General features: G+C 35.1%; 3 protein-coding genes across 6 annotated transcripts; 1 reads left to right on the top strand and 2 right to left on the bottom strand.

Moving 5' to 3' along the window:
- The first annotated feature begins 2,100 nt into the window (after window positions 1-2,100).
- On the top strand, window positions 2,101-4,288 carry LOC131617913 (triacylglycerol lipase 2-like). The gene is made up of 9 exons (XM_058889180.1): window positions 2,101-2,352; window positions 2,468-2,569; window positions 2,673-2,813; window positions 2,906-3,016; window positions 3,117-3,260; window positions 3,381-3,421; window positions 3,513-3,592; window positions 3,672-3,767; window positions 3,845-4,288. The coding sequence occupies exons 1-9, from the start codon at window positions 2,176-2,178 to the stop codon at window positions 4,162-4,164; spliced, it is 1,212 nt and encodes a 403-aa protein (XP_058745163.1). The 5' UTR covers window positions 2,101-2,175; the 3' UTR covers window positions 4,165-4,288.
- Window positions 4,289-5,806: 1,518 nt separating this feature from the next.
- On the bottom strand, window positions 5,807-11,817 carry LOC131616028 (triacylglycerol lipase 2-like). Its single transcript, XM_058887248.1, has 13 exons — window positions 11,613-11,817; window positions 11,464-11,536; window positions 11,305-11,369; window positions 10,949-11,061; window positions 9,476-9,593; window positions 7,447-7,548; window positions 7,214-7,354; window positions 7,010-7,120; window positions 6,770-6,913; window positions 6,640-6,680; window positions 6,440-6,519; window positions 6,240-6,335; window positions 5,807-6,155 (listed from the first exon to the last, which is right to left on the bottom strand). The coding sequence occupies exons 1-13, from the start codon at window positions 11,730-11,732 to the stop codon at window positions 5,836-5,838; spliced, it is 1,524 nt and encodes a 507-aa protein (XP_058743231.1). The 5' UTR covers window positions 11,733-11,817; the 3' UTR covers window positions 5,807-5,835.
- Window positions 11,818-16,144: 4,327 nt separating this feature from the next.
- Window positions 16,145-43,090, bottom strand: LOC131616026 (E3 ubiquitin-protein ligase BRE1-like 2). 4 transcript variants are annotated; one of them, XM_058887244.1, is made up of 19 exons: window positions 42,853-43,090; window positions 41,604-41,765; window positions 41,354-41,441; window positions 41,047-41,277; window positions 40,725-40,892; window positions 26,451-26,644; window positions 26,285-26,368; window positions 26,051-26,170; window positions 25,779-25,965; window positions 25,534-25,694; window positions 24,780-24,851; window positions 23,813-23,889; window positions 23,390-23,581; window positions 17,835-17,907; window positions 17,647-17,733; window positions 17,365-17,502; window positions 17,054-17,256; window positions 16,575-16,737; window positions 16,145-16,382 (listed from the first exon to the last, which is right to left on the bottom strand). In XM_058887244.1, the coding sequence occupies exons 1-19, from the start codon at window positions 42,961-42,963 to the stop codon at window positions 16,251-16,253; spliced, it is 2,643 nt and encodes an 880-aa protein (XP_058743227.1). In that variant the 5' UTR covers window positions 42,964-43,090; the 3' UTR covers window positions 16,145-16,250. The 4 variants fall into 4 exon arrangements, with proteins under 4 accessions (XP_058743227.1, XP_058743228.1, XP_058743229.1 ...); XM_058887245.1 differs by having other exon boundaries at window positions 41,604-41,761; window positions 42,853-42,989; XM_058887246.1 differs by having other exon boundaries at window positions 41,047-41,224; window positions 41,604-41,761; window positions 42,853-42,989.
- Between the last annotated feature and the right edge of the window lie 18,854 nt (window positions 43,091-61,944).

Raw genomic sequence — 61,944 nt, 5'->3', positions numbered from 1 at the left:
TTCACTTTCTCTCGTTAAAAATCAATTAGAAAGCCAAAGGTCCTAGCAATATCTAGGTTTTTGTGTGGAGGCTTCTTTTGAATAGGCTCACTGTCTGTTTTGGGCTTAAAAGCGTTGAGTCATCAATGGTTCTCATGATATGGTTTGTCCTTTCTGTCTTCATCATCAAGAAAACGTTGCTCACATTTTTCTTTATTGTCCGGTTTCTATTAGTGTTTGGATTCAGGCACTGGCCTTGTTGGGATTTGAAGGTTTCCTTATTTCATCCTTAATTCTAAACCACTTTTTCAACTGTAATATTTTGTTTTCAGAAAGAATCAATAATAATTATTGGATGTTATTTTGATTTTTGATTGTTTGGAGTTTGTGGTTAGCTAGGAATGCTATTCTTTTTAAAGAGGATTTGCTTAATGAAAAGGAGCTAATTTATTTAGTGAAACTCCGTTTTTGGGATTGTTTAGAGCTAGTTGTAATGGTTCTATTCACTCTAGCTTGTTAGATTGGCTTAACAACCTCTTATTATGTACTCCCTTCATTCTTATTTATAAGCAAATTTTAACTTTTTAAGTTTATTTAACAATTGATATATCTAACCTATATATAGTCTAAATACATAATTTATTCAATGAATCTAAAAAGTCAAAATTTATTTATAAATAAGAATGAAGAAAGTATTAACTTTGTGGTCGTAGGCTAATAATGTTTTGGCTGATCGATCCTTCCTTTCTTTTTGTATTGAATTAAATATTTCTTATACTCTCTTAAATATATTCCTTTACTTATAAATAAAGACATTGGTTGATTAACTACAAAATTAATATCGTAGACAAAACAAAAAAATGAATATTTTTTTCAAACCATTCAGCATTTAGTTTCTATTGCATTTTTTCCCTCTTTGAATTTTTCTAACACTTCGATTTCAAGTGTAACAATATTTAGTGACAGATTTTTGGAGTAAATATATCCCTTATATATATATATATATATATATATATATATATATATATATATATATATATATATATATATATATATATATATATATATATATATATATATTCAAACTTTTTATTTTATAGTATTTTTATAATATTAATAAGAAATTCATAATTTGTAATTTAGATGTCTAAAACATAAAAACCAATACAAATTAAATCGTATAAAATTTGATCAGATCAAGTCACATATTTTTAACCCGTCACTAAAAATTAAACTGAAACATGAATAATTTTATCTTTTGATCAGATTAATTAAAAAAAAAAAAAAAAATTAAACTGCTTCGCAGATACCTCTATATAATGGTTCCCTAATATTATGAACAAGATGCGTCACTAGACCATCTTTCTTACTCTCATTATCAGTCAGTCATGTTCTCATCTTGGTGATTGTTCTCATCGTTGTGGTCATTGACACCATAGAGCACATGTTCATCTCACATAAATAGGTCTCAATTATCAATATTCTATACATTAACACCAATAACCACATTTGATATCATACAAGCACGACAATAACAAAACCTTTTGCCAAAAAATAGTGATAGAACTCATTTTGGTAAATTTTTTGAATTACTGGAGAGATGGAATGTTTGTGAAGTATTAAATAAAAAATTTATAAGGTAAGTGACATGTACCATAAGTGTGAAAGAAAAATGTTCAAAAATATATGTTGAGTAACACTTTCTTAACAAAGGCTACCAATTACATAAAATTTGGAGTTTATTTGTTAACTTTAAGCCATAATACATGCACAAACTCCATGCTTCTATGATAAGAAAAGCCTCTAGCCTAAGTTTCTAACGCCTTATTTGGATACAAGGCTTTGTTTGGTCTGTGAAACAAAAAAAGGAACTACTAAACAACATTTTCTACTAGGCACATGTTTTGGTTTTTCATAGGTCACCTCTCAAATTCATAACCATATCCACACATTTCATGTTAAGCTAAGGAATCATGTTACCAAAATCCAAAACTCATAGTAATTTAATAGTATCCAACGATTGACCCCACATTTGCATTTTTTTAAGCCACTATGACAAAAAGGTGGTTCAGAAGCCATCATGTGAATAGCTTTTTTAACTTTTTTTTTATCTTTCCCTTCTTGTGTTTTTATTCTGTTTTCTTTTCATATAAATAATGTCTGAATTAGGAAGATTAATTCATCAGAAAATAGAAAATGGCTAAGATTTCACTCTCAATAACACTTGTGATTCTCTTCTGTGGTTTAACTCTTGCATCAAGAACTAAAATATTACCCCTCAGCAGTACTATTACTGCATTGGCACCAGAACTCAATAATGGCGTTTGCTCATCACTAGTGAAGACACAAGGCTATGCTTGTGAAGAACACTTGGTATGTACTTTGCAACATTGCTTTCATCTCTTTCTGTTTTTTATTAGAAATCAACAACTTTTAGAGTAAAAAAGTAGGTTCTAACAGGTTTCTATGTGTATGTAATTGTTTTTAGGTGACAACAAAAGATGGTTATGTTCTCAACATGCAGAGAATTCTACCAAGGGGGAAACCTGGAAGTAACATGCCAGTTGTGCTACAGCATGGACTATTCATGGTTACTAACAAACTTTGTTTTTTTTTTTTTTTCATGATTTTTGTTGTTTTTGTTGTTGTTGATGTTGGAAAAAATTAATGTAATGTTGTATGTTTTTTTGTAGGATGGTGTGACATGGTTATTGCTACCACCAAGTCAATCTCTTGCATTCCTTTTGGCAGATAATGGTTTTGACGTTTGGATTGCTAACTCGCGCGGAACCAAATATAGTCATCAACATACATCGTTTTCTAGTAACAGCTCAGTTAGTCCTCGAAATTGAAAATTTTCAATCACATTAGCACTTTTAAGTAGGCCGATATGAGTCCATTGCTTATATGAGGTTTCCATTTTTAGGATTATTGGAATTGGTCATGGGATGAATTGGTAGCATATGATCTTCCAGCAACATTCGAGTATGTGCATGATCAAACTGGACAAAAACTACACTATGTTGGTCACTCACAGGTGATTGTTTCATTGGTGAATTTTTTCATGTTTTCATATCTCCATATGTATAATTCAATGCAATATTAAAGAATGAAGATTTTTGGATTGTTTTTTACAGGGAACTTTGGTTGCATTGGCTGCTTTTTCCAAAGATCAACAACTGGACAAGTTGAGATCAGCTGCCTTGCTTTGTCCAATTGCTTATGTTGGTCAGATGACCTCACCATTAGCTAAAAAGGCTGCTGATAATTTCATCGCAGAGGTAACCGTTGTTAATCATAGATACATTGTTTCGTTTACACCAAAAATAAAGAAAATAGATATAATTGTTACTCAAAATTCAAAATATTAACATTGAAAATACGTGGTTCTTTTTCAACAGACACTATACAAGTTGGGAATTTTCGAATTTAGTCTGAAAGGGTAAGTATAATAAGACTAATGTTATGATTATGACTATTCATGAGTTCAGAAATATCGGCTTGACTCCATGTTTTCTGTAATGTTTGAATAGGGGATCTGTTGTAAAGTTTCTTAAGGACATGTGTGCGGGAACTTCCATTGACTGCACCAACTTGTTTACATCTTTCACAGGTTTTATGCATCTTCCAATTTAGAAAAAGGTCCTTTTTGACAGTTATCATCTATATTGATATTATCATCATGCTTTCAGGTCCAAATTGCTGCGTAAACCCTTTGATGATGAATACGTTTTTGGATCACGAGCCACAGCCAACAGCAACAAAGAACATGATTCACCTATCTCAGAGTAAGTGCTCATATTCTAGAAGAATTGCTTGTTTCATAAGAAAGGAATTGAATTTGAACTCTATGAATATTTGACAGTGATCAGAGAAGGAACCGTATCAATGTTTGATTATGAGAACCAAGACGAAAATACGAGACACTATGGACAATCCACTCCACCAATATACGACATGACAAGACTTCCGAAAGAGCTTCCTCTATTTGTTAGTTATGGAGGTGCTGATGCTCTTTCGGATGTTAAAGATGTACAACTTCTGTTAGAAAGTGTGAAAGATCATGATGCAGATAAACTTGTAGTTCAGTATAGAAATGATTATGCACATGCAGATTTTGTTATGGGACAAAATGCTAAACAAGATGTATACGAACCTCTCATTTCTTTCTTTAAGCTTCAGTGATATTTAAGGGAATATATAGTAATACACACCTTATAGGATTTTTTGAAAGTCTTAGTACAGAAATTTCAGAAAATGTAAGCATACAGAAGATATTTTTAATAATGGAAATTCCTATATACTTTTTGGTTTTGTGGACTTCCTCAGTTAAATTCCAAAAACTTCCAAAGATGTAATTGCTAGATTATAACTCATAACCATGAGATATCCTTGAGGAACTCATGTCTCATGTCATGCGACAAATCCAACTCGATCACAATTGTGCATGCAGCACTTAACTGAATTGAGCATTTCATGAAATAGCTTTCGGACAGAATAGATTGGTGATTAAGAGTTTATTTATCTTTGTTTCAGCCAAACAGAATGACTTCAAATCAAAGCTACAATCCATTCCTGGAAGAATGAACCTGTCTGGCATCATCAAACCTTTCGTAATATTTTTCTTCATACACATTAAAATCAATAACAGTATCAAAATTATATTGTCTCCAAGGAAGTTACAATCACCTCTAGTGTTTTTCCTTTCAATCATATCTATAGCATAATCAGCATCACAAAACCATAGTTTACCCGATTTGTTTTTAAAAACTCATTTGATTCCAATGAGTTTTTTGCCATTTGAGTCCAAACAATTTTCTGTTTGAAATGATTTAATTCTTATTGCATTTCCTATTTAGGATAATCATAACGACCTCCTTTACCTAATCATGATAATTAAATTCCAGCTTATTACGGGAGAAATAATGAGATGCAACATGAGGAACATGATCATCAAGATATGCAACATGAGGATCAAGATCATCATAAACAGAATGAGGATCAAACTCATCATGAGATAAATATATAGATCATGATTTCCTTTCCTTCTGTCCATTTACAAGCCAAGCTAAATTGTTCTATAATTAAGCGTAAAGGTTTGATAAATTGGCTGAACACGAGAAAGTGTCCAATCTGACCTTTTCTGATGGGGAAATTCGGAGGGATCAACACGAAGGAGCATTTTCTTTAGGAGTATCCACATACACTTCACACCTCCTTCGGGCGTTTCGCGCCAAACAAGAAAATGAATTGTTAACTGAAATAGTATATCATCTTTAGGAATATGATAGAATTCAGTATGGAACTTATTGTATTTCCCTTGAATTGATTTGTTGAAACAATTACATGGGTATATATAGTATCTACAGGCTGTACATATGCTAATAAAATAAAAATCAATTAGCATCAATCATGATACTCTATTACTCCCCCTTGAGTTGGAGACTGATGATTGTGAACTCCCAACTTGCCATGCAAGTCATGAAACGGTTTCTTCCCTAAGGACTTGGTAAAGATATCAGCATGTTGTTATTTTGTTGGTATGTAAGAAGTGGAAATGGTCATGGACTGTATTTGTTCGCGAATGAAATGACAATCCACTTCGATGTGTTTTGTCCTTTTGTGGTAGACTGGATTGGCAGCAAGATGCAAAACAAATGGTGAACCGTTGGAAGTTTTGAAACTCTAGTGAGGATATCCACAAAACAGAAAAGTATATAAGAATTTCCTTTATTAACAATATCTTCTGTATCCTTACATTCTCTGAGATTTCAATACTATGAGTATCTTCAACATGAAAAAAATAATTCTGAAAAATTCTATAAGGTGTGTAGTGTACTATATATTCTTTAAATATCACTGAAGCTTAAAGAAAGATATGAGAGGTTCATATACATCTTGTTTAGCATTTTGTCCCATAACAAAATCTGCATGCGCATAATCATTTCTATACTGAACCACAAGCTTATCTGCATCATGATCTTTCACACTTTCTAACAGAAGTTGCACGTCTTTAACATCAGAAAGCGCATCAGCACCTCCATAACTAACAAAAAGAGGAAGCTCTTTCGGAAGTCTTGTCATGTCGTATATTGGTGGAGTTGATTGTCCATAGTGTCGAATATTCTCGTCTTGATTCTCATAATCAAACATTGATACGGTTCCTTCTCTGATCACTGTTAAAATATTCATAAGAGTTCAAATTCAATTCATATTGTTGTCATGTATGATATTTTAATTAGGAAAATAGGACTACTTACTCTGAGATAAATGGATCACGTTCTTCGTTGCTGATGGCTGAGGCTCGTGATCCAAAAAGGTGTTTATCAACGAAGAGTTTACGCAGCAATTCGGACCTGAAAGTATAATAATAATATCAATGTAGGTGATATGATGACAAAATAAACTTTAGCAAGAAACCTAATGAGTGTCTATTGATAAATTGGAAGATGCATAAAACCTGTGAAAGATGTAAACAAGTTGCTGCAGTCGATGGAAGTTCCCGTACACATGTCCTTAAGAAACTTTACGACAGATCCCCTATTCAAACATTAAAGAAGAGATGGATTCAAGCCGATATTTCTGAACTCACGATTAATCAGCATCATAAGACTAGTCACATATTTGTTTAATGTGTCACGGAAAATAATAAGTACTTACCCTCTCAGACTAAATTCGAAAACTCCCAACTTGTACAGTGTCTGTTGAGAAAGAACCACGTATATTCGATGTTAATATTTTGAATTTTGAGTAACAATCATATCTATTTTCTTTGATTAGCAATAGTTACCTCTGCAATGAAATTATCGGCGGCCTTTTTAGCTACTTGTGAGGTCATCTGACTAACATAAGCAATTGGACAAAGCAAGGCAGCTGATCTCAACTTGTCCAGTTGTTGATCTTTCGAAAAAGCAGCCAATGCAACCAAAGTTCCCTACATAAGATAATCCAAAAAACTTCATTCTTTAATATCACATTGAGTTATACATATGGAGAGGTGAAAACATGAAAAAATTCACCAATGAATCACCTGAGAGTGACCAACATAGTGTAGTTTTTGTCGAGTTTGATCATGCACATACTGGAATGTTGCAGGAAGATCATATGCAACTAATTCATCCCATGACCAATTCCAGTAATCCTAAACAATGGAAACCTCATATAAGCAATGGACTCAAATTTGTCTACTTAAAAGTGCTAACAGAATCAGAGATTTTCAATTTCGAGGACTAACCGAGCTGTTACTAGAAAAGGATGTATGTTGATAACTATATTTGGTTCCACGCGAGTTAGCAATCCAAACATCAAAACCATTATCCGCCAAAAGGAATGCAAGAGATTGACTTGGTGGTAGCAATAACCATGTCACACCATCCTACAAAAACATATAACATTACATCAATTTCCAACATCAACAACGATAATAACAACAAAAAGTCATGAAAAAAAACAAAATTTGTTAGTAACCATGAATAGTCCATGCTGTAGCACAACTGGTATGTTACTTCCAGGTTTCCCCCTTGGTAGAATTCTATGCATGTTAAGAACATAACCATCTTTTGTTGTCACCTAAAAACAATTACATACACATAGAACCTAGTTAGAAGCTACTAAATTTCTCTAAAAGTTGTTGATTTTAATCAAAAAAACAGAAAGAGATGAAAGCAATGTTGAACAGTACATACCAAGTGTTCTTCACAAGCATAGCCTTGTGTTTTCACTAGTGATGAGCAAACACCATCATTGAGTTCTGGTGCCAATGCAGTAATAGTTCTTCTGTGGGGTAATATTTTAGTTCTTGATGCAAGACTTAAACCACAGAAGAGAATCACAAGTGTTATTGAGAGTGAAATCTTAGCCATTTTCTATTTTTTGATGAATTAATGTTCCTAATTCAGACAGTATTTATATGAAGAGAAAACAGAATAATAACAAAGGAAGGGAAAAAAAAAAAAAAAGTTAAAAAAGTTATTCACATGAGGAGTTTTGAACCACCTTTTTGTCAATAGATTGGACATATAGTGGCTTAGAAAAATGCATTTGTGGGGTCATCATTGTCGGATACTATTAAACTAATAAGAGTTTTGGATTTTGGTGACATGATTTCTTAGCTTAACATGAAATGTGTGGATGGTTATGAATTTGAGAGGTGACCTATGACCATACAAATGTGGTGCATATAAAAAGCCAAAACATGTGCCATGAAGAAAATGTTGTGTAATAGTTCCTTTTTTATCACAAACCAAACAAGGCCTTGTATTGGAAACTTAAACTAGAGGCTTTTCTTATCATAGAAGCATGAGTTTGTACATGTACTATGGCTTAAGCTTAACAAATACTTAAACTTCAAACTTTATGCAATTGGTAGCCTCTGTTAAGAAAGTGTTACTCAACATACAAAATTTTTGACATTCTTCAATGATTTAAATAATGGTTAATTTAGTTTAAGATAATATTATTATTTTCAGTTATTATGTAACTTTTTATGATTAGCTTTATACATCTTGCGTTAAAAAATATATGTTATACACCTCCTTAATATTTTTACCTATACTATAACTTATATTAGGTGGGAAACATAACCAATGACACTTGACAGTATTAGATCAAAATGCACATGATGTGTAAGTTGGAATGAGTGAATTAAAAGGTTCTAATAAAAAGATCAAAAGTTCATTCTCCACCCTCAACCTGATACTACAAAAAAAGTTTCAAACATCCAAATAAATGGTAAAGGATTTCATTGTGAAAACATAATAAACCTTAAGCTCAAAACCTTCATCAATTATTTCTAGTTTGAATATTCCCACACTATAGGATTCATTATATCAATCTAATCCAATGATTATAGTGTATTACAAAATTTGATAATCAACATTTTGGAAATTAAATGTATATGTAACATTCGCACCCTGCTCTTTAATTGAGCATTTCACTTTATTTGAGACTAATAAAGTAAATAACATATCTGATTGCAGAGACGCAAATTTGAACTCATGTCATCCAACTTATTTACATTTAAGAGGTGAAATTTGATAGTTATACAACTTAACCATAAAAAAAATAACATCAAATGTATTTTTTTTTTTTTACCAAAGAATCACTCCATTTCATTCACATTCACAATATAAGAGCTTATACATATAAAGTGAAAACAAAATTGTTATTCCAACAATTTTAAAATTGATGAAAGTTGAATCAACAAAACTGAAAATTGTGAGATCTTTTTGTCAAACCCCAAAAGTAATGTATGTGTATTTCCTACGTTGTAAATTTAATAATCAAAATAACGCAGCAGTATCTAGACACTTATCACATGAAGGATGAAGAATATGCAGGCCAAAATAATATTGGAAGACTAATCAATGCATAAATTCTAATGGGATTTTCCAGCAATGTGCGTGGAGGATGCGTCCTTTATTATTGTTTCAGATGTTTTCACTGCAGTATCTTGCACTTTGGATCTTCTAGGGAACTGGAATTTCCACCCTTTAGCTTTTATATTCCCAAGCATTTGCCATCTTCTAGGTTTAATCTGTCCTAGCAATTTCATCTGTTCCTTTCTGAACTTCTTTGTTGTGTACCAGCTTCCACCTCTCCATCCCAAGCCATACCTGGATATCAGCAAAAGGTTAAAATTTAAGAGTAAATGAAAACTAAAACAATTGAATTAATTGATTGCAAAATACCAACACTCAATACACTAAATATGCAAATGTGATACTCATATCCGAGACTCTAACATCTAGTCGGCATGATACATAATTTGAAAATTTTCCTTCTACTCATTAAATCATTTTGTGCACATGCATTATGAGACTCTCTTTTATATGTTTATTAAACATGTTTTGGAGCCAGGATGAAAAGATAATCACTTAAAATTGACCTTCAGTACATACATATAGTTATAGGAAAACTACTTGCATTCTCGCACTAGTCATGACCCCTTAACACATACTTTTGATTGCTCAAATATTAGCAATGCAAACTTCTTCCTTTTCTAATGCCTTCCACAGCATTTCTCTAGGTACTCTATCGTATTCTTTTCTAAATCAATAAAAACCATGTAGGTCTTTATAATTCCTAACCCTACGATATCTCTCCATCGGTGTTTGGGGCTAGTACATAGCATCCGTAGTTGGTTGACACAACATAAAACAAATTTAATTTTGTGATGAGGAGATCTTGCTTTAATATTGATACTTGTATGCAAGTTCTCTGAAAAAATGCAATCAATATTCTTTCTAGTCATACTTTCAACTACCTTATTGATAAAAGTCATAAAACTAAATGATACAACATCAACAACCAAGTCTTATCCCACTAAGTGGGGTCGGCTACATGGAACAACTTTCGTCATAATGTTCTATCTAGGACCATGCTTCTATCCAAATTGTCAATCTCGAGATCTTTCTTAATAACTTCTCTTATAGTCTTTATAGGTCTTCTTCTTCCTCTTCCTCTAGTTGTTTGACTTCTCACCATATGATATACTCTCCTTACCACAGAATCTACAGGTCATATCTCTACATGCTCAAACCACCTAAGTCTATTTTCCACCATCTTCTCAACTATAGGTCCTACCCCAGCACCCTCTCTAATATTTTCATTTCTAATTCTATCATGTCTAGTCTTACCACACATTCAACGCAACATCTTCATCTCTTCAACATGTCTACTCATAAAACTAAATGATACCATATAAAAATCATAAATGGACACATCAAACACTAAACAACAAGTTAGCAGATTGTAATAGCCAAGAGTGACATGATGTTAAGGAAAAATTCACAAAGTCCCCAAGGAGTAAGCTCAACGGAAAGCCCTGGGACACCAGAGATTCTGGGTTCAATCCCTCCTACTAACAAATCCCCCTCCCCCTAACAAATTAACCACTAACAACTTATCTATAAAAACGATCAATTTACATAGTTAAGCACAAGGGTCACTAAAAGGAAACATAACAAACCCTATAAGTAAAGCTGTTCCAGCAGTGGCTGCACAAGCAGGAATACTACAACCTCCAGGACGACCAACAATATCTTTGATTTCAGAATGTTGAAGATTTACATTGCTTTTCATCTAGCAATAAACAAAAACAAAATATAGGTAATCAAAGCAAGTAAAACCAAAAACCTCCATCGGAGTGACACCCCTCTGGAAAAAGATGTGTCTGTGCCGGTGTCCAAAACCGACACCGACACTTGTGATACCATTTAAAATATTTATTTTTTCAAATTATTTTCGTTGTCAGTGTGGTGTTTCCGGTGTCCATTGCCAAAAACAGTATAAAAAAAAATGAATAAAAAATAAATAGATATATACAGCATGTTCAATGGATTGAAGCCTTTCATCAACTCTGGTATCATGTACATGACGCAACGAATAACCTAAAATTCGAAACAAAAATAAAAAAATTAATTTAAAAAAATACAAATATAAGCATGTAATAATATAATCAAATTAGGTTATGAGAGAACAAACCTAGGAAAGCAGTAGCGACGGAAGCAATGGAAGTTCCGACGGTGAAAACAACTCGGTGTCTCTCAAACGTATCCTGTAACAGAAAATGATGAGAGAGAAAGTGATGAGAGAGAGAGAGAGAGAGGAAGAAGAAGAATGAAGGAACGAACCTTGGTGGAGAAGTAGGTTTCTTGAATTGCGGCCCATGAATTGAGAGATTTGCGTTTTAGGTTTGCAGCGGAAGCTGAATTTGAGATTGATCTCAATCTCAAATTCCTTAGGCGCTGCATAATGCATTATACTGCGTTTTTTCAAAGGAAAAATAAATAGCTTTTGAGTTTGTTTTTACTTTTTGCCCAATCAATCAATATTGAATTGGAGATATGGAAAATCAGAAAATAAAAATAGGACTACAATTTTACGTTTGTCACTTGAATTGGATTTTTTTAGCTGACTTGAAATTATAATTTTTTGTTTTTAATTATTTTTAATTTCATATAACGTTTTTTATTTTAATTTTATTAAATAATTAAATTTTAGAGAAACTTTTAATCTACCTCACGGGTTCTTCCTAAAATGTCCTCGACTATCGGAGGTGTATCTCTAGAAGCATTTTTTTTATTCAATATTGATTTGTTCGGTAAATACACTCAGAAAAACTCAAATTTTAGCAAAAAAATGTGATTTCTAATATATATCAAGAAGAAACATGCATATAATTGCGTCAGATTTCTAAGAGTATTATGAGGTGAATTGAAATATTGTCAAATTTTAAAATAACTAATAATCATTAAAAAAAGTTTAAATTATAATTCTTTTAAAATAAAATTTAATTTTATACTAAAATTTCAAAGTTGAATTTTGAAATTTTCTAAAATCACGAAAAATCTCTTTACACTAAATTTTTTAAACTTTTATTTATGATTAATTAAATAACTAACTTCTTGGAGAGATTTTTGTTTGAATATTTATTTACATATAAATATATCATTGAAAATATGTTTAATATATTAATATTAAATATAAAATAAATATTAAAGTTTCTTGTAAAAAGAATATTTATAAATATTTTCTAAACTAAAAGTGATGTTTCTTGTAAATTAGAAATATTTTGTAAATTTAAAATACTTTCTTTGATCCGGCTGAGGCAAGGTTACAATTGTCCAAAAGTGATGATGAATAGGAGGTTACAGTTGTCCAAAAGTGATGATGAATAAGATGTGGATCCAACGCAATATCGGTGATTAATTGGATAGTTACGTTATCTTTGCAATACACGACCAGATTTGGCGTTTAGTGTTAGTATAACAAGTAGATTCATGGAGAGCCCGAAGGTATATCACTTGACAGCAGTTAAGAGAATCCTACGATACATCAAAGATACTCTTGGCTTCGAAATTCTTTTTCCAACAACTGACACGGGAGAACATGCAAATTGCTCGGTTACACGAATTCCAATTGGTGCGCAGATAAGGACGATCGCAAATCTACGGTTTGTTTTGTCTTTATGTTCGGAGGAGCATCAGTCTCTTGGTGTTCTAAAAAGGCACCTGTGGTAACACTCTCTCCAGGCTGTGTGGCTTGTGAATTTGCTAGAAGAGTTAGGCAGCAAGGTGGAAGAAGCTGTCACACTCTTGGTTGATAACGTTTCAGCTATTTGTCTTGCTAAGAATCCCATAGCACATGGGAGAAGCAAGCATATTGATATGAAGTTTCATTACTTGAGTTATCTGGTGTGTGCATGCCAGTTGCAATTAGGATACTATCGAAGCGAAGAATGAATTGCAGATTTGTTAATGAAAGGTGTAACAAATGTGGTTTTCAAGAACCTAGTGACAAGTTTAGGTATGAAGAACTTTGAGCATTTGAATTAAGGTGGTGTATTGAAGTCCTTGATAATTCAAATGCACTTTTGAGACTATTTCGTGGAAAGCAGCTTATTGAAAAAGCACTTTTGGAAGTCTGAAATTTCAAAGTTGCGAAGAGGAAATCGATTCCCCTATTTTTGGAAATCGATTTCTTGAGAGTTGAATTGTTTTATTTTTAGATTTTCAGTTGTGGAAATCGATTACCTAGTTTGGGAAAATCGATTTCCCGAGAGATATGTTGTTTTCCTGCGGCTTTATGGGTCTATTTTGGTTCCAACTTGTATTGTTATGTCCTATAAATATCCTTCATGTAATATTTGTCAAAAGTAATGTCATTTGTTATAATTTTCCTTAATTATTCTCTCTCACTCAATATCTCAATATTCTCCATCTTCTAAAATTCTTCATTTTTCTCCATTGATTCACCAACAAGCTTTGTGCTTGTTCCAACATAACAAACCTAGTGAAGTGTACCTAGAGTGAAAATGTTTGAATCATAGCACCAACAATTTTTCATTTATCATGACTAAATGTGATTGACCTTGAATATCATCACAGTTCTTATACTCAACCATGGTGTAGAGTGCAATCATTTCTTCATGGTTCGTATTATCAACCGAGGTGAAAGGTATTACATATTTATATATAAGCAAAATTATTCCTCGCTTCAGTACATAAGATATGTCTCTCTCAAAAGAACACCCTAACATCTCTTTCACTCGTCTCTCTCAAAACAAAAACCTAACATCTCTGTCACTCGTCTCTCTCCTATGAAAATCCCAAACTTATGAATTGAACTCGTCTTCTTCGAAGGGTTACCTTTGTTGCATCAAATCTTAAGAAATGACTACCTTACAAGTTCGTCTTTATAATAGTTTATGTTTCAAAAAAATTTATGTATTATTGTTTACATTTCAGTAAGTTGTTTCATAATGTTTGAAATTTCTGCTTGTTTTGACTTGAAGGTAGGAATGATGAATGAAAAAATTAACGAGGATGAAGATAAAGTGATCGATGCAAACTTGTGAGAAAGACCATAATGACATTCATTCAAAATTAACACAAGTTCTCAGCTCTCACTTCAGCTTCATCCTCCTTTCATTTTGGATGTAAATATGGGACAAGTACGTTTCTAAAACATTTTATGAGTTGCTATGTTGTTGTTATTAATAAAAAATTTATGTTGTATGTAGTTTATGCTATGTTTTGATAATATTGTTGTTTTTAATAAGAGTTTTTTTGTTGTATCTTGTATGTTGTTTAAAGTTCGTTGTTGATGTATGTTATTGCTAATGTTTGTTTGAAAGATAAATTTATTATATATTATGCGGTTTGAGTGTGTTTTAAACACCGTCGAATATATAACTTTTTGGATTGCATTAGAAAATAATAATATGATAGATAAAGTTATATTAAAAAAGAATTACACGTTCAATTCTAGACAAGAATTCTTCCGCCCATTATCTGTATTTCGTCTTTTAATCGTTGAAACTTGGTTTAACGCTTCTAGTTCTTCAACCGTCCCTTCCTCCACTTCTAATTTTGTTTGCAAAGTAAATAATATGTTGCAAAATGAACTAGAGGTGAAGAAATGGAAGGTTGAAGAACTAGGAGCATTAAACCAAGTTCTAACCGTTAAAGGGCAAAATGCGGATAAAGAGCTGAAGAATTATTGTCTAACATTGAACGTGTAACTTGTTCTTCTAATATAACTTAAGTTGTCATATTATAATGTTCTAGATCAGATTGAAAGATAGCTTATATATTTAGTGAACTTTAGCGAAATAAGCATTCCACATTATTTATAATAAATTCAATGTACATATCACAATGGTTGTTTAGAACAATTGTTGTTAAATGTTATGCATTAAAGAATATCACAATGATTCTTTTAAGTAATCATTGTGATAGGTAGCGCGTTACATAGCTTATAATTACGGTCGTAAGACCGTGGTGTAATCGCGGTCGCACGATTGTGGTGAAAAACATCATACATACAACCACCTCTTACCTCTCAACGGTTGATCAGACGTGGTGGTCTCTTTTTCTACTGTTGTGAAATTGCTTTTACGTAGTAATGACTCAAAGTTTTTTTTTTTTTTGTTAATCGTGATGAAGAAATGGTAAAAGGAGGATAGCATACTCTCAATTTCTTCGCTTACACAATCCAATCAACATGATTGGAATGAGACGTCTTGGGTACGACCTTTGGCATAGTCTTGTAAACAATTATGCCAAATTATTTTGTTTCATCATTAAGTTTATTAGTGGCCTTATCTGATTACTTATCATTATGAATGATTTTGTTTCATTATCTTATCTTAATGGATGATTAAGTTCCATCATCTTCTGCATTAACCGCTTTCTCTCGCACTCAGTTAAGGGTTTGTTCCTCATCCCTACCCCCGAGTGAGATCCCAGTTTGAGGTCGATATAATTAAGGCTCCCGCTCTAGATTGACTCGCCACCAAGAGGGTGTGTGCATAGTCTGGTGTTCCACTATTGTTTTTCGTATTTCCTTTAGGAGTTCGTCGTTTTTTCTCCAAAGGTTTGAAGTTCTTCACTTTTTTGTTTTCGAAGGTTGGTTCATCGGTGGTGATGGTGTTCCAGCTTTGCTCTGTCTTTCATGAAAAATTGAATACCTCTCTGCTGCTGTTGTGTTATTGTCAGAATAAATGTTATTTGTTACAAGAACACTGTTAACAGTCAGAATTTGAATTATAGACCTTTCTGTCAAACTCATTTTTAGGTACCATGTTCTATAGACCTCTAAAAATGAGGCACCATGGTTTTTAATCCGAAAACAAGTGCATGAATTTGAATCATACACAAAATAAGTGCAAGGATATCAATGTTCTATAATCCAAAAATTTATTGCTTGTTGGATGAGAATGCTTGTCTAAAAATACAGGGTATCATTACATGAGTGATGAGTTAGTCTCAAATTTTAACAAAGCGTACATCACTCTGTCCAAATGCTGTTCCACAGGCAGGACATTTGCGGTGACGGAGTTCAAGATTTCTTTGTATGCATGGATTGCAGAACAGATGGTAGCACTTCAAAATCACAACCTGCCAAATACATATCAAACTCTTAGATAATGCTGTTGCAGTAAATTTTATTTAGGCTTCCAAATGCAAATACAAATATGCATATCATATGAGATAAGTTAAACTAAGCTCTTTCAAGTTTCAAACACTCTCAAGTTAGTTTAACTAACATAAAAGCAAGAAGTGCAGTTGAATAAGTTGGTCTGTTTTTACCTCCTTTGGACGGTCAGAACAGACAGTACATTTGATCATGTTCTTGCAAACTCTTATTTCTTCTTCAAGTTGTTGTACCGCGGTCTCTTCTGTTTCAGCTTTCAGCTCAGCAATTTGGTTATTCAATTCCATTAGTTCTTCCTCAAGCTTCTTCCGTGAACTCCTGCATGACATAATTAGATAAGCATTTGTTGAGCCAATTGAGAGGGCATTTCATAAGAGGTAATCATTTTCAAAAGTCAACCATATCATCAATGCATAACATTAACACCGATCTTAATTGTAAAAACTTTTTATAAAATATGATTTTACACAAACTAACAGTGGCTCTACGATTATCATAAGATTTAAAACAGTATAATAAACACACTAAACCTCACTAAGTGGAGGATAGTTTGAATGAACCCTGATTTAAAGACTTCTACTAAAAAATCTGTACCGAATCTTAACTTTATTGACCGGCCAAAAGAGGAAAATACCTTTCACTATCCAATTCCTTTTCAAAAGCTTCCACATCTTTCTGAATTTGGTCGTATTCTTTCTCTGAGGATGAAGCAATAGACTTGAGCAACTTCAACTCCTTCTCAGCATCAGCCAATTCCCTCCTGGCAAACTCTAAAGCGGCTGCAATGTGTTTTTCCTCTTGAGTACATTTGGCGGCTTCTGATAGAAGACATTCTATCTGTTGGGTTCAAATAATTGTTTACAACAGTAAGCAGCAGCAAAGTTGTTTAGAGAACTATCAAAAATAAAATATATAAGTAGGGCTAGGCAGCAGGGGAAACTGAACCTGCTCTACACTACTTGCAATCTTTTTCTTTGAATTTTCTATCAAAGAATTAATCTGTTTAAGTTGATCTGCTAAAGCTTGCTTTTCAGACAGTAAAGCACTATGTAACTGTTTTGCCTTCACGCTTTCTGATACAAGCTGCATAAAGTTTGCAATATGATGAGAAAGGTCTCACAAAGACGTAGTGAAAAAGCCTACACAATAACCTAAGCATTCCAGGAGTCGTAAAAGAAAAAATGGTGAAGGCCAGAAGGTAGCATTACAATAACTAAGAAAACATACCTTGATATTATAGTCGTCCCTCTCAGCCACCTGCTGCAACAGATGTTGGTGCTGTGTCTGCATATCTTCATATGCTTGACCAATAGTCTACAAGAAAGCATTTAATTTTTATTATAAGAAAATACAGTTAGAGCAAACTCATCACTAACTGCCGTACAAAAAAAAAAAAGTGGAGTCATAAAGAAAACCTCAATTTCAGAGATATAGGTCTCTGCCTCAGCCTCTTTAACTTTGATAGCCTCAGCCAGCTCTGATTTTTTCCTGAATAGTCGCAGATAAAACATGGTCAAGGAGGCAGACTGATGAAAAGGAGGCAGTTTGTACAGTCGTTAATTCCAATCATATGAAGACAGTCAATTAGAAAAAAGAAAGATGATGTTAACAAAATAAATAACATTGCTTCTATCGGACAAAGCAATACTAGCAAGTGTGCTATAATCGCTGGATCCGTCAAATGTTACAAACAAATAAATGTCAAACTCAGATTCTATGAGTGAAAACTGTGTATTCTTCCCTTGGGAGAATTCTCATATATATACACGTTAAATTACAAGATAAATGGGCTATTCTTCCTAATAAATCAGAAACTGCCATATATACATTTATGCAGTTTATTATGCTAATTAACACTACTAATTATATTCTAATAAATCAGATAGTGCAGTATAATATACATTTATGCACAAATATTCTGATTAGTAATTATCATAAATGCAGTCATTAAACCTATTGACATCCCCCCTCAAATTGATGCTGGTAAATCAACAAGCATCAATTTGCTAACTAAAAAATTGTGCCGCTGACGTGTCAATGATTTAGTGAAGATATCAGCTGTCTGAACAGATGTGGAAACATGAGGTAGATTGATAACTCTTCGATCATAGGCTTCCCGAATAGAGTGACAATCAACCTCAATGTGCTTCGTTCGTTCATGGTAAACTGGATTCGCTGCAATTTGTATAGCACTAGTGTTGTCAGCATATAACGAAGTTGGTTGTGCTTGAGCGAATCCAAGTTCTGTAAGAAGACCGCGCAACCATATTATTTCAGAACAAGCAGCAGACATTGCACGGTATTCGGCTTCGGTGGATGACTTTGAAACTGAATCTTGTTTCTTACACTTCCAAGAAATAGGAGCATTTCCTAAGAACATACACCAGCCGGTAGTAGACTTTCTTGTGTCTGGACACCCTGCCCAATCAGCGTCACTGTATGCTTGAAGTTGGAGTGTCGTATCATGAGGAAAAAATAAACCCCGTTTTGAGGTTCCAATGAGGTATCTAATGATTCGCTGCACTGCTGAAAAATGGAAATGTCGTGGTGCTTGCATGAACCTGCTAACCATGTGTACAGCAAAAGATATATCGGGGCGAGTTATAGTTACATAGATAAGACTACCAACCAGCTTGCGATAAAGAGTTGGATCATCAAGAAGGTCACCTTCATCTCGTCGATATTTAACATTAACTTCCATGGGAGTGTCAACAGGATTTCCGCTTGTGAGTTCAGCAAGTTGGACTAGATCCTTAATGTACTTTTGTTGATTTACAAAAATTCCTTCAGGTTGATAATGTACCTCTAACCCCAAGAAGTAAGTAAGACGTCCCAATTCTTTCATGTGAAAAGATGAATGCAACATGTGTTTGATTGTAGAGATACCTTCTTGATCAGAACCAGTCACCACAATATCATCCACATAAACAAGAAGCACCACAATGCCTTTAGGAGTCCTTTGTAGAAAAAGAGATGGATCATATTGACTTTGAATAAATGAAAAACCACGTAAGGTAGATCGGAACTTTTCAAACCATACGCGTGGTGCCTGTTTTAAACCATATAGCGATCGTTTTAGTTTGCAAACAGTATTTGAGGAAGAAGTGGGCATACCGTTGGGAAGTTTGATATAAACTTCTTCCTTAAGATCACCGTGTAGGAATGCATTTTTCACATCCATTTGATGTAGTGGCCAGGATTGTGATGCAGCAAGAGCAAGAATGGTGCGGACAGTAGTCATCTTGGCGACCGGGGCAAAAGTCTCGTCATAGTCTAGTCCATACTCTTGCTTATTTCCAAGTACTACCAAACGAGCCTTGTAACGATCTATTGATCCATCAGAACGCAACTTTATAGAAAACACAAATTTGCTGCCTAAAGGTTTAACAGTTGGAGGACAAGGTACAGTTTCCCATGTTTGATTTTCTTCTAAGGCCAAAAGTTCATTTTCAATAGCTGTCTGCCAACAACCATGCTCCATTGCCTGTGTATAAGAAGAAGGAATAGAAACACAAGATAATGCTGCTGTCAAGGATAAGGGATTAGAGAAACCATACTTTTCTGGCGGCTTACGGATGCGCGTACCCTGTCGTACAGGGCCTGGTTCTGGTTCTTGTATTGGATCAGCAGTCGAGGAACTTTCTCGAAGGGGCCCGTGGGAGTCAGCTGGCTGATTTTGGGTGACAACACGGCGTCTTTGGTAGGTCAACAGAGGCTTAGAGGATGGCTGGCCTGTAGAAGAGTTAGAAAACAGTGGCAAAACAGAAAATGTAGAAGAAGGAAGATCATGATGGGTTGCAAAAAAATATTTTTTTTCAAAAAAAATGACATTTCTAGAAACCCGAATTCGACGAAGATTAGGATCATAGCATAGAAATCCTTTTTGATGAGATGAATATCCAAGAAAAGCACATTCAACAGATTGTGCCGTAAGTTTAGTGCGTTCTCGTGGAGGAAGATGAACATAACACACACATCCGAAAACACGAAGAGTGGAGTAATCTGGTGGGTTACCAAATACTCGGCTGAACGGAGATTCATTATTTATTGATGGGGATGGCAAGTTGTTTATAAGATGAACTGCTGTGGATAGGGCTTCACACCAGAATCGTGTTGGCACATTAGACTCGATTAAAAGTGTGCGGACAACATCAAGCAAATGACGATTTTTTCTTTCAGCTACCCCATTTTGTTGGGGAGTTGAAGGACATGATCTTTGAGATACAATCCCATTAGATTGCAAGAATTCTTGAAAAGAGTTTGATGTGTATTCGCCCCCATTGTCAGAGCGAAGTATTTTGATTTTGGATGAAAATTGAGTCTGAACATAAGCATTAAAAAATTTAAAAGTGGAAAAAACTTCATCTTTTGAGCGCAGAAAATAGACCCATGTAAAACGACTATAATCATCGATAAAAGTTACAAAATATTTGTAATTTGCATGAGATATAATCGGTGCCACTCCCCAAACATCACTATGGATAATATCAAAAGGTTGTGTTACTTTCGGTTGATGTGTTGGAAAAGGAAGAATTTTACTTTTGCCAAGCTTACAAGGAATGCAATCAAAATCAATAGAATTAAGAGATGGAGTGTGCTTATTTCCAAGAAAACCAGATTTTAGTATGTCATGGAGTACATTAAAATTTGGATGCCCAAGACGCCTATGCCACATTTGATAATCAACGGTTGCAACATTGCACAAAATAGAAGGTAAAGAAAGACTTGGAAACAAAGATAAATTGAGTGGAAAGAGACGTCCAACTTTAGGCCCCTTCGCAATTATCGTCCCTGAGTGTTGATCCTGCACAAGACAACCAGATTTTGAGAATTGTACTTGACAATCATTGTCAACTAATTGACCAACAGAAATAAGATTACTAGTGAGACCAGGAGAAACAAAAACATCGGTTAAAGTTGAAGAAATATCACCGGTTGCTGTGATAGGTAATTGATTTCCATCAGCAGTATGTATCTTGAGGTTACCAGAATATTTGGTGACATTATTAAGAAATTGAGCTTTGTTGGTCATGTGGTTTGAAGCCCCAGAATCAAAGTACCAAGGTGAAGATGATTTACCTGAGAATCCCAAAGCAGAGAACGCTGAAATGATCATTTGCTGAACCATTTCAGGGGTCAAAGTCTGGGCGGCAGTAGGCACACTTTGTTGGGCAGCAGTATGCGCATTTTGTTGGACAGCGGTATGCGCATTTTGTTGGACAGCAGTAGACGAATCAACCGAAATTGTGAAGGCTGTTGCATTTCGCTTTGGTGGCCTAGTTGGACATTCTTTTATAATATGCCCATCCTTTTTGCAGTAATTGCAGAATTTTTTTGGACAGTTGGAGGCATAATGCCCAGAGCGCTTGCAACAAAAGCATTGAATATTGCTCATATCATGGTTTCTTGACCTCCCTTGTGCTGTATATGCCACTGGGACAGTAGATGATTTTTGTTCTTCAATGATGGATTGTGTAAGCAAGCGCTGTTCTTCACGTAACAAATCATTGAGACACACATCCAATGAGGGTACTGGATCTCTATGCATCAGATTTGAGCGGATACCTTCAAAATCGTATCTCAATTTCATAAGAAACTGATCTCGTTTAGTAGTGTCGTGAACTGTTTGTACTGTACTTAGGCCTTCGGTACTTAAATTTGAATAAACTATATCAGTGTATTCAGCCCAAAGATTCATGAATTGAGAGTAAAAATCAGATATAGAGAGACTTTCCTGTTTGAGATTAGCTATGTCGTGCTCAAGTTGGAATCTTCGGGCTGCATTGTTCTGACTATAGATTTTCTTCAAGTAAGCCCACATTGTTGCTGCAGTCTTGTATGGTCGAAGGTTCAGAACAATGTTGGGATCAACCGAACCAATGATCCACGACATGATTTGAGCGTCTTTGACCACCCATTTAGCATGTTCAACCTTATCTTTGTCTTTGTTAGGGGCAGGAGTTGTTTCATCAACATGACCCCACAAATCTTTTCCTTTGACATATAAAGAGAATTGGAATTCCCAAGCTGAATAGTTTTTGCCATTAAGGCGAACCATGAAAACATCTTGTTTTTCTTTTGACATTGAATCGAAGAACATTGGAAACACGAGATGGAAATCTTGATTGGAAAAAAAAAAAAAAAAGGGGGAAAAGAACAAGACCGGGAAATTCGAAGCTGAAAGACAAAACTAGAGAACAAAGACTAGATTTTGGATCGTGACATGCTCTGATGCCATGTCAAACTCAGATTCTATGAGTGAAAACTGTGTATTCTTCCCTTGGGAGAATTCTCATATATATACACGTTAAATTACAAGATAAATGGGCTATTCTTCCTAATAAATCAGAAACTGCCATATATACATTTATGCAGTTTATTATGCTAATTAACACTACTAATTATATTCTAATAAATCAGATAGTGCAGTATAATATACATTTATGCACAAATATTCTGATTAGTAATTATCATAAATGCAGTCATTAAACCTATTGACAATAAAAATAGTTAAGATGTTCTTGTCATTTACACCATGTAGATGTTTCAAAATCAATTTTCTGATTTTCATCAAGCATGTATATGTTACGATATAAAACTATAAACCGCTCAATCTTATCTAATAACTTGGATTTTAGGAATAATTGGTTCTTGACAGGCAAATGACCCAAATGAACAAGTGACAGTCATTGTGTGATAAAAAGTTGAATGCAGCCCTTACAAACATCCCAAGGGATACACTATCTAAAGTAGCATAATATATCGGCCAAAGGACATAGTCCTCAACTCTTTATAAACTTTTAAGTTTTAACTCATGTACCGTTCACTATTCATCACCGCAAAATTCACTCCCAAATAAAAAACCACAAAAATGAAACTAAAAGGGAAGAAATATAATAGATGTTCTCCATCAGTTTGTCAATGCAGCAAATACATATCAGTATCGTAGTATGCATAAACACAAACAAACCTTTCAGTTTCATCAAGCTGGGCCCTTAACTCCTCTTTTTCAGCTTCTGCGGCGGAAAGCCTTTGTTCACAAGCAGCTTCAGCTTCATTAGCAGCTCTTACTCTCAACTCTAGACCATGTTCATCTAAAGCATTTTTCAGCATTTCGGCTTGGGAGCGAGCTTTACTTTCAGATTCTCTAACTTCTAGCAAGCTGAAATCAAGTTTTTAGCATATTCAGAATGAATCATCCAAGTAGACAGGAAAGGAAAAGATTAACATCTTGTAGCAAAGAGAAACAACCACATGCGGGTGCTTCTTTCCATAACTTTGTTTAACAAATTAATTCGGCTTATCATCCCAAATACAGCATAGAAAAACAAGATAAAAAACTGCATTAAGTAGACAAACTCTGCCACTATTGAACAAACCTAAAACAGCATACCTTTTTTGATAATCCTCTCCGCCATACATATCGAGAACAAATTCCAATTCCTGATTCTCCTGCTGTAACTTTTCAATCTGTAACAAAACAACTATATGAGTTGTTTTAACATTATTTATAGACAATCTGTATTGAAAATTTCAGAATCAATTATTATGATTTCATTGTTACTGAATACAATAGATTCAACACAGTTTATAGAGTTGTAGTTAGACTAAACTAACTTCTAACTAACTCCCTTAAATCAAGTGAACAGTTCCTGAATTCAAGGAGCTGTTATAACACAAATTAACTGTATACTGTTATAGCAGAAACTAACTGTATACTGTTATAATAGAAGCTAACTGCGAGCTGTTGTAACAGAAGCTAACTGCAAGCTGTTATAACAGAAGCTAACTGCATGCCAGCTGCCATGCCTTCACTGTAAGTATCTCTAACTAAAATGATAATGCACATAATGTTTGAGAATCATGGAAAATATAAGTATACACATGCAAAACAAAAAACAAAGGAAAAGAAAAGAAGAACATTGCAGTTAAATCTGATTCAGTCACAAACATGCTCTATGATTTAGAAGTACACCCTCAATCTCATAAAAGTGTCTTATTTGAGCAATGCGCGGTTTTTAACAAAATGATTAGATGTGTTGGTTTTAATGATAAAGGCATAAAGCTAATATCATTTGTACTAGAATATCCTTATTAATTGTAGTTAATAGAATAGTTGAATAAAGATAAAGTTGATAAATAGGGGTATAGTAGTAGAAAAGTAATAATAAATGTTGCATTGGTATTGTAAATGGATAATTATTTTGAGACAGAGAAAAAGTGCAAATGAATCACTTTTTATGAGATAGGGGAGTAAAAGATAAGTGAATCTCAATTAAATTTAATCAAGGAAGAAGAGGGAAATTATTATTATTGTTATGCAAAAAAAAATACCAAGGTAAAAGCCAAGGTGGACTTACCAATGCTTTTGAAGACTTTATTTCCAAAACCTGATTGGCACATTTGTTTGAAAGGCTCTGGAGTTCGCTTGCCTGTTCAAAACAAAGGAATCAATAAACCTTAATGCTTAAAACAACTAAGAACTACATGTCATCATTCTACTTCTTTTATAGATAAAAGTAACATGCAAAGAAGAGAAACAATCACCTAAATCCAAATAAAAAAATAGGCATGCCCTATTGCAAAAAAATCCTCCCTGTTAAAATCAGAGACAAAGTCCCACTAAACATAGCCATGATTACTAGAGCCATAACAAGTTATCTTATCAGCATAGTTATCTATTTCCTTCCCTATAAATGTAAATGTATTGGGGGAAATGCATATCTTCACAAATTAAAAAACAATTTTCCGACTTATCATGAGCCATGGGACAATGTCAAAATTTGTGAAGACATCAATGACCAACTTGGAATCATACTCCAACCAAGAGACTGTGCCAGCCTCTCTGGTGATAGATCTTCATCATCAGCATAGCAGCAGAATCTTCTGCATAGTTCTACTTTCTCCATGCTTTTCTTGTGATTTTCCAAACCCCTAGCATTTCATTGAATCATTCCATGACATTTAACAACAAAAATTATGACAACTTAAAAGACTTGCACTTTCAACCACTATACTAAGTCAAAGTATCTATGCAAAGAACATCACATAATCAAATTATTGAGAAAATTTTATATAGAGTAGGTGAAAACAGAAAATATAGGGAAGAATAACCTTCCCACTCAATTCTGCTCTTAGTGAATGTGCTTTCTCACGCAATGATACAGCTTCAAGAGCAGCATCCTTCCATCGCTTTAATTGTGCTTCCATCATCCCCATTTCTTTAGATAAAGCCGAGGCCATCACACGAAACTCGGCTTTGATATCTTTTCTCCCTGAAACATGTAATATTGTAAGAAACTAGGAGATTCAAACATACACAGCGCAAATCTAAACGCAGAAAAATGTGATATACAGACCAGTATCCTGTTTTGCCTCTTCCATCTTAATTTCAAGATGATTCCTTTCAATAATACATTTCTCCAACTGCAGCTCGAGCTCATCAGTCCTGGAGTCAAAATTGTCAAGTATGCGCCTTGCATTATCACAAGACTCCAATTTAAGATTCAGCTCCTTTTCCCATTTTGCGATATTAGCCTTTCCAGTCTAAAATTGTATTTGAAAAGAATATGTCGGAGAAACTCACAAATAAAAAATCAATTATAAAAGAAGGAAAAAAATCACTATCAACCTGCAGAGAGTCCACCAATGATTTATATCGATCCAATTCCGCAATCCAATGTTGAAGTTGATCATTTGCTAAAGAATATACTCGGGAAGAGCGTACATATTTATCATCATTCAGTTCATTCTGGAAATAAACATACGCTTAAAGTCACTTTTACATGGAAACCTAGAATGACTGCATCTCCGTTACTCAAGAAATTATGTCAAAAACAACGGCAGATAACGCAAATATACAAACCTGAAGTTCTTGGAACTGCTTCGTCAAGATTTGATTTTTTTCCCGAGCATCTTGAAGCTCAGAAAGACGATCAGCATCCACTATCTATGACATCAGCCGAGCACATATCTTAAACACCGAATGGACAAATGAATGACGAAAGCAAAGAAAATCACTCAACAAAAACCTTGGCTTCCTCAATTAAATTCTTCAACTCAGGCAACCCCATGGCTCTGTCAGCAGGCTTTTCAGGAGACACGTTTCCATTCACCGCATCTGCACTGGAGGAATTCATTCCCATAGCTGCATCCTTTTGCATTTTCAGACTAACTAGTTTTCTTCTACTCTTTTCAAGTTCAGCCGCGATCTCGTCAAGCTCTCCTATAAGTATTAAAAAAAACTCTCAATACACAATTAATTTACAGAAATCAGCCAAATTTATAAGAGCCAATACGATCTTCAGAATCGGAGAAAAAAAATCTCTGCATAAATATCAGGTCATGTCTATTCCAATGTTTTAAAAACTAGATTGGAGACTAAATCGACGAGACTTCTAGGTCATGGTTCAACCGGATTATCACAGTTGAAGTGGGTGACAAATAAATAAATTAATTAAAAAAGTAAATAAAGTACATAAATATGTAAAAGTAAATAAGATGCAGTTGAACCAATCTCGGTTCAACCAAACTGCAGTGTAACCGAATTGATTTTATCTAGTAATTGAATTGATGTTAAATTTGCAATTAGTAATTTATTTTATGAGTCAAAATTAGAATAGGCTAAATGACTAAACTTAATTGAGGTGAATAACTAATCTCGATTCCATCATTTAAAGGTAAAATTAAGTCAATTCAAAACAACCAAATTTGCATAGATTTTTATTAATTTTTTTAAACTAGAACCCAAAGGATTTTAAAATCAAATCAATTCCTGTATTATAATTTTACAAACAAAAGAAATTCAATTCCATAATTTTCCCGAAGAAAAATTATAATTATAAAAGCATGGAAGTTAAAACTATGGAGATAAACCGAATATTGATTTTGATTATTTGAAAGTACAAACTCTAATACAGTTATACAGACCAATGTAAACAACTTCGAATAAATTATAATCAGGAAAAAAGAAAGCAAAATGTATTTCAGTAATTGCACACTATTTTGGTGATGCGTACATAAGAAGAAAGGATATAATGAAATATTCTATCCTAAAATCATATCATCAGACTCGGATGGGTGTTCGACTCAGTGATGAATCCCCGGTCAAACCGGTATATATAATGAATACAATAAATCTTACAAATAACTACTTCAGAAAACTTTATTACACAATGGTTCATGAGTTTTTTAACATGTACTAACTCTTGTGGTTAAATCCTACTATTGGCATTTTAAACATAACTGAATGGGAATCTCTCCAAGTCAAGCCTTTCACACAGACCCATGTGTGGAATCAGTTGGTTTTATACTATCCAGTGACATCACTCTCACTTCTTTCGTTTACCCATAGAAAATTTCTCCTCTACACAAGACTCCACATCCCTCACTTGACATGTTGACTTCCTCCCCCCACCCCCCACTCTCTTTTTACTTCACATTCTTTCACAAGCTGTCATTCTTTTCTGTTCAAGAGAGTGGTTGAGGTTGGTAAAACCAACAGACTTCTCATTCCCAAGGATGTGGCTGAGAACAGTGAGACTTGAGAGTTAGATCGTGGCAAGGGTGCTGTAATTTGTAATAGTGAATCACATTCACCAATTTGTGAGTTACTTAGACCAGCTTGGGTTTATTTATCCTTTATTTTTCTCTAAGAGTTTAGAAAGCATAGTAACCATGACCTGACCGGTTATTGTGAACGGTCAGATCGGCAGTTTTTTTCAAAAAAAAAAAAATTGGCTTAGTCAGATCGGTCACAGTTGGTTTCTTGCATGCCTGATCCGATAAGCTGGTTGAAGTAGTCATATAATGGTTAGGTTAACCAATGACCCTGCTAAATTTTAGTGTGCAATGGTGACATTCCAAAGACAGCTTTCCAACTCACCAAGGCTACTATGAATTTTTCGCTCTCTCCTTTGTGGCTTAGCAACGCCCCTGCCACATTTTAATGTGCAATGAACTCAACTCTACCCCCATATCTTCACAAGTTTGTCTAGGTATCTTTTATGGCATACTTATTATAAAGCAAGACTTGGCAAAGATCACTTACAATTTCCTGAGTTGGTTCTTAGCACTCTTCAAAAGTCCCCGCTACTATGATAATAATAAATGAAGTTTTGGAAGGAGAAGAATTGACTACTAGGGACACATCATTTTCAGGGGAGAGGTATCCACGCACCCTCACAAGGTTGAATGTATTCTGAACTGGCATTTCCCAGAGAAGCCACTATCATACTGGAAGGTTTATAGAGGATTACTGGAAGATTGCCAAACCTTTGACAGATTTGCTTAACATCGGGTCATTCTATTGGAACTCAGAAGCTGAAAGAGAGGAAACTGCAAAAGCGGTAATTGAATCCCTTGTCTTAGCTCCCGCCTGATTTTGGTAAGTCATTTCATTGAATTGATGCTTCAGGAAGAGAGTGGGAGTTGTGTTAAGTCAGGGGTCGCAATCAGTTGCTTATTCCCAAAAAGCCCCTCATACAAATTCCTTCTCCAAATCAGTGTATGAGAAGGAGTTAATGACTTTAGTATTGGCAATTCAATATCGAGAGCCATAATTGGTAGTAAATTTTGCCGTGTGTGCTGATCAAAGTAGCTCAAAGTCTCCCTTGGAGGAGTGAGTGACAATCAAAAGCCAGCAACATTGGCTGGCTAAATTGATGGGGCATGTGACATTGTTCATAAAGTAGAAGTAACCGCGTGGGTGACTGATGCAATTTCGTGGAGGGGAGAGGAGAAAATGGAGATTCTACCGATACCTAAATCATACTGACTAAATTAAGTGCAGAGTATAGAAAATAGTTGATGTAATTGTAAACATTGATGTAACTCTCAACCAGGGAATGAATCCTCTATAACTGTGTAATAAAAAACTACAGAAAATTAAATGTCATGGACAAATGCTCCTAACAAAACATCACTCCCTATTTACACATGCATTAGACCCTTAAACCTAGTTAGTATGAAATAAATCATGATATGTAAAGAAAATATGAAAGCAATTCAAAAAAGATGGCTTAGGATCTAATATATGAAACCAATCCAATAACACTAGTATTTGAGTAAATAATCCGGCAACATTTAACAACAAAAATTAAGATGACTTATAAAACTTGCACTTCAAGCCACTATACTATGTATAAGCAACAATGCATAATATATCACGGACTCAATTTATCAAGATTAATGTTTGTAAAAGGCCCATCACAAAATTGGTGAGAAAAAGAAAAAAAAAATGTCAACTTTGTAAGAATAGCGTTCCCACTCAATTTTGCTCTTGGTAAATGTGTTCTCTATTGCTATGATAATACTTCAAAGGCTATATCATTCCATTGCTTTAATTGTCCCTCCATTATCCACATTTCCTTAAATAAAGTCGAGGTCTTCATACAAAACTAAATTTTGATGTCTTTTCTACCTCTAACATGTAATATTGTAAGAAATTAGGAGATTTTAGCACACACGACGCCGCAAATTTAAATATATAAAATATGATATGAAGACCAGCAACCTGTTTGGCCTGTTCCTTCAAAATTTCAAGATCATTTCTTTCAATAATACACTTCTAGAATTGAAGTTTGCGTTCAATAGTTTTAGTTTCAAATTCGTCAAGGATATGCCTTGCATTATCAGGGGACTCCAATTTTAAAAAATTCAGTTCTTTCTCCCATTTTGCAACGTTAGCCTTGCAAACCTAAAATTGTATTTATAAAGAATTTGTGTAAAGGAGAAGCAACAAAAAAAAAAATCAATTATAAAAAGGAAGCAAAATTAATGTTAAATTGCAGAGACCTCGCCAATGATTTATAATGATTCAATTCAGCAGTCCAATATTGAAATTGATAATTTGTCGAAGAGCATATACGAGAAGAGCGTGTAGATATTCATCATCATTCACTTCATACTGGATATACACATCCATAAAAAAATGTCTTTTACATTGAACCCTAGAGCGAATGCATCTCAATTACTCAAGAAATTATGACAAAACCATGGAAGATAATCCAAATTGTACAAACTTGAAGTCTTTTACATGTTTCAGGTAGAGAAGATATCAAAGTTGAGTTTCATGTGATGATGGCACTGGTCTTTTATCAAAAGTAATGGAGTTGATGGAAGCACATTTAAAGCGATGGAAGTATACAGCTCTTGAAATTGTATCATTGCAAGAGAAAACACATTCAATAAGAGCAAGAAAAAAGGAGTGGGAAGGTTTTTCTCACAAAGTTCTCTTTCATTTTCTTTCTTGCCTACTTAGTGACAGATCTTCAATAGAAATTTATCTAGATAATTTAAGTACACGACGTTCGTTAAATAGTTACTTTTAAATAGTATAGTGGTTGGAAGTGCAAGTCTTATCAACTATCTTAATTTTTATAGTTAAATGTCATGGAATGTTGGGAGACATCAAAGAGATAAGCATTGTTAAAAATATAACTCATACTGATAGATAAGAGGATGTAAACTAGAAGCTAGTCCAAATGTCAGAAGACAAGACTATAAAGAAGAGATTTTGATGGAATGATTATTAGTAATTCATGAAGATTTTCATGAAGATCTATATTATGATTATTAAGGTTGCCAGCATCGAGATCTTGCACAAGATTGCAAAGTCGTCGCAAGATCGTAAAATATAAGATCGTAACTAAGATTGAAAGATCTTAACTAATTATTTTGTAAGATTGGAAGAGGGTAGCTAGATCGTAAAACATAAAATCGTAACGAAGATTATAAGATTATACTAAACGAACATGATTACTTGAACAAACCCTAAAGCTGAGAAATCTATTCTCTAAACCAAAAGTCTAAAACGTCATCAATTCAAAGGGCATGTTGTCATTGTCATCAAACTGTAATTGTGGTCCCGCTGCATCTTCTCATCCTTACTCGTTTCTTCTCAACTAGTGTTGGCGATGGCCGAAAAACATCAAACTATGGCCAAATACAGCCATGATAGCACAAAATCAAATATTTCCACTATGTGTTCACAATTGGGTTGCGATTTTGCAGCGATCTTGCTACAATATACAATTCTACGCATGATTCAGATCATTGGGGTTGAGTGAGATCAAAAACCATAAGATTTTAAAATCTTACGATTTACAATCTCACTCACCCCCAATGATTTGAATCTAATGCAGAATCGTATATCGTAACCAATTTGTGACAGGATAGTGAAATTGTTGATTTTGTGCTATTATGGCCATATTCTACCATAATCGACAGCCACAATCACTAGTTTAGAAGAAAGGAGTTAGTAGGACGAGTGTGATAAGATATAAAGGAGCAACTATTACATCTTGATGACAGTAACGGGTACTTTTTAAATGATGAAGTTTTAGGTTTATGGTTTAGAGAATAGACATCTCAAGTTTATCAATTATATGGTTTGTTTCTAGAAATAGGCTTTGTTTTAGTAGGATCTGATAATCCTTGTTACGATCTTATCTTTTACGATCTTGCTACCCCTCTTGATCTTAAAAAATTAATTATTTTGAATTTTCCAGTCTTGGTTAAGATTTTATAATTACGATCTTCCAACCTCCTATCGATCTTATGGAAGATCTCAACCTGGTCAACCTTGTCACTAATAGAAAGAGAAATGAAAGGAGAGATGAAGAGAAAGAGAGAGAAAGAGTGAGCTAGTATTTCATTTTCTCAGCACAATCCATTAGAGTTAGTTATAGTCTGTTACAAGCCTTTAGGCCTTGTTTGGCTAAGCTATATTTACATACTTGTCTATTATTGTATTATCTACCTACTCCCCTTCAAATACTGGGTCATCTTTAGTGCAGAGGTGGCTTGTTGTCTAAAACCTTTAGCTAGACCTTGAGTTGCAGAAACTCGAAAGGAGATGGAGGTTTAGTGAGCAAATCTGCGAGCTAATTGGTAGCATGTTGAACCACCAAATTCTTCTTGATTACTTTTTCCCTAAAGAAAAAGAAGTCAAACTCAATATGCTTTGTCTTGACATGAAGTACAAGGTTGTGTGATAGGACCATGGTGCTTAGACTTAGATCGTCACAAAAGAGTATATGAGTGGTGAAGGGAACCTGGAGCTTGATCAGTAAAGAGTGAATCTACAAAATTTCAAAAGCAATTGTTAAATATGCTTGGACCTCATCCCGAAAAGTTAGCTCAAAGGGTGAGGTTACCCTTACATATTTATACAATCAACATCCCGGGAACCTAAGCAATGTGGGACTTCAAACAAACTCCAGCAGCACAAATACCAACTTCAACACCCATTCTCACGCCTAGCATGGACTTGGGTCAAATGTCCACATTGAGTTATTAATCCCAACTCTGATACCATGTTAAGAAATGTGGTTGGGCCTAACTCTATCCTATTAAAACTCCTTGCAGAAGGCCATGGTGAAGTAAACCTTTAAGCCAGCGAAGAATCCTCTTGACTGCGGTCCAATGACTTTTCTGGGGTTGAGACAAGAACTGGAAAGCCTTATTGATAGTATAGCTAATTTCAGGCTTTGTGATGGTAGCAAACTGTAAAGCTCCCACAATAAATGTGTAGAAAGTGGGATCATTAAAGTAATCTAAGCAATGCTTTCAAAAATCCAGGTTAGATACCAAGGAGTTAGCATGCCCTTAGCATCAATCATGTTGGCTTTGGAGAGAAGATCCAGGATGTACTTGGCCTGAGATAAGGAAAGAGAGTAATGTGTTTGCTCATTAACCTCTAAACCTAGAAAACATTCTAGGTTGTTCACGTGTTTGAGTGCAACCTGAGTGTTGAACTTGGTGATGAGATCTTCAAGTGACAATCATGTCATCAACATATAGCAACAAAATAATGAAATAGGTAGAAGTAATGAGAAGAAACAAAGAAGGATCACACATGTTAGGTGTGAAGTCAAAGCCTCTCTCAAGGCTCTGTTGAGTCTCTCAATGTAGTCTATTGGGCACTGAGTCTCTCAATGTAGTCTATTGGGCACGTTTGAGTTCATAGATGGCCTTATTTAGTTTGCAAACCAACTGTTAATCAAAGTGTTCAAAACATGGGGGTTGGTGCATGTAAACTTCCTCTTCCAAAATACCATTGAGGAAGGTTTTATTAACATCTAATTGAGTGATGTGCCACGAGTAACTATTGGTCGACTGAATTTGACTATTTGTATTGATTTCATCCAACTCCTATTGCAAGAGGTTTCAAGTTCTTTGAGCATACATATTCTCGTCGTCCCTAGGTTTCAAGAGAGGATATCCCATAAGATATTCAACCTTAGATTCTGCAAATGACCTTCCAATTGTGTTACGCAAAGGTAAGCATACTTGTACTTATCCTATTTCCTCTTATGTGTATTCTTGTCTTTTGTCATCTACTTCTAAATTATTTGTTGCCGACATAGATTCTATTTTTGTTTCCTAAATCTCTTTTAAATGCTATTAACCATGATGGTCGAGACAGACAATGGAGAACGAAGACAATGGAGGAGGAAATGAAGGCTCTTGAGCATAATGACATTTGGGATTTAGTTTCTCTTCCTACTGGCAAGTAAGCTATTAAATGCAAATGGGTGTATACTGTCAAGATGAATCCGGATGGCTTTGTGGCGCACTTAAAAGCACGACTAGCTGCTAAAGGATATGCTCAAACATGTGGAGTTGACTATACTGATACTTTTTCTCCTGTGGCTAAACTTACATCTATTGTATTATGCTGCCAAGCACCACTGCCCCTTGTTTCAATTAGATGTGAAAAATGTTTTTTTCCATGGTAATTTACAAAAGGAAGTGTATATAGAGCAACCACCCGATTTTGTTGCTCATGGGGAGAAGTGTGTCGTTTAAAGAAATCATTGTATGGCTTTAAGCAATCACTTAGATCTTGGTTTGCGAGATTCAGTGAAGTGGTTTTTCCATTTGGAATGAAACGATTTTCCATTTGGAATGAAACGATGTCAGAGTGATCATACACTATTTTTTAATAAAAGCAACTGTGGAAATATCTTACTTGTGGTGTATGTTGATGATGTTGTAATCATCAGGTAAACCGACTAGGATTGCTTCTAATTGATCAAAGTGTGACACAGGATCATCAATAGAATCAAAAACATCAACAATCTTTTGAGTTCAAGCTAGATACTCTGCAACTGTTTTCTCACCTTCGGAAATTAACATTAGCTCAGATCAAAGTCGACAAGACTTCGTATTTGTATGCGCAAAAATGTACTTGTGAATGCCGTTCTAAACTTGATGATTGAACGCATCTAACGACACAAAGAAGCACAAAATCAAACAGTGTTAAGAGAAGAAGACACGTGAACAAAAACGAATCTTGTTGCTCCCACGTGAGATACGGAGGATTCTCCACGTAATTGATGCAACCTGCTTCAAAGAGGCATCATGGAGGAATCCCGGGATTTACCACGTAGCGATGACATTTCTACATACGGCTGATACCTTCAATTTGTAGCTTTTAAGAACGGAAATTATCATTATCCAATTTTAGAAAATTTTGGTACGCAAACGCCTTGAATATGTTCTAGAACGAGAAATCGGAGACAATGATTCACTAATCATTTGGTTCGAATCTCCTTTAAAAGTCATGGTGTGGGATCTAATAGAAAAAAGATAAATGCAGAGAGAAAGAGGAAGAGAGAGAGTTTGTTATAAACTTGATAATGAAAACTCTAACTGAATTAGTTACACGTGTGGTTTATATATGTGACTGCAGTGACACCTGTCACTGCCAGCTCACTATTGCACTATATCACTTAACCTAATTCTATATAATACTATATACTCTAATATTTCCCCTTCAAATGGTGCTGCCATTTTTTAGGAGTCTTCGAGAGAGAGATGCTTTGTCAAGAACTTTGAGATAATCCCTTAGAACTAGGAACCTTTGAGCAGACAAAGGTTTAGTAAGTATATCTGCACTTTGGAACTCAGCAGAGATATGCCTCACAGAAAATGTCTTATTTAAGACTTTTTCTCTAAGGAAAAAGATATCAAGTTCCATGTGCTTAGTCTTGGCATGAAGCACAGGATTGTGAGCCAAGGAAACTGTGCTGAGATTGTCACAATAGAGGAGAGGAGTAGCAGTAGGCACATGCAGTTCTGCTAAGAGGGATTGAATCCAAAGAACCTCAGAGGCAGTACTGGCTAAACTTCTGTACTCAGCCTCAGTGCTGGACCTGGCTACTAGGGTCTGCTTCTTAGACCACCAGGAAATTAGATTAGGCCCCAAAAAGATACAGGAACCTGATGTAGACTTCCTATCATCAGGGTCTGACCCCCAGTCAGCATCAGAGAATGCAGTGATTGAGATAGGCTGATGAGAAGCAGCTGGCATAAAGTGAAGACCATGATGAAGGGTACCCCTGAGGTACCTCAAAATCCTCTTTACAGCCACCCAATGACTTTGCATAGGTAGAGATAGAAACTGGCAGGCTTTATTCACTGCAAAGCTGATTTCAGGCCTAGTGATAGTAGCATATTGGAGAGCTCCTACTACTGACCTATAGTAAGTAGGGTCTGGTAAATAATCAGTCCCCATTTTGGTCAGTTTCAGATTTGACACCATAGGGGTAGGCAAGCTCTTAGCCTCACTCATATTGGTTTTGGCAAGGAGATCTTTGATGTATTTGGACTGAGAGAGGAAGAGAGATCCACCTGAGATATGAGCCACCTCAATGCCTAGAAAATAGTTCAAAAGACCTAATTGTTTGAGAGAAAATTGAGCATTGAGGTTGTTAACTAGCTGCTGAATATGAGAAGGAGAATCTCCTGTCACTATTATATCATCTACATAGACTAGCATGTAGATAGAATAAGTGGAGGTTTTCAAGGTGAATAAGGATGGATCACACCTACTGGTGACAAACCCAAAGCTGTGCAAGGCAGCAGTAAGCCTTTCAAACCAGGCCCTAGGAGCCTGCTTTAAGCCATAGATGGCTTTATGAAGTTTGCATACAAGGGTAGGATCAGAATTCAGAAAGCCAGGGGGCTGCTGCATGTAAACTTCCTCTGTAAGGATGCCATTCAAGAAGGCATTGTTGACATCCAATTGAGTGAGTTGCCATTTTCTAGAGACAGCCAATGTAAGAACAGTTCTTACAGTGACAGGCTTCACTACAGGAGAAAAAGTCTCCTGAAAATCAAAGCCATGAACCTGGTGGAAGCCCTTGGCTACTAGTCTAGCCTTGTATTTCTGAAGTGAGCCATCAGGATTTTGCTTGATTCTAAATACCCATTTACAACCAATGGCTCTTCTATTAGGAGGTAACCTCGTGAGGGTCCAAGTCTGATTCTTGAGTAAGGCATTGTGTTCATCTTGCATTGCTGCCAGCCAGTGAGGATTTTTTAGGGCAGCTTTGTAAGATGAGGGTTCCAGTTCAGTGAGAAGAAGTGTAGGATGCAGTCTAGGTTGCACAATTCCATCCTTAGCCCTAGTTACCATAGGATGAGTATTAACTGGAAGATTAGTAACCACAGGTGAAGTAGGAGCAGAGGAAGAAGGTGAGGGAGAAGAAGGATGGATAGAAGAAGATGCTGCAGTTGGAGAAGCATCAGGATGAGTAGGCATGGCAGAAGATTGAGGTGAGGCAGAGGTGAGATGTTCAGGAACAGAGGCTGCCAAGGAAGAAGAAGAAGAAGAAGAAGAAGAAGAAGAAGAAGAGACAGCGGCTGAAGTGATAGGAGAAGTACTAGTAGGCTGAGCCAACAAGGATGAATTTGAGAACCTGAATGGAACTGGCACTTGGCAGTTGGAGGAAGAACTAGAGGTTGAAGGCTTATCTGAAAACATCTCAAGGTAAGGATACCTTGTTTCATTAAACAAGACATCTTTTGAAATAAAGAGTCTCTCATCTGCTGCAAGGCATTTGTACCCCTTGTGTTGGGTGGAGTAGCCTAAGAATAAGCATTCTCTAGTGTGGTAAGAGAATTTGGATGAATTGTAGGGCCTAAGGTGTGGATAACAAGCACATCCAAATATTTTAAGGAACTTGTAATCAGGTTCAGTTTTGAATAACACCTTGAAAGGTGACTCCATACCTAACACAGTAGTAGGCATCCTATTGATAAGGAAAGTGGCAGCCAAGAATGCATGATCCCAATATTTGAGAGGTAGGGAAGCATGGGCTAGCAAAGTCAGGCCTGTTTCAACCACATGCATGTGCTTTCTCTCTACAGACCCATTTTGATGATGGGTGTGGGGACAGGTGAACCTGTGAATGGTTCCCTGTTTGGTCAGTAGGGGAGTAAGTGGTTGAAACTCACCTCCTCCATCAGTCTGTACAGTCTTGACTGTGCATCTGAACTGAGTTTGCACATAAGCCAGAAAGTCAGTGAAGATAGCAGTAACATCAGACTTTAGTTTGAGCAGAAAAATCCAGGTGAACTTTGTGTATCAACAAGTGTCAGCATATATTTAAATCCAGAAGTGGAAAGCATTGGAGCAGGACCCCACACATCAGCAAATATGAGGTCAAATGGTGCATTATATAAAGTATTGGATGCAGTGGAGGGCAATCTATGAGCTTTACCCAAGCAACAAGCAACACAAAAATCCAAAGTAGATTGCTTAGGAATAGGAATGTTACACTTGAGTAAGACAGACTTGAGAACCTCATGATGAGGATGCCCAAGTCTTCTATGCCACTGCTCATACAATGAAGGACCTAGGCTAGTGGCAGATTTATTTGCATGAGAATTCAAAGTAGAACTACCAGAATCACTGCTAGTGAGTGTGTGCACTACAGGTGTTTTATTCCTAGAAGAAGGTAAAGAAAGAGCCTGTAGAGATCCAAATGAATAAAGTCCATCCTTGCCAAGAGCTCCTTGGAGAAGTACCTCAGAAGTAGCCTGGGATTTAACAATGCACACATCAGGATGGAACTCAAAAAACACCTTATTATCTCTTGCAAACTGACTGACAGATATTAGATTTTTGGTGATATTAGGAACAAGCAATAAATTCTTCAGTGTGAGTGTAATGTGTGGTTTGTGAGGTGAGTGAAATGAAGTAGTGCCAATAGAAGTAATAGGCAGACCTTGGCCATTTCCAAGAATTACTTGATCTGCTCCAGATGAGGGAATACTCTCAAGAAAGCTCTCTGCAGAGTGTGTGACATGATGCGTAGCACCTGAGTCAGGATGCCATGGAGAAGCACTAGATGGAGTGGCACCTGCATTAGAGCCAGTAACATATGCCTGTGTTTATCTGGCCTAACAGTAGCAGCTGGAGCACGTCACTGAACAAATTGAGGAGGATACCACTGACTAGCAGCCGGTTGTTGTTGAGCAGGTGCACTTTGATACCAAGGAGAAGGTGCACGCCATTGACCTCCAGAAGCAGGCTGAACAGCAAGTCTATAGTAGCACACTTTCGCATCATGACCAGTCTTGGCACATATCTGACATTGCACGCGATTACGTCCACCATTGCGACCACCTCCTCTGTTCTGAGCAAACCGACCACCACGACCACCACGAGAATACTCCGACGGTGGTGCTGACTCCTGTGTGGGAGCATCAGACGCAGTAGAAACAGTAGAATTAACAGTAGGAGTGGAGGTACCTTGAGTGAGATTCACAGAGAGAGAATCCTGAGAGACATTACGAGGAGTACGATCAAGGCGAGCTTCATGAGAGAGAAGCATCGTTTCTGCAACTACTAGGGCACACGGTTCATCGCGATATTGGATGATTGACGCTAGGGCTTGATATTCCGGTGGAAGACCTTCAACAATCGTCTCGAGTTGATCGCGATGAGAAACCGGATCTCCGATTGACTCCAGAATGTCACAGATCTGTTGAATTCGACCTAGGTACTGTGCAATTGTGCGATCTCCCTTCTCCATGCTGCGAAGTTCATAGCGAAGTTGTCGCGATTTGGCGTAGACTTGTGTGCGTTGAAACTGATCAATAACGGACCAGATCTCGTGTGCGTGAACGCATTTGACAACTCGTGGAAGCACCACATCAGATAGCGTCGTCAAGAGCCACGTAAACAGAAGAGAATCTTCTTGAAGCCAGAGTTGATACGCCGGATTCTCGGAATCCGATTCACGATCTTCAGTCGTGAGAAACCGTGGAGGAATTTCAGGATTCACAAGGTGACGATGAAGCTTGTGAATGCGTATGATACCTTCCACCTGTTGCTTCCATGAGAGGAAGTTGTTGTTATCAAGCTTGATGCTAATTTGTTGAGCAAACGTCTTGAACGCGTTCTTCAGCGAAGACGAAGCTGGTGGTTGCGATGATGAATCTCCATCATTCGCCGTGTTTGCGGAACTCGTAACGGAAGCCATGATCGAAAGGATCAGAAGCTCATGATACCATAATAGAAAAAAGATAAATGCAGAGAGAAAGAGGAAGAGAGAGAGTTTGTTATAAACTTGATAATGAAAACTCTAACTGAATTAGTTACACGTGTGGTTTATATATGTGACTGCTAGCTCACTATTGCACTATATCACTTAACCTAATTCTATATAATACTATATACTCTAATAGGATCGAATTCAAGTTAAATATAGAGGGAGTATTTTAGTTTTTGATATTGTGAAAACTCAAAAGGGAAATTAGTTACAATACTCAGTAGGTTGAGTATTTATAATCCAATCAGACTGTACTGACTCAGCGCAGTCAGTTACAGTTTGTTACAAGCCTTCAGGCCTTGTTTGGTTAAGCTATATTTGCATATACTTAGCTATTTCTCTATTAGTCCCACTTCCCATTATCCAAACAAAGAGAAAAATGAGAGATAACAAAGAAAAAATGCCCTAAATTTCATATTTTCTTGATATGAGACTTATAAGAGACAAAATACTAAACCTTATTTATACTTGAATTGGACTCTCGGTCCGGATTATATGAGGAAACAAAATAATGAAATATAAAAAATTGTGAAAATTATTCCTCAGAGATAGCCTTTAGGATTAAATGAGGAAACAAATCATGAAATATAAGGAATTATGAAAATCATTCCTCATAGTATATTGAGTTTGAGATATTTTCATATTATTCTAACAATAACCAATCATCAAAATAACAACAAATGAACAGCATGCCAAAATTATTCTTGTACAATTATAGCAGCCAGAGATACCCTAATAAAATTTATGATAAACCATTTTAATACTAGAATCATAAACCCAGTTATAACTAACAAATATCATTAAGCAAAAGGAAACCTTCCTTTTATTAAGCCGTGTTGCTAACCATTTAAAAGCCACATTATATGGTAATCGAGATCATTTAAATCAATGTTTAGTTACTCTAAACTTCATAATAACCGTAGTTAAAACAATAAAGGAAAAAAACATTTCAAATACCTTTAAGGTGTTTTATGTCAGATTGATCTCGTAAGCACTCGTCTATATAATTCTGAATGCCAGCAGTATATTCTTTGTGTTTTGCATGGAGAGTATTAATTACTTCACAAAAATTGTCAACCTCCTTTTTTGTCATATCGTCAATCTTAGATATTTGGATGATAACATCTGTAAACCCAAGTATAAGTAAAAGGAAAAGATTTATTATACATATTTCCTTAAGCAATCCAACATCAACAATATATGGTAGAAAACTATCAATTCAACCCTTAATAAAAGCAATATAGTTCCATCATTGCATGGTATCTCATATGTATCATACCTTCCGCAGATAAATCTCCGTGTAAAACCTGATCTATATCTTCAATTCTTTTCATCTGATCATCAACAGTACCATTAATGAGTTCCAACAACTCCCTAGTAGATGACTGACGCAGAGCAAGGGCTTTCTCGACAAAACTAGTTATCTCATCATTACTGCTTCCTTCAATAGAATCTTTCTGGATTAATTTACATAGAAATATATCATTTGGAGGACACGGAGGAAGTGAACCTAAAAAGAAAGTAAATTCAGTATCTTGGTTTTTCTTAATACTGCATGAAAGAAATTGACATGCGTGTTAACTTACCTTGAGGATTATCAAGGTAATCTAAAGTTTGCAAAGAATCTTTGTCTCTCCCTGCTTGTATCCCGAGAAGAGCCATATCAGCAACCAACTAGAAAAGAAAATAAGTTAAACCAATGTGCACATTCAACACCAATGTTAAAAAGGTGCCTAGTCTTTCACCTATGATAGTGTTTACTTTTGAAAGAGGAAATAACAAAAAAGGAATAGAGAGCAAAATCGACAGAACCAGAGCATGACAATAAAGAATAACCTGTTCCCAGTTTTGGTTGAATGCAATTAATAAGTCATCATAAGAATTTTGTCTTTCTTTTAGTTCTTTCGTTTTTTCTTCAAGATCCTGTAAAGCCTGTTTCTGGATTTCTGTTTGTTGAACAAGCTTCTGATTTTGGAGCTGTAAGGCTTCTGCATCTGCCTGGGGAAGCATCTCCAATTATTACGCAATCAAAACATATAAACAAATCATGGTTAAAAATAATGTGTTGCCAGCCACACACAGATAGAGGGCTTGTTTAATCAAACCGTCTTTTCTTTCACTTCTACAACTCTTGCCTAGCACTTTTAAGCCGCGTAAATACCCTACTTGTACATTCTTTTTCTATTTAAAAAAAATACACCACATTTCTAAAGTGAAGGATTCTCAACGACATGAAAAAATCCTCTTTCCTAAATATTAAGCACCTATGAAGCACTTACACAAACACAACACTGAAATTGACAAAATTGACAAATCCACACCGGTAATAATTTGAGAAAATTGAATAATTGAATGAAAACACACGTGTCAATGTTGGACACCAACACTTGTAGGTGTTGTGTCAGTATCATATACCAAAAGAAAACCTTTCAATCTGAAGTGTCGTTACTACATAGTTTTTTTTTTCTTTGACAATCGTCGTTTCTACATAGTTACGCACAGGACAAATAGCTAAAAAAGCTATAACATATCGTTACTACTTACTTACTACATAGTTAAGCACACGCAAAGTCGCTTTAACCCCCCAAAACTATGACATATAAATCTAACATACATAACCTAATGTAAAAAGAATCACATGACATGAAATTCACTCTTACTACTCTTCAAAGCCCGAATCTCTAGTTAGTGAGAGAAGCTTTGTAGCAACGACACCGAAAAAGTATGTTTGTGTCAGTGTCGGTGTCCGAAACTGACACTGACACTTGTGATCATGTTTAATTTATTCATTTTTCAAATTATCATCGGTGTCCACGTGTCATTGCCGGTGTCGTATTTCCCATGTCCATACCTAAACCCTAATTCACCCCTTGTTTTTTAAAACAAATTTTACCCAAAATTCCACTCCATATGAACTAAAGACCCAATTCAGCAAGTTTCCACAACCCTAACCAGCTCAAAATATTCAAAACAACATAATCAACATAGCATAACTGATCAGTAGCAGAAATAAAAGCAGAATACACAACATGATTCAACAACAATTTATTGCAAAAAAAAAAATAGAGAGAGAAAAAACGGTTACATTTTTACTGTTAGGAGAATGGTTGGAAGAGTTTCTGAAGATGCGGGAAGAAACAGGGGAGAGAAGATGAGGCCTCTTCTTGTCAGGTTCGTCTTGGTCTGAATTTTCCATTTCGATTCTGCAATTCTCAACAAAACCAAACCAAACGAAGCATTAGGAATATGAGAATGGAAATTTGTTAAACTCTTTTTCAAGAAGAACTAGAAATAGAGAGGAAAAAGCATAGCACAAAAAAAAACCCATACTCCTTTGCTCAAATTTAGCGTGGTAAAAAATCTAAAATTTTCTCACATATATACAATATATTAAAAAACTAAGGTTGTTTCTAGAAAAGTTATATTAAAAAATTTATAAAGGTATATATTAGTATAAATTATTTATAAAAGCATAATTTATTATGAAAGTTTCGGTCAAAAAAATATCTTTATTATAGCGATATTAAAAGACTATGGTTGTTTCTGTAAAAGTTATATTAAAAAGTTTATGAGGATATCTATTAGTATAAATAAATTATTTATAAAAGTATAAATTATTAGGAATATTTTGACCAAAAAAAATATACTTACTATAACTATATTAAAAATTAAGATTGTTTTCGGAAAAACTATATTAATATTTTATGAAGATATTTTTTTATTTCACTTTCTATAATATGTTGATACTCCCTCTATTTTTTATTTTATTATTACAAATATTTTGACCAAGAAGATATTCTTACTATAACTATATTAAAATACTAAGATTTTCTAGAAAAGGTATATTAAAATTTTAGGAAAATACTTTTTTATTTCACTTTCTATAACATATTGATGGTTTTCTATTATATGTCATTTTGAAAGAAAAAAATATTAAATTATAAACAATTTTACAATATGAATAAATTGATAATGTTATTTTTTATTGTATTTTTAAGTATTTTTTTCTTTTATCTCATTTTATTTTTAATTTAAGTTTAATCAGACTTTTAGTCACTTAAATAAATTGTTGGTTTTATATTTGTTTCAAAATTAAAATTTATTACTTTTAACTCTTTTAAATTTATTTTTTTATCAAGTTAGTTCTTTAAGTTAATTTTTGTTGACTGTGTTACTTTAGATTTTGTTTTTTTTTAATTAATCATTTAATATTGTTAACGAATATCACATCATCACATTGTGGTGTTTTATTAATTTAATAATAAACTGCTAACACCTAATATAATTTTTTTACATTTTTTCATATTCATCCTTCATCATCTTCTTCATCTCATTCTCATTATTTCCGTAAAATACATTAATGATAATTCTACTAGTGATCACCAGTAAAGTGTCTGTCGAATTATCTCTTGTGAATCGTGTATATCTTTTTTACGAGAAAGACCACCAAGAAAAATTTAATGTGTTTGTCCCCTAATTTGTACATGTTATTATGGGAAATGGGAAACAGACTTGATTGCTCAAATTTTGGGTTATGAAATTTTCATCTAGCCATAAATTTGTTCTCGGTCATATCTCAATTAGATATCGTGTTATGGTATATTTGGTTGGGCCTAATTGACATGTCCCCCTAATTTTTTCAACCCAACCTTGCTATCTTTGGTGGATCACTACTCGAGACGAGCTTCATTGTGTCTGGGCTAAATTTGATCATGTGGGAACTTAGCCCAACTAACCGGATATGTACACATCCCCTTAAGTATGAGCCTTGTAAGAGAGAAATATTTTCCTAAGGCATTATCAAGAACCGAACATGTTCACAACCCATCAAGCATGAGTTATATAAGGGCGAAATGCTTTCCTAAGACATTCTCAATAACCGCACATACACATAATTCCTCAAAATAGGGTACGGGAAAAAATCAAAAAAAATCCACGTGGATTTAAAAATTAAAAGAAAATACCACGTAAACTGTCACGTAGGCCAGTTAAAGAGAATATTTGCTGCAATGTGACAGTCGAGGGGGTATTTGAAGGAATCTGAAAATTGCAATGAGGTATAAAAAAAAAACTTTACCAGAGGTTAAAATCAAATCTCGCTAATATTAACAAAAGGTGTTGGTTATTTAACCTAATTTTTTATTTGACAAATCAGGATATGACATATAGAGAATTACGATATCCTATAAAAAATAATTATGAGAAATATAGGAAGAAATTCAATTATATATATATATATATATATATATATATATATATATATATATATATATATATATATATATATATATATATATATATATATATATATATATATATATATATATAAAAGATAATTATTTTAGTTTGTAAGATTAATAGTGCATTTTCATCTGAATAATAGTGATTATGTACTTAGTAAGCAACCATGAGATACAGATTTACGAGCCATATATATCCTATCAATAAAAATATATTTATGAAAAATGATATATATCCTATCAATAAAAGTATATTTATGAAAAATGAGAAAGAAATTCAATAAAAATATAGAAATAAAAAGAATATACTATAAATTCTCTTTTAAGTCATTCTCAAATAATACTTTATGTCCTTTTTTATTTTAATTCAAAATTATACCTAGTTGTTAATATTTTTTTCACTAACTAAAGAAATTTAGTAAAATAAAATAAAATCAGATATCATTTATAATCTTAACTAATATTGTGATTATTTTAAGAGTTAAAAGGTAATGTATGGCAGTGTAAAATTATCATTCAATAAAAAATCATCAATATATTATGTCATTAAAGTTTTTTTTTAAATAAAAGAATATTTTAATTAGATACATGATGATAATTGGTTGAAAGTGTAAAAATATTTTACATGCAAGACCCATTTTCTCATATTTTAATATAAAAAATGTATTGGGATTTAGTTTTTAAGCTTTTTGAACAAATAAATACGTAATAACAAAGTATATTCACAATAAAGTAATTTTATGAGATATATTCTAGCAACAACACAAATAGAATAATAAGAAATAATGGGGAAAATAGAAAAGTATATAACAATTTTTTTAAGTCATTTCTAAACAACAGTTTATGTCGTTTTTAATTAAAATTATATCATGTTGTTTATAGTATTTTTCTTTAGCTAATGAATTTCAGTCAAACTAAAATAAAATAAAATAGCATTTTAATCTTTACCTTTATTGTGATTCTTTTTATATAAATAATTCATTGTGATTTTTTTATTTAGCTTTCTGAATATATATTAAAATAATCTATATTCAGAAACACTGCTTGCTACTAATTATAAGATGGCAAAATAAAAAGTATTGCTTCAATATCCCTCTAGATTCACTAGCGTCGTGTAATTTTCCTTTGTGTTGATAAGCAAATTTAGGTTCGGAATAAAATCTAATAAAAATTATGACAAGATTTAATGCTTTATTCTCCCTATTTTGACCAGGGTTTTGTCAAATATTCGGTCAAAAGAGAAGAATACTAAGTTCGATTAAATTTTAACCAATTGATAAATTTTGTTATAGGTTATTACAATCTTACAACAATATTTTTTAATGTTATCAATTGTTATAACAAATTTAGACACTTTGACCGGTAAAAACGAGATATAGAATGTATAAAGTTGAATAACAATAGCATGTAGACAAAATAATCATATTTTGTCATATATTTGATATGAATGTGTAGCAATCTGCCATAAAAAATTTACTTTTAGAGTCGTCATATATTCTACCAGGGCGAATAGGAACTCTTACGCAGTTTTAGAGAATTTTGGGTAAGTTATTATAATTAGGTCAAGGGAAGGTGTTAGACACCTTTAACCCTTTCCTAAGGTTTTGAATTTAGAGGCGGAGGTTTATGGCTAAAATAATTAGATTTAATAGCTAAGGAAATGAACATGGGAAAAGTGAGATTTTGGGGAAGGGGACTCGCCTTGTTGCCAAGTGCCTACGTATCTCCTTATGGAGGATCAGAGTCTACGTAGTTCGGGGGCACGGGTTGTACGCCTTAGAATTAATATGAATAGTTAAGGTATTTTGAATTATCTATTGTAGTTTTGAAATGCGAAGTTCGCAAGGTATTTTGAATTACCTTATCGTAGTTTTGAAAATCGCACTATTAAAGAGATGAATTTAGAGTGTTTTAAGTGCGTACAACCCTGGTTTAATATGTTACCGTTAGTTACGATGGTCAATAGGTTTGATCGTCATAGTTAACGGATTGAATGAAGGATTGTCGACCATTCTAACCGATAGATTTGATCGTCACGAACAGCAAATAAGTGTGTTTTAAATAATTATTAATTTATCATTATCCCTCATAATTAATAGGTTTGACTATTACACGATAACGAATTGAGTATGCTAATCATTGCAACCAATAGATTTGGTTAAAACCATTTAGCAAAATAGATGTATATTTATTATTGGATTTAATTAATTAAATCAATTGATTATTAACCATTGCGACCAATAGATTTAGTCGGAATGAATAATAAGTTAATCTTAATGTTTTGGCCAAATGGCCAGTGGGATTGGGCAAACCATAATGCATTGATCAACTTCTAGGGTTTTTGTGATTTTTATAATTAAAGTCGATCAAAATAGATTAATCGAAATAATCGAGAAAATAATTCTAAATAATTATAGCCCTAATCCTAATTTATATTCTAACCTAATTAAATAGATAAATTAAATTAAATATAATTGATTAATTTTAAATCTAACAATTAATTAATAAAGCAAATAAAATATATGATAAAACCTGGTTTTTATCCTGTGCAGCGCGCTTGTGAGGCTCCATGGTGTGCCTTCATCTTTACGCGCGTTAGATCTAGATCTGGGCACGATCCAATGGTAGAGATCGGAGGTGCATGACAGCCTTGTTATGGTCATGAACGCATGATCTTATGAAGACAATCGTTTCAAAAATAAATAAATGGGTGAGCCCCCCAGGGATCAAACCCACGCTAACGCGCATGGCATCTTGCATACTCCTCTCTCATCTAAGCTGCTGGTTATTCGCTGATACAAACATCCACGTGAAACATAATATGGTTAACAAAGTTGACTTAGAAATTTAAAAAGAACCTGCGCGCCCCCACATATCTTCTTCTTCCTTTGTCTTTTTCTGCAAAAACGTGAAACCCTTTGGCCACAGTTTCTTGGTGTGGCCATAGACCTGTAAATTCGATTCTCACAAAACACAACGCATAAATAAATTTCGGAGACATAGATCGATTGAAAATTGCCCTCTGAATCCATTGGTGGCCACAGTTTGGGCCAATTTTTCCTAATTAAAGAATCCCCAATTTGAAGCTCAAGAACCCTAAACATGGCACAACCTTCAATCTACAACTAAACATAAATTAAATAATCCAGATAGTTTGCAAACATTATTCTAAACACGATGATACAATCGAAACATGCTTATGAGGTATAAATTGTCGTGACCAAAAAAATCAAAAAAAATTGCAAACCGTGGTCCTCTATAGGATTGATTCACGAAGCTTTGGCCGATGGTGGTGATTTGGTTGGCTTCATAACATGTCCAGGAACGTATTAGAACTCTTCAAACTCCTTGAATCGCCCTCCAATATTGAATTCCGTTTTCACTTTTTCTTGAAATTTTTGGAATTCGATTATGGCTCTTAGCTACCGATTTTCGCCCCCTATGCTTGGTGTTAGCTTCTATACTTATAGAGAATCATATTAGGTCAATTATATTGGATCCAATCTCCATAATTATTGAGATTGAAACTTGATTGAAACCTTGATTTTAAACTTCCAAATTTGGCTAAAATTCCATCTTCTCTTGCCAATCTCTATGCCCACGAATTTGTACCATATATTTGACATATTGATTGATTGGATTTGATTGAAAAATCAATCTTTGATTTTAAATAAATTATTTCATATTTTATATGAATTATTAATACTTAATTGAATTAAAATCCAAATAAATAAAAATAAATATTATAAAAATAAAATAGTTATTTTAAGAATCATTATAAGGCCCATGGTCAAGTTTGAAATCCATATCTTAGACCCATTTAGTCACAAACTCAAAATTCATCACTTTAGTTTTTATGAGTTTCTTGAATTTTAGACAACTTCTTATGATCATATCTCTCTTGTTTTTAATCATATGAAAGTGATCTTGACCATTTTGGAAAGCTTAAAGTGTCCTCTGAATGATGTTTTTGGTTTCATCTCAATTCGATCTTCCATGTTCATGTATGCTTCATTTGAAAAAGATGACTTTTGGCTGACTTTTAAAAGGACCTATAATGTCTTGACTTATATCTCTTGAATGAGGTATTTTTAGCCTTGGCCTGTGAGAGACAAAATTGTAGATAATTCAATTTCCTTCAGGACAAGCTTTGGTTGGGAAATTTTTGATACTTCATGTGAAAGTTATGGTCAGTCAAAGTTCAGTTGACTTTCTATTTAAAAAACCCCTAATTTGAACCTTTTGAATTTGTTCATTTCTGAGTTTTTATTAATGGATCATGATCAACCTTTGATCAAATGATGTATATAACCTCAAATACTCGATGTTTACCAAAAGTCAAGAGTTTTGACTGTATTTTGACCATAGTTGACTTTTAGGCTAAACTAGTCAACTGTGGATCACCTGAGCATTTGAATGAGAAATCCTTGAGATTGAAGCTTGATAATTGACATGGATATACCTTAAACCCTAATAAGCCATATGAAATCCATTGGAGCCCTTGATACATCTTTTCTCATTACCAAATCCAAGACAGGAGGTCCCTTTGATTAAGAGAATGCCTTGAGTACACCCTTGAGCCTTGATCAATTGAAGATGAAATGAGGAGGGAAATTTTTGGGATATGACAGCTGCCCCTGTTCAATCTTCTTAAACCTGAAGAGTCAGATAGGCACGTATGCCTATCGTTATCTAAAGGTAGAAGATGATTGAACACTGGAATGCCCTGAAATTTGCGTTCATCGGGAAAAAGTTTCGTGGGAGATGGGCTTAAAGATGCCACCCAAGGTAAATACCATTTTTCAGAATGTGAAGCAAATGCTTTTTGGAAGGAACCAGGTGCTTAGATTGTAGCATTGCCTAAAAAGGCAATCTTATTTTTATGCAATGTTACGATGCATGTAATGTATGATGCAATGAGCTTCTCAAAATAAATGAGAGCCATGTGTGTATATGCACTATGTATGAATGAGGTATGTAATCTGAATGATGCATGACTATTAGCTATGTTAGTCGAAGTATGTTAGTAACTTTGGAAAAGAAAAATAAAACCCTTGTTTGTTATTGATGAAGTTTTGGAGAAGATCACTGTCGAGGGACTAACGTGATGAATGACCCCAATTGAGAAACCCTTTGAAAAACCCTGTTGTAAAATCCTTTGTAGTCTTGAAGAATATCAATATCGAGGGACTAACGTGATGAATAACCCAATTGAAAAACTCTTTGAAAAAACCTTGTTGTAAAACCCTTTGTAAAACCCTTTGTAGTCTTGGAGAAGATCACTGCTGAGGGACTAACATGATGAATAAACGTAGCTAGCAATAGCGAGGGTTCTCCGTTTGCTGTGTAGAAGATAATTAACTTGCTATAGTGCTAGCAAGCTTTCGCAGTTTGTGAAACCCCACTTACTATAGTTCGAGTAAGTTTTCGTAGTTTGTGTAACCCAAAAGGATCACTTGTTATAGTTCTAGCAAGCTCACCCGCACCAATAGGAATCACTTGCCCTGGTTCGGACGAGTTTACCTGCACCAATAGGAGTCACTTGCCCTTGTTCGGACAAGCTTACCTGCACCAATAGGAGTCACTTGCCTTGGTTCGGACAAGCTTACCTGCACCAATAGGAGTCACTTGCCCTTGTTCGGACAAGCTTACCTGCACCAATAGGAGTCACTTTCCCTTGTTCGGACAAGCTTACCTGCACCAATAGGAGTCACTTGCCCTTGTTCGGACAAGCTTACCTGCACCAATAGGAGTCACTTGCCCTGGTTCGGACAAGCTTACTTGTACCAATAGGAGTCACTTGCCCTTGTTCAAACAAGCTTACCTGCACCAATAGGAGTCACTTGCCCTGGTTCGGACAAGCTTACCTGCACCAATAGGAGTCACTCGCCCTGGTTCGGACAAGCTTACCTGCATCAGAGAAATCATTTGCTATAGTTCTAGCAAACTTACCTGCATGTAAAAGATTCACTCGCTATAGCGCTAGCAAGTTTATCCGCATAAAGTCCTTGATGGTATCTTGTAGATGTATGAAGATGATGCTCGCGACTTGAGGGTCGGCAATTTATGACTCGAGGGTCGGAAAGGAAACAATATGTTTAGAAACTCACGGCTCTAGGGTCGGACACAAACCAATCACAACACGAGGGTTGGACACTCACGACTCGAGAGTCGAAAAAGAAACCAATCACAACACGAGGGTTGGAGACTCGCGACTCGAGGGTCAAAAAACAAACCAGTCACAACACGAGGGTTGGAAACTCACGACTCGAGGGTCAGAAAATAAACCAATCACAACACGAGGGTTGGAAACTCACGACTCGAGGGTCGAAAAACAAACCAATCACAACACGATGGTTGGAAACTCACGATTCGAGGGTCGAAAACTGGGCTTTGATAGTATGTGAATGCACTAGATGATATGTATATGCTAATGCATATGTATGTATGTTGATGCAATCTCGAGATTTTATCTCCTTAAAACCATCGAATTTGTTTAAACCATGTTTGCCCCTATACCACGGCTATGCTCGTGCCGGCTTGGTAATGTTTATGTATGTGGATAATGTTTATGCTTATGTATATGTTGATTGATGTAGCGAGTGGAACGAAATAATGTCTTCTATAAGACTACCTGAAAAGGTTTCTGGAATGGATATGAAAATTTGTCTTAAAGAAGACTACCTGGAGAGGTTCTTAGAAAGGATAAAATTTATCTTAGAGAAGACTACCTGAAAAGGTTTTTAGCAAAGGATAAGGAATGTCTTAAATAAGACTGTCTGGAAAGGCTGAAAGATGTCTTAAAAAAGACTACCTGAAAAGGTTCTTGGAAAGGACAATGAATGTCGTAGAAAAGACTACCTAGAAAGGTTCTTAGAAAAAGAATGTCTTAAAGAAGACCACCTGGAGAGGTTCCTGGAAAGGATGACAATTCGTCTTAAATAAGACTTCCTGAAGAGGTTCCTAGAAAGGATCGTAAGAATTGTCTTAAAGAAGACTACCTAAAAAAATGTGTGGTGTAATGTATCAACCAATGTATGTAATGCATGATTTATATGTATTTGCATGATGCTCCAATGATAGGTTGTTGATAATCAAAGCGTATATAGCTCTTTGGAGTTGTAGGTTTGTTTGATAAGGTGGGGTGTGATGCTAGCGCGACTTCCCAATCCCTCCTTTTGAACTTGCAAATCGTAGTTAGGAGAAAGATTTGTCGGATGTTGTAAAGTGTGAGATCGCCTTTTACTTTTGTTGTGCGTCTTGCTCCGGTTTGACCCTTTGAATTACTCCAACCTTTTGATTTTTCGAAGTTCTCCTTGTCTTTAACCTTTTGCGATTCGCACCTTTAACCTTTTGAAATTCTCCGTACCTTTAACCTTTGGATATTCTCCACACCTTTAACCTTTTGAGGTTCTACACAACTTTAACCTTTTGAATTGTTTACCTTATGGATTTGATATCCAGTGCCCCAATGTTTGGTGGAAAAATATGCCTATGATCTCCAAGCCATGAAGGAAGTGCCCCGAGAAATAACCTTGTCATATGCTTCGACGTTTAAATTGAAGGGTATGCCCTTGATCTCCAGGATATGGATGGGCTATCCATAGTGTTCTATCCTTTTGAATTTGAATTCTTCCCATGTTTGACATGCCCTTGTTTGTTATTGCTTCGAGATGTGACCCAAGTCAATTGATCCTTAGGATGAATGCCCCTAGTTAATAGGATCCTTGATCGCATGCCCGTGTAATCCTTGAAATATTGTCCCTGTTTAGGAAAACCCTATGGACGTGGTTTCCCCATTCAAGAGTCTTTATCAGAAGTGATTGCCCTTGATTAACCAATTTCGAGATCTCCTTGATGCTAAGTGTATATTCGTAGATGACGTTGTACCCTTTGAGAAATAAATCCAATGCGATGCGTGTGCAAGTTTTGAAATCGAAGTCCGTTATGAATTAGGACTGGATGATTAGAAATGAATGTTTGAAGAAACGTAGTGGTTAGGAAAAGTTTTAACAAACCCATGAGTCAGTATAACAAAATCCTGCTTAATATGCTTTCGTAGTTAACCTTGCCTCAATTAGGACTTTTGAATGTTGTAACTTGGCCTGGTTCATGGTTTTAAGAAACAACAGATATAAGGCTCAAAATTTATTTAACCCACCCCTTTCTCCTTGATGTTCTCCTAATCCGATGAGCGTGCTTTGTATGTAAGAGAATCGTTTCAGTTCTGATGTTGAGCAGAAGCCTTAGTAGAGATCCAAGCACCGATGAAAAATGTGTATAGATCCAAGCATTGACGGGAAGCTTTAATGATTTAGCAGTCACAAGATTATCCCTTTTTTTTTGCCTTTGTTTTCATCCCTTATTTTTGCATGAACCAATTCCATTGAGTTCAATCCATCGGGATGCCCTAATTTTTACCTAAGTCATTTTGTTTGTTTTCATGGAATTTTCCATTTTTACTTAGCGGCGCTTTCCTCCTTTTGGATGTTCCTTTTGAAATATTGATCCTTGGATATTGACTGTTGTAACTGCTATGTTGACTTTGATTTGTAAGCTTCGACTTTGATACGTCCTTGATCTTGAATGATGTATTGAGGAAGAAGATGTTGTGAATGTTATCTCTATTGCTTCCTCAATCTTGGATGAATGCGAGGAAGAAGATATGCTTGAACCTTTGCTTTGCTTGATCCTTATGCTTGAACCTTTGCTTGACCCTTTGCTCGAATCCTTGCTTGGATTGACTGATTCTCTTGACAACCAAAATACACCGTTGAATTAATCGAAATCTACCCTGCCCCTGGTTGAAATCAAGGTTTATTTGAAAAGTAGAAACAAACTCCAACTCCTGGCTTGAGGGGGTGACGGGGGATTAACATCCTTATATCTCCACTGTTTAGGAATTGAAATAATGCATGTACATCGTCGGCTCGGTCTTACCTTGAAAGCATACGTTTAGCGAGATTTAGCTATTTGCATTCGTCATTCTCCCTTAAGTTTGTTAGTAATCCTAAATTGAAATTGAAAAGAGAATAGAAGTATGCGAGTGGAAAGTCGTAGTAGTGAGTGAATGATTTGACTCCAAAACCTGCATGGTCATCCCATTAGAATTGTTAAACCGAAGGTACAACTTTCAATCCTGAGTAACACTTAACGATCGTAGGGGTTGAAATTTTGAGCATGACAAAACCTATTGATCCTAGGGATAATCTCCTTTGTAAATCCGTTGACCTTGTTTTAATCCTTAGTTCATGGACTTGTAGAAGTAAAGGCTAATCTCGACCCTTCCTTGAGCATGTCAAACCTGTCGGGAATAAATTGTTAACGGCGGGTTTTCATCGTTTCGGAACTTCGTGAGTTTCCTTTGATTGGACCTCTTTTGATTTTCCTAAGGATAGTTGTCATACCCCAATTTTTGACCCTAAGATCATACATCATTTGCATTTCAATCATCAATCAAGATCACAATCTTGAGGTATCATTTTTCCTTTGAGGGGAATCATCAAGCACTTTTAGCTTTTTATTTGTTTTATACTAACCCAAATACCAAAAATATTGCTTTGTTTCTTTGTAGGCTTTTGTTTTGTAGGTACCAGGCCAAGACATGCAATAAACAAGGCATTTTTCACATTTTTGACTGATGAAATCGATTTCCCTACTGGGTAAATCGATTTCCCTGCAGCAATCTTCAACAAAATCACATTCTGGACAGCATGAAATCGATTTCCCTCCTGGGTAAATCGATTTCCCTAGTGTATTTTGCGCCAAATTCTCTTCTGGAACAGAGTGAAATCGATTTCACTCTTGGGGAAATCGATTTCCTTAAGGCGAAATTCAAAAAATATAAGGAGGGACGCTTGACATCATTTTGGCACCTTTTTTTCTTTGATCATTTTGATCATTTTACCAATTCTCCACCTCATCAAAATTAACCCCTTCATTAAACCCACTTTAAACCTCATTTTACCATTTTTACCATTTAAATGCCACTTTAATCACCAATTAAACATAAGCTAATTACCAAATGCAAAAAGACCAAACTACCACTACTCTTGCTCTCATCCTATAAATAGAGCCCACTACTCTCTCATTTCACAAGCTTGGATAGCCAAAAAAGTTCTTGCAAATTCATTTCTCAAGCTTTGAGAGCCAAAAAACCCCTTGCAATTTCTCTCCTCATCCCTACCAAATTCACCAAAGCTCTTTGTTCTTTCATAAAGTTTGTGAGTCACACCTTGAACCTCACAAACTTTGAGCTAAACCACCATCCATTTCACTCTTTTTTCTTCAATTGTTGAGAGATCAAGATTTGTGTTGGTGATTCTTGAAGTAGATCTAAGTTTTGTTCAAGATTTGGTAATTTTCTTCATCTTTATTCATCCATCATAATGTGATTCTTTTGTGCTTGTGTGTGATGCATCTTTGATGCTATATTGGTCCTATTTGATGGTGAATTGATGGAAAATTCGTGCTCCAATTGATGTGTGATCATAAGGTGTTTGTATGTTTGCTTAAGTCAAGTTTTATGCCTCCTAATGCTGATTTTTTGAATGCTGTGTGCAGGAAATCGATTTCCACCTTATTTTTTTTCAAAATTTGAACTCCGCACTCAGGAAATCGATTTCCTACAGAGGTAAATCGATTTCCTGCTGGCAGAATGTGTTTTTTTGCCTTTTTTATGCTTGTTTTGGCTTCCTTCTTCCTCCACTTCCTTAATATCATTGGATCTAGGGTGTTGATAGGTTTGAAATGACCTAATCCACCAAAATGGATGAATGATATTAATGATAGTGTGAGTTGATTATCTTTTGTGTTTTCATTCTTATCTTTTCATCTTACTTTCTTTTGATCGATGAAAGTCTTAATATCTTGAGAATTCTATGGATTCCCGATAAAGACTAGATCAATTTGTTTTCATTCTTATCTTTTCATCTTACTTTCTTTTGATCGATGAAAGTCTTAATATCTTGAGAATTCTATGGATTCTTGATAACGACTAGATCAATTTATGTTTTCATTCTTATCTTTTCATCTTACTTTCTTTTGATCGATGAGAGTCTTAATATCTTGAGAATTCTATGGATTCTTGATAAAGACTAGATCATTTCTTCTTCTCCTTCTTATTTCTTTTGATTGATGATCTTGATACATGGAGAGTTCTCCTACATTTGTCCCGACTCGATAAAAGATCAAATATGGAAGAGAATTGTATGCGGTTGATTTATGACTTATGGAAATTTATCGTGTAGTCGCTATGATTTTATCAAGCTTCTGATAAGTTTCCGTTGACCTTAAATCCGAGTACATCATTCACTCACCATCGATCTTCATTACTAACTTTGATAACATACTTGACAAGTTTCAAGATGGTTATCTTTAACATCTAACAACTAACTTTAATTTCCGCCATTTATTATACCGCTCTTTATATTTCTCGCTTTATCGCTTTATTTTATCATTTTCATCATATTTACATTCCGCCATTTTCTCTTTGTCCACTTGGACATATGTTTATGCTTCCGCTATTTTTCTTTTGTCCACTTGGACCATACTTTACTTTTATGCTAAAACACTAATAAACAACCAAAATCTAAAAAACACATAAGGCTCTCTTTGGACAATTGGTTACTATCCCTAGCATTTTGGAGATTCGGACTTATGGACCTAGTGCCTCTGGACCCTTATTATGCTATTACTCTGCATTTATTCTGTCTGTCTGGCATTGGATTGTTGTCTGTTTGTATGTGCAGGTATTTCCTTGAAAGCCCTTGATGGTTAATTCCAAGGCATTGAGATAAGGATTTTACCCGAAGACAGCCGTTACTCTGCCCGATTTTCGTCAGAATCTTAATGTGCTTAATGCAAAGTGGTGCTAAAGATAATAAGTTCATCTGGATCCCCAAGTCATAATGTTTGGTATTGATAGTCCAAAGGATGGGAAAACTACCTTGACTCTTAATGTCAAGTGTTGGCTTCTTATTTGGTTAGACCGTTTCTTTCCTTAGCTTTTTATTTTATGCACTAGGTTAGCCTCTTCATCTCCTCCCACTCCTTAGATTTTCAAAATCTTCTCCCTTTTTCCAAAACATTCTTATGTTTGCAATCTTTTCAAAACCTTTTCTTAAAAATATCTTTTGCCCTTAGTGGCTTTTCTTCAAAAAAGTTTAGACACCGTTAATTGTCGAAACGAGTGGTTATACCCCACGATTTTGAAATTGATTGATATAATGAGATCTTTTCCGCGTGAGAGAGCTAGTGGCATACTCGTTGATTTTATCCGAGTTGGAGCCCTTCTTTCATTTGCGATGCAAAGAACTCGTTTGTTCTCATGCTCAAGATCAATGGCTGAGTATTTCTCTCTGACGACGATAAAGTGTTTATCCGTTTTTAAAACCGTTTTCCCTTTAAGCGGAACTACAATAGCTCTGACTTCTCCATTGCACCGAGGAGGTATGTAGGCCCAAAGCTTAACGCTTTGCCGAGCTTATTTTAAAATAAAATAAACTCTTTTTTAGCACACACACACAGATTTTCAAAAAGGTTCCTGTGGAGTACCACATATATGAGGGGTGCTTAAAACCTTCCCCTCATATAATCAACACCCGTACCTGAGATCTCTTTCTTGTTTTAAAAACAAAACTTTGGGTTTTACGTTCTTTTCCCTTTTCCTTTGAAAAAATAAAGCGCGGTGGCGATTTCCAACGGAATATTGATTCGAGTCAATCCCATGGCTTCGATATCAGATTTTCCCCGCTACAATAGTATCACACCATTCGCGACCTTTAGAATTCGTAGATTGATAAAGAACACCTATGACCCTTTTGTCCCTTGGAGGGGAGTTAACATATGTCGCTTTCCCTCCATCATAGTTATGCATCTTTGTTCAGGATATTTCCCCAGTTGAACTGACCCTTGCCCCCAAGTTATCACAGAGCGTCTTTGTAAGTTTTGCTATGTTCTAAGATGAACCTTTTTATGACTAGATACCCCTTAAGTGTATCTATGAGGAAACTCTTTTGTTGAACTAATCCTTGCTCGACGATAACCTTTGTTGTATTTATAATCCTGTTACGACAAGGCATGGACATGCGTCTGGCATGGTGAAAGACATCCTTTTTTTTTCAAACTCATTCCCAATGATTTATCCTCCTTTCTCCATAGTTTATGATCCTTTGGATTTTTCTTTGTGAGTCTCGGGAAATCGGCTAGCGCGGTAAGTACGAGTATGGGCGAAGGTAGAATGCAAATGTAGATGCATGAAAATGCGAATGCATGCGTATGCGAAAGACTCATTTTTTATATGGTGACTCCTTAGGTGCAATGCAATGTAGACGTGTGATCGATATAACCATAAGGATAACCTATGCGGATTTTGAGGTAACATTATACCCTAGCGAAATCCTTACAAGTTAGATGTTATGATGCGCCAATGGAAATCCCCTAGATTAGGGAGTATGCAGAAGGTAGCAGCTGGTGGCCGTTCAAGACAGTCCCTTAGTCTCATGGCCATTGAGAGGCCATTCGACGTGTACCAATGAAGTTGTCCCTTGTGGGAAGGTTCTCCTATGCGGAACACAACCTATCTAAGGACGATATCAGACGAAGTGAAATCCCTACAGGCTAGGGATAAAAGATGCATAAATGGAAATCCCAACCTTACGGGCTAGGGGTACGCGAGAGCAAGCATGGGGTGACCATTCAAAACAGTCACTAGATCGCATGGCCATCGAGAGGCCAATTGACGTGCATTAATAAAGATGTCCTTCGTGGGAAGGCCACGTAGTTGTAAAAATACAAAGATATAAAGAGAAAATCTCTACAGGCTAGGAATGCGTAGATGCAGGCGCGGGGTGACTGTTCAAGACAGTCACTAGGTTTCATGGCCATCGAGAGGCCAATTGACGAGCATAAATGGAGGTGTCCTTCGTGGGAAGGACATGGTCTTGGAAATAGAGTCCCTGCAGGCCAGGGAACGCGTAGGAATACCTGCAAAATTAAAACGCAAGACATTCACAGTATATAAATTGCACACATATAATAAGCACATAAGCCCTAGGTTCATAGGTTTGACGTAATGGCTTAGGGTGCCTACCCTTCCCATTGGTATGTCCTAGAAGGTCTCATGGGGTCGTTTGTAGCCTCCGAGACTTTTTGTATCTTTGGATTTTAGAACAACTCATTTATCCATGAGGTTCGAGTTTTAGGGGTAGGTTCCCAGAGAGAATTGCTAAATACCAAGTCCATCCCTCAACAAAGTCAAACCTCGTATTAGACATTTCTGGATATCCAACCCACTCTGAGTGGAATTATCAATAAGACTCGTAGGCGATTCAAGTCCCCCTGGTCTTAAGGATAATTCCCACACTTAGGTTTTAACAACAATTTATATAACTAAAAAAATGCAGTAAAACAAACAGATATTCAAATAAAAGACATTATTGTAAGTAAACGAAATTGTAAAATAATACATAAATAAAAATTTAAATATTAAATATGAAAACCTAAATCCTAGAAATTGTAAATAAATATATAAATAAAGATTTAAATATTTAAATATAAAAAGGAAAGAAAAAACCTAAATCCTCGAAATTGTAAATAAATATATAAATAAAGATTTAAATATTTAAATAAAAAAGAAAAGGAATAAAACCTAAATCCTAATCCAAAACAAATCAGCCAAACCCTAAAATATTCGCCAAAAAACCAAAAAATTATCAAAAACCTAAACCCTGTCAAAACTATAGGAGCATAATAACTCACCATTATAGTGGTCCCCAGCAGAGTCGCCAGCTATAGCAACATGCCCTAAAAAATTAGCTTTTAGAGTGGCCACCTATTCTACCAGGGCGAATAGGAAACCCAACGCAGTTTTAGAGAATTCTGAGTAAGTTTTTATAATCAGGTCAAGGGAAGGTGTTAAGCACCCTTAACCCTTTCCTTAGGTTTTGAATCTAGAGGCGGAGGTTTATGGCTAAAACAATTAGTTTAATAGCTAAGAAAATGAACAGGGGAAAAGTGAGATTTTGGGGAAGGGGACTCGCCTTGTTGCCAAGTGCCTACGTACCTCCTTATGGAGGATCAGAGTCTACGTAGTTCGGGGGCACGGGTTGTACGCCTTAGAATTAATATGAATAGTTAAGGTATTTTGAATTACCTATCGTAGTTTTGAAATGCGAAGTTCGCAAGGTATTTTGAATTACCTTATCGTGGTTTTGAAAATCGTAGTATTGAAGGAATGAATTTTGAGTGTTTTAAGTGCGTACAACCCTGGTTTAATATGTTACCGTTAGTTGTGATGATCAATAGGTTTGATCGTCATAGTTAACGGATTGAATGAAGGATTACCGACCATTCTGACCGATAAATTCGATCGTCACGAACAGCAAATAAGTGTGTTTTAAATAATTATTAATTTATTGTTATCCCTCATAATTAATAGGTTTGATTATTACACGATAATGAATTGAATATGCTAATCATTGCAACCAATAGATTTGGTTAAAACCATTTAGCAAAATAGATGTATTTTTATTATTGGATTTAATTAATTAAATCAATTGATTATTAACCATTGCGACCAATAGATTTATTCGGAACGAATAATAAATTAATCCTAATGTTTTGGCCAAATGGGCAGTGGAATTGGGCAAACCCTAATGCATTGATCAACTTCTAGGGTTTCTTTGAATTTTATAATTAAAGTCGATCAAAATAGAAATCGAAATAATCGAGAAAATAATTCTAAATAATTATAGCCCTAATCCTAATTTATATTCTAACCTAATTAAATAGATAAATTAAATTAAATATAATGGATTAATTTTAAATCTAACAATTAATTAATAAAGCAAATAAAATATATGATAAAACCTGGTTCCTGTGAGGCTCCATGGTGTGCCTTCATCTTTGCGCGTGATAGATCTAGATCTGGGCAAGATCCAATGGTAGAGATCGGAGGTGCATGACACCCTTGTTATGGTCATGGACGCAGGATCTTATGAACACAATCGTTTCAAAAATAAATAAATAAATAGGTGAGCCCCCCAGGGATCGAACCCATGCTAACGCGCATGGCATCTTGCATACTCCTCTCTCCACTAAGCCGCTGGTTATTCGCTGATACAAACATCTACATGAAACATAATATGGTAAACAAAGTTGACTTAGAAATTTAAAAAGAACCTGCGCGCCCCCACGGATCTTCTTCTTCCTTTGCCTTTTCTGCAAAAACGTGAAACCCTTTGGCCACGGTTTCTTGGTGTGGCCATAGAACTGTAAATTCGAATCTCACAAAACACAACGCATAAATAAATTCCGGAGACATAAATCGATTGAAATTTTCCCTCTGAATCCATTGGTGGCCACGGTTTGGGCCAAATTTTCCTAATTAAAGAATCCCCAATTTGAAGCTCAAGAACCCTAAACAAGGCACAACCTTCAATCTGCAACTAAACATAAATTAAACAATCCATATATTTGCAAACATTATTCTAAACACGATGATACAATCGAAACATGCTTATGAGGTATGAATTGTCGTGACCAAAAAATCAAAAAAATTGCAAACCGTGGTCCTCTCTATAGGATTGATTCACGAAGCTTTGGCCGATGGTGGTGATTTGTTTAGCTTCAGAACATGTCCAGGAACGTATTAGAACTCTTCAAACTCCTTGAATCGCCCTCCAATATTGAATTCAGTTTTCACTTTTTCTTGAAATTTTTGGAATTCGATTATGGCTTTTGGCTGCCGATTTTCGCCCCATGTGCTTGGTGTTAGCTTCTATACTTATTGAGAATCATATTAGGTCAATTATATTGGATTCAATCTCCATAATTATTGAGATTGAAACTTGATTGAAACCTTGATTTTAAACTTCCAAATTTGGTTAAAATTCCATCTTCTCTTGCCAATCTCTATGCCCACGAATTTGTACCAT

This window comes from Vicia villosa, linkage group LG7, assembly GCF_029867415.1.
Source record: "Vicia villosa cultivar HV-30 ecotype Madison, WI linkage group LG7, Vvil1.0, whole genome shotgun sequence".
NCBI classification, from domain to species: Eukaryota; Viridiplantae; Streptophyta; class Magnoliopsida; order Fabales; family Fabaceae; genus Vicia; species Vicia villosa.
The sequence above is the reverse complement of the archived record's forward strand: the minus strand, read 5'-3'. Positions and strand labels throughout refer to the sequence as shown.

Coding starts and splice junctions, on each gene's coding strand:
- LOC131616026 (XM_058887244.1), bottom strand. CDS start 42,963: ATGGAAAATTCAGACCAAGACGAACCTGACAAGAAGAGGCCTCATCTT. Junction 41,442..41,603: donor TCAACCAAAACTGGGAACAG/GTTATTCTTTAT, acceptor TTTCTTTTCTAG/TTGGTTGCTGATATGGCTCT. Junction 26,369..26,450: donor ATTTAATTGAGGAAGCCAAG/GTTTTTGTTGAG, acceptor CTGATGTCATAG/ATAGTGGATGCTGATCGTCT.
- LOC131616028 (XM_058887248.1), bottom strand. CDS start 11,732: ATGCAGCGCCTAAGGAATTTGAGATTGAGATCAATCTCAAATTCAGCT. Junction 6,914..7,009: donor ACTATGTTGGTCACTCTCAG/GTGATTCATTGG, acceptor TATCTTATGTAG/GGAACTTTGGTTGCATTGGC. Junction 6,156..6,239: donor CGTGATCCATTTATCTCAGA/GTAAGTAGTCCT, acceptor ATATTTTAACAG/TGATCAGAGAAGGAACCGTA.
- LOC131617913 (XM_058889180.1), top strand. CDS start 2,176: ATGGCTAAGATTTCACTCTCAATAACACTTGTGATTCTCTTCTGTGGT. Junction 2,353..2,467: donor ATGCTTGTGAAGAACACTTG/GTATGTACTTTG, acceptor AATTGTTTTTAG/GTGACAACAAAAGATGGTTA. Junction 3,017..3,116: donor ACTATGTTGGTCACTCACAG/GTGATTGTTTCA, acceptor TGTTTTTTACAG/GGAACTTTGGTTGCATTGGC.